General features: G+C 36.9%; 1 pseudogene; it reads right to left on the bottom strand.

The window, feature by feature from the left end:
• Positions 1–25,373: 25,373 nt before the first annotated feature.
• LOC131631929 (ethylene-responsive transcription factor ERF017-like) lies at positions 25,374–25,943 on the bottom strand (annotated as a pseudogene).
• Between the last annotated feature and the right edge of the window lie 46,146 nt (positions 25,944–72,089).

Here is a 72,089-nt window from a genome sequence, read left to right as displayed (position 1 = left end):
ACTGTCTTTGACTATGCTAATGCTTTTGTTGTTCCAACCGACTTAAGTAAACTAGCCCATCGTCTCAGAAACAATCCCTACTACCTCTCTTCATGAAAACAAGTATGGTTTATGATGATTCTCTCAAACTTCATCCCTCGAGGAAAATTCCATAAGATCTCTCAAACTTCTTGATCAATCGCCTAGAGTCAAGTAAACCCGTAAATCTTGACGGGATCATATTTGGACACTTGAGAGAGTCTCTAATTGCTTTCAAGTGTGGTCAAGAATTCTTTATACCCTATGGAAGAATCCTGTCATCATGTTTTGAATCTGCAAGAATAGTGAACACGCTTCGCATCTCAGAACTTCCGAACAAAAGAGAAGCACTGTATGCTAAGCGCAGTAATCTCTTTTTCTTTCATGGAGGCTATTATGAGTCTAGCTACTATGTGTCAGTGTCCTTGAGTCTGTATCCATCTTTTCTGATTAATGAATTTTTTCTTCTTTTTCTGTCTAGGATAATATGATGTTTTAATGCTTATAACAGTTCTACCTGACCAAAAGTATCTCATACATTATCATACGCTTTTTGATTATGACAAAAAGGGGGAGAAGTAGGAATGAAATTTTGAAGAACTAACAAGTACTAAAGTGTATGAAAAGTAAAAAAATTCTTCTGAAAGTAATGCAGGTACAAATTCAATGTTTTAAAAAGAATATTACACTGAACTACAAAGAACAAATCTAAAGAAGAAAGTGTGAAAGATGTTCTGAAGATATATAAGATCTCTAATGAACAAGTGCAAATTCTGGAAGAAAGTCCAACAAAGATCTTCTGAAGTACAAAGCTAAAATAATCAATTTACTGAAGAAAAACGCCACAACATATACCATCTTATCCAATCTACTGAAGGAATGCGCTGAAGAGAAAAACACTCAGGGAAGTCATCAATTATATTTCTTTTTAAATATTTATTTTAGGGGGAGTCATACCTTAAGGGGGAGATTATACTGTCATACCCTAATTTTGATCCCCCCCGAGATGTCACATCTCTAGACTTTTCATCAATTTCAAAACAAATTCTCATAACACTTAATCAAGGATGTTCAAGGACAAAAGAGCACAGGCAAAGGATCAATCAATAAAAGGATTAGTCCCCAATACAATCATAGGACTCAAAAGCTTCATTCTATTCACCTATGATTGATTAGACACCAATCATCTGGACTCAGGTTTGCTTAGTTTACCAATCTAGGGTTTTGAGCCCATCAAGGACTGCAATCAGGGACCACATTTGGGAAACCCTAAAAAGCTCCAGGGCATCACTCAAAGGGTTCAATCATCTTCAAATGATCCATATGACAATATCCATATGGCATTACACTTTAATTCAAGATCTACAGCCATCAATTTCATCTGGTCGACAGTTAGGGTTTCAGACCTAATTCACTTGCATAGTTGACTTTTAATCAGGACATGGATCCACCATTTAAAACATGGCTCAAGAACCTCTATTAATTCAATATAATCCAATAATATCATCCATTTGAGGAGGAGAGCTTGATTCAACACAAAAGCCCAAAATTTCATTTCATTTGGAAAAAGTCAACTATACAAGATCACCTTTGACTTTTAAGGTTTTTGGTCAAAACATGACTTTTAAAGACCAATATCATCAATATATGATTATTGAAGTCATTTGGCCAAAGAAAATCAAGAAAAATCATCAAGGATCAAAAAGTCAACAAAAAGTCAAACTAGTGCATTTTGACCTAATTCATGGATCTCAAAATTTCACCTACACAACTCAAAAAACTTCCAACATGAAAGTTGTAGATCTCATCAAATAAAAAAACTTCTTACATAACAACTTTTTTCAAGAGATCAATCATTTGAGAGATTTAGGCTTTGGAAGTTATAGGTCATAAAAACTTAGAAAAGATTCTAAGTGTTTTTAACCTAGTTTTCTTCCAACTTTAGGCCCTTTTTTCACAAATTTCCCAAATGATTCTAAAGAAACTCCAAACTAATGAATTGAAGTACATGTTAAGGGCTTTCCAAATTGTGCTCAACCTTCTCCAAATTCATTTTGAGCTAGGAGTTATGCTTGTTCAAAGTTGGCCTCATGAAGTGAAATTATAGGTCATGCACCATTTTGAAACTTTGCAAAATTGTGCAAATGGCTGCACTAATGGATGCTACACGACCCATAACACATAAGAAAAGATGCCATGCATTCATTTTCACCATGGCATGAGGATTGGAGAATATTCCCAAAACAAGAACATGTGATTATGTAATGATTACATTTGGGAATTTATGGCAAATGGATGAATCACCAAAGGAATCTTCTCACCAACCACACTACGCCAAATTTGGCTTTTGGCAGCACACCTACGAAAGCGCTTTTAGGCAAAATCGCTTTCGTAGGTTTAACTAAAAACATAATTAAATAACACGGAAAAAAAGCGCTCTTATAGGGGGGTTATGTAAGCGCTTTTTATAAGCGCTCTTATAGGGGGTGTTATGAAAACGCTTTTTATAAGCGCTCTTATAGGGGGTTATGAAAGCGCTTTTAAAAGCGCTCTTATAGGGGGTTGTCTACGAAAGCGCTTTTGGGATAAAATACTGCATTTAGCTACGACAGCGCTTTTAAAAAATGCTCTTAAAGGGGCACCTACTAAAGCGCTTTATAACTAAAAGCGCTGCCTAAGATTAAAAAAAAAAGCATAAAAAATAAAAAAAAACGCAACCTACGAAAGCGCTTCTAGAAAAAGCGCTCTTATAGGGGAGGCTACGAGAGCGCTTTTCTGGAAAAAGCGCTGCTATAGGGGGGCTACGAGAGCGCTTTTCTGGAAAAACGCTGCTATAGGGGGGATACGAGAGCGCTTTTCTGGAAAAAGAACTGCTATAGGGGGGGCTACGAGAGCGCTTTTGGAGTTTCAAAAGCGCTCTCGTATCCTACTGCAGCGCTAGCTTTGGCAGCGCTCTTAAAGCCCAAAAAAAGCGCTTTTAAAGCCCTTAAACGTTATAGTGCCAATTGGATCACACTCTGCATCAGAAATGTTCCCTAAGATCACAAGAGATCAATGGATAGGGAGCTAGCTCGAAAATGCAATGATCACATCTTGATATTCTTTGAAATTTCTTCATGCTTAAGAAACCAAACTTACTTCACTAAGCAAGCTCTCTACATCCAAATGCTCTGAACCTTTTGCCTATAAATAGAAGAGCCCTCCTTAGTATTCAACACACAAAAGCAACTCTACTTCTTGCTTTCTCTTTCTCTCCCTCATGCTTATGGTTTTCAAAAGTTCTTTGGCAAGAAGAATCGATTTCATCAAACCAGAGCTCTTCTTTTGAAAGTAAGCATTCTAACATCTGAAGGGGGTTCATTAGAAGTGATCCAAGCACCTGGATCATTTCTGTAAGTGGAGGAGCACCATAGTCACTTCCATTTTGAAGCTCGAGCAGTTGGAGGTCTGTAGCACAATTCAGGAGGTATCAAGCAAGTCCAAGCATCCAAACAGGTTCCTTAGGGTGTGGTGAAGCTATCCAGATGGTCGCAGCTCATCTGTAAGTTCAGAATCCTCAACCTCCATGTTCACTTGAAGCTCAAATCGAAGGAGTCGAGCAGGACAATTATGAAGCATTCAAGTTACAATAAGCATTCAGTTAGCATCACTGAGTCCCCAGGAAGCTTTTAGGATCATTCAGCCATAGCCAGAAGTTCTCCACCATAGCCATCGACCTCCATTTTCAGAGGTATTTTTTCAAACTCTAACACTCATATTTAAGTACTCTTCTTGATATATCTCGATACCAGTTTGTTCAGCATCATCGGAGGATTAAAAACCCTCTATCATCATTCATTTATTCATCTTGTTCATCATTTAATTTTAAAATTATGGTTTATGTGTTCTTCGTGTTCATACTGAAATTCGTTAGTTACACTTAGAATAAATGAATTCTGAACCCATGATCACGTTCCTCGTCCAAAAACGAGCAAAATTGATGTTTACATCATACCATTTGGTTGAGAAACCAGAGAGTTAGAAATTCAAATTCTCACGAGCTCAAGGAAGAAGATGACTATGGTGGCGCGCAAATTTGAATCTCCTGGGCATTTTTAAAATAAAGCAAATTCAGTGTGGTTATATTGCAAACTGAGCGCGTAGCTCAGTTGGTCAGGTTTTGTGAAATGGTTATCAAGGGCGTGGGTTCGAGCCTTTCTAGGACCAAAACCATTTTTTTTTACCACTTTTCTTCTCTAATTTCTTCATAACTTAAACCATTTAATTCACCTATCAAATTAATTCATTTTAACTTCATTTTTCACACACTTGTCAATTAATATATCTATTTTATGAAACAATCGAAAAATCACAAAAAATATTATTTATTTCATGTATTTTTATTAGGTTTTAAATGGTGTGTTTTAAGTGTTTTCTTAATACTTCAAATATATGTTTTCCTTTGTTTTTTTAACCTAATTATTGAATGAATAATTTTGTGATAAAACCATAAGCCATTTAGGTTTTAATTAGGTATAGATTTCATCTTTACTTTAATTAAGTTGACTTTTGTCAAAATTCAAAACTATTTTCAATCTCCTATCAAACAGACGATCCAGGTTTTCAGACAACAAAACCTTGTATCTCCTCAATTGTTTCTCATAAACAGTAAATCATTTTCAATGGGCCTCTAATAGAGTGTAAGTCCCAACACCTTTTTCTAGTCATAGTTTGTTTTTCAAAACTGTATTTACAAAATCTTCTTTCTGTTTTCAAAACATTCTTCTGGTATTTGAAGGGCATTATTCCCGGTGAAACTCTTCAGATACCTATATGACCTATGTCCATCCTCACTTCTTCTGTTTTCAAAAAACTTTAACTGTTTATCATAAATATTCAACTGTTATCAATAAAACAACAAAATTGCTGGTGAGGCTTTGTACATACATCTTCAAAGGCTTACACTCCATCCAGGTTAGGCTTTACAAGCTTTCAATTTACAGTCTTTACTTAAATTATTGTCAAATATAAACTGTTTATATACTGTTTAGAACTACGTCTGAGTGTAAACCTTAGGACAGTTAAACTATATATATATATATATATATATATATATATATATATATATATATATATATATATATTATAGGAATATGGCCTAGGATTGAGAATGTCTTCCCGGTAAAGGCTCTTTCCTAATTAGAGATCTTTAGTTCAAACCCTCAAGATGAATTATTCCCGGTGAAACATCTTGAAAAAAGCCTTAGAACCCAAAACTAGGACACATCCACCCAAGAGGAATTATTCCCGGTGAAACCTCTTACCTATTTACTTAAAGCCAAAATAAGTTCAAAACCACATAGCTTTCTCTTGTTCTATAACAAGGACCCTCGATGACCCTCGATTAGCATCCTCTTGGGCTTTGTACAAGGACCCACAGGCTTCTTAAAAGCATTCCCAGCTTCCTCTTGAGCTTGTATACAAGGACCCATCAGGTTTCTTATAAACATAGGAACAGGTCTTTAGTCACCTTTTAGCCTACCTTGGTGAGTTTCTTCTACTCTTGAAACCAGACTTTTACACAAGCTAAGTTTGTCTCAATCTCAGTATTGAGCACACCTTTTGGAAAGACAGAAATGGACAGTCTCTGTCACCTTTATCTTCAATAATTTTCCTTAGCAGATCTAGGATCCATAATTGTTTATTTTCAGTCAGTGTCAGCCTTAATCTTGGGCTTTAAACAAGAAGTCTCAAATAGTTAATCCTTCTGCCATCATTCAAAATCCCTGGAAAGGGTCAACCTCCATTCATTCCTACATTTTTAACAAAACCCCTGGAAAGGGTTAGCCTCCATTCCTTCTTTCATTTTAACAAAAATCCCTGGAAAGGGTTAGCCTCCATTAATTCTTTCATTTTAATAAAATTCCCTAGAAAGGTTTAGCTTCCCAAAATTCAATTTTTAAAAAGATAAATCTCACCAGTCTCAGTCAGTAAAAAGACAACTTCCCCGGTAGAGTCTACTTTAGGTCAACCACTCAAACAAGTTACCAGTAGAGTCAATCTTCAAACCTGGGTCTTTCATTCATCTATTCCTGTTAACAAAAGCACAATTCCTCAGTAGGGTCAACCTTTAGGATAATCCTCAACAGAGTCAAAATCCCCTCTGAGTCAAAGATCCCACACTGGTAGATATTTCCCCTTTTTTTAAGAGTCAACCTCAACCTTAGGCTTTGTACAAGGCACATATTCCTTTTAATGTCAAAACCTTGTTCATAGGAATTCCCCTATCCAGAGTCCGTCACAATCTTGGGCTTTGTACAAGGCAGAAAATAGTGTCTCCCCTAGAGAGTCAGCCACAACCTTGGGCTTCGTACAAGGCAGCAAATAAATAATATACCCCCCAATAAAGAGTCAGCCATAATTCTGGGCTTTGTACAGAACACCAAATAAGACCCATCAAATAAACACTCTCCAACTAGAGTCAGCCTCAATTCTGGGCTTTGTACAGAACACAAATTTCTTCAGTTAATTCCTAGTAAAGTCATTTCCTAGAGTCAATAAAAATCAATCAAAAGCCTCAAGCTTGGGCCTCATACAAGCCAGCTAAAAATCAAATCTTTCAAACAATAGATAGACATAGCTTATCTCTATAGAGAGAAATTTCTCCTATCTCACCACATTCAAACAAACAAACATTTCAATTTCAATTTCAATTTCAATTTCAAACATTCTCCCATTTAGGACTTTGAAAGGCATGCTCTGAGGAAAACAAACCCAGACTTGTACACTTTCCCTAATTTGGATGAGAATCCTTCTTTCATTCAAGAGATACGTGACTGGCATACTTGCAAACACACAAGTAAGGTCCCTCTCTTTAATGAAATGAATTCAGCTTTTCTGTCACTCTTTTAAATGTTTGTGGTGGAATAGTAGAAATACCTCTCTGTAAAGATGAATTCATGTCTCTTTACTATAAATAGATATTTAATTCAAGCTTCAACCTTGAGCTTCAAGCAAGGCACCAAAAATATTAATTTCCCTAATTAGTTCCCCGAACTACAAAAAGCTCTGACTTCCATTAGGGATATGTAGGCATGAGGTTCACAAGGAACCTCAGCGAGCTAATAAAAAACTAAAAATAGTCAGTCAGTTTGTCTTTCTTTCAAATCAATTCAATTCCTTCTCCTAGCACAAAGGAGAAATTTTCCCAATCAATAAGCAATAAACACAAACACATAGACACAGAGAAGGTTCCCGTAGAGTACTACGGATATGTAGGGTGCTTAAACTCTTCCCTATGTATAACCGACCTCCAGGACTCCAGAATTTCTAGTCTAGGTGAATCCCCACACTTAGCAAACTCCTAGGGTTTATTTGAGATCTTTTTCCCCTTTCCTCCTCGTAGGATAATTAAAAATTTCGTGTGATATCGTAGGAAGAACTGAAACAAAATCCATCCCGCCACGGGCGCATTCTCCTTCCAAATTTCGCGTGAAGGGTCTAGCGTGTCGTCCTCCCAAGTGAAACGGGGAGGTAAAAAAACGACACCACATATACCTTTAAGGGAAATATATAATTCAGGGGGAGACTATACATCTAAAAGAGGAAATTGTCTCACATATATACAAAATTTCAAGAACAGAAAGTAAAAGTTTTGTCATCATCAAAAAGGGGGGATTGTTAGAGCATAGTTTGGTTCTAATCATATTTTAGTGTTTTTATGATAACAACGAATAAATTTTGTATAAGCAAACATGGTACTCTAATAATACGTTTATTTCAGAAGATGTACCAGTACCAGCAATCAGAACTTGGCACTTATGAGAAGCTGGAGAAACACAACTCAAGTTATAAGGCAACTTCTGATACTGCACCAGAACACTGCAAACATATCTACAACAGAAGTTGAAGAACACGGCTAAACAAAAGATCATAAGGAATGATTCAAAATTAATATCGTTGAAAGCAACTTCTGATACTGCACCAAAACATCGTGAACACATTCACAACAGAAGTTGAAGAACAAGGCTGAACAGAAGATCATAAGAAATGATTCAAATTAATTCCATTAAAAATATAATCATTAGCAAAACGGCTGCAACACTCCAAAAGTGCAATTTCCAAGACTGATTGAAAAAGCTATCCACAAACAAACCCTTCGAGAAAACAAAATCAAAGACAACACGCAAACCATTTAATGTTGCGTACAAGTGTTGAAAGATAACAGTCGTGAATTCTGAAGCTATATATATACTCATGATCGTTTGAAGAAATTACAAGATATAGAAGAAAACAAGAAAGAACACACAAGAACACTGCAACTCTGAAATATCATTAAGTGTGAAGAAAAAATCTCTGAAGCATAAACTCTCATATCCATATTCTGAGTTCATTACTTTGTACTTAATCTTAGTGAAATATCACAATTTGTATTATAGCTTTCTAGAAGCAATACTTTACACTATCAGCAGAAGTTACGTGGTAACTGAGTCCTTGAGAGACCAGTTGGGTCAGAAGTCTCAAGAAGTCTATGACTAGTTAAGTCTTAGAAGTTGGATAGTCACAAACAGTTGGTTTGTGCATAGTGGTTAGTCACCAGCAGTTTGGCTCGTGCATTATATTGTAAGTCACGGCAGTTGGTCGTGCAAGTATAATCAGGTTCTGATTATAGTGAATTAAGACCTCTGTTGAGAGGCAAATCACCTTGTTGAGGGTGGACTGGAGGTATCCTTATTGAGAAGGTGAACCAGGATAAAAATAATTGTGTTCTATCTATCTTTCCTTCATCAAGTTTTAAAGAACCACTTATTCACCCCCCCTTCTAAGTGTTTTCTCAACCTTCAATTGGCATCAGAGCGCCTGGTTCTTGGTGCAAACACTTAACCGTGTCAGAAAAAGATCCAGAAGGAAAAAACTATGGCGAATGAATTAAACAACAATTGCTACACAAAACCTCTTGTGTTCGATGGAGAAAATTTTGAATATTGGAAAGATATGATAGAAAGTTTCCTTCTAGGACAAGATCCTGATCTATGGGATATCGTGGTAGATGGTTAAAATCATCCAGAAGACGCAGGTGCAAAGATAGCAAGGAAGAACATGACTGATAAACAAAAGAAGGAATTCAAGAGTCATCACAAAGCCAGAACTATCTTGCTAAGTGCTATCTCACAAGCAGAATATGAGAAAATCACCAACAGAGATACATCACATGATATATTTGAGTCACTCAAAATGACTCATGAAGGCAATGCTCAAGTCAAAGAAACGAAAGTTCTGGCCTTAATCCAGAAGTATGAAGCCTTCAAGATGGAAGAGGATGAGACTATTGAAGCCATGTTCTCAAGATTTCAGACCTTGACTCCTGGTCTAAGAGTTCTAAACAAAGGATGCACTAAAGTTAATCATGTAAAGAAAATAGTCAGAAATCTACTAAGAAGATGGGGGCCAATGGTTACAGCGTTCAAAGTCGCAAATAATCTTGACGAAGTATCTCTTGAAGAACTCATCAGTGCGCTAATAAGTCATGAGATTGAGCTCGATGCAAATGAGCCTCAAAAGAAAGGTAAGACTATAGCTCTTAAATCTGTTAAAAAATCTGAAACTAATGCTTTGCAGGCTAAGGAAGAATGCTCAAGTGAGTCCGGATCAGAGGAAGAAGATGAGTTGTCTCTTCTATCCAGAAGAGTAAATCAACTATGGAGGAGCAAGCAAAGGAAGTTCAGAAACTTCAGAAGACTAGAATATAAAGGAGAAACTTCTGAATACAAAAGGACAAGCAGAAGAAGCAATGTGTGCTATGAATGCAATGAACCAGGACATTTCAAAAGTGAATGTCCTAAACTGCAAAAAGAAAGGCCTAAGAAAAGATTTGAAAGGAAGAAAAGTCTGATGGCTACTTGGGACGACTCTGAATCCTCTGAAGACGAATACATCTCAGAATATGAACATGCCAACATAACATACATGGCCGCCACAGAAAATGACTCAGACTCAGAAGCTGAAACAAATGAGGTATTTTCTAAACTCACTAGAAAAGAGCTTGAACAAAGCTTATCAGAACTCTTAGAAAGACACAATAGATTAAGAACAAGATTTAAAAGGCTAAAGATTGAACTGTTAACTAAAACAAAGAAACTTAAACAAGAAAATACTGAACTTAAAGATAAAAATACACAACTCATAGAGGAAAGAGAAACAAAAACCCTTAATTCAGCCAGCACCTTAAAATCTGATATTCTGAAAGAATATGATGATAGTTTTCAAAAATTTCTTGTTAAAAGCATAAACAGAAGCAAAATAGCCTCAATGATTTATGGTGTTAGTAGAAGCTATCGAACTGGAATTGGCTACAAAACACCTCAGGGTAAGGAACCATATCTACCTAAACCGGTTGGATGAAGAGTAAATTAGAAGATTATCACATCTATGAGCGTAAGATTCCTATTTTCTGTGATAATACTTCTGCTATATGTCTTTCCAAAAATCCTATCCTTCATTCTAAAGCTAAACACATAGAAATTAAGCATCATTTCATCAGGGACTATATTCAGAAAGGGATATTAAGCTTAAACTTTACTGATACAGACCATCAATGGGCTGATATTTTCACAAAACCACTTTCTGAAGATAGGTTCAAGTTCATTCTAAAGAATATTAGTATGGATTTGTGTCCTGAATGAAATCTTGGTTAAGTTCTGAAATGCAAGATGAACTATCTGAAGTACAACTTGTTACAAGTTATCATCTAGAAATATCTGACCTACTCGATTCAGAAGTTTGTCTTCTCAGATGAGTCAGAAGTTCAGAAAATAAAACTGCCGATCCACGTGAACTTGGAAAATTGAGCACATGTTCAAATATCTGAAAGGTCGCGCGTGTAATACAAAATGAGTAATAAGTCATTGGTAACTGTTGCATTAATTTCTCTACGTTATCCCTAAAATGTCTTCAATCATAACGCTACTATTTTCTTGGTCATTGAAACATATCTCTCCTTTTCCATAATGCATGTGAGTCTATACATTGATTACCTTGTCCAAACGTTTTCTCTTCTCATCAATCCTCTATAAAAGTCTTCGTTTGTCAATAGTTTTCTAACATCCATCTATTCAATTCGTGTCAGTTTGTTCTTTCATCATGTCATCTCAAACATCCCTTTCTGTCATAAAAGAACAAAACCGATGGCTAGCCAAAAGAGACAACTATTACATCAACCTCTTCCATAAACAAGGATGGGAATCCTACATTTCTCTCCTAAATGGTTCTGTCCTTCCAAATCTTGTCAAAAACTTCTGGGAAAATGCTTCAGTCAGTGGAGATAACCTGAGTATTACTTCCTCCATTCATGGAATTCATTTTACAATTTCTGAAGCATCCATTGCTGAAGTAATTGGATGTCTAGCCTGGAACAATGCTGCATGTCTCACTGTCTTTGACTATGCTAATGCTTTTGTTGTTCCAACCGACTTAAGTAAACTAGCCCATCGTCTCAGAAACAATCCCTACTACCTCTCTTCATGAAAACAAGTATGGTTTATGATGATTCTCTCAAACTTCATCCCTCGAGGAAAATTCCATAAGATCTCTCAAACTTCTTGATCAATCGCCTAGAGTCAAGTAAACCCGTAAATCTTGACGGGATCATATTTGGACACTTGAGAGAGTCTCTAATTGCTTTCAAGTGTGGTCAAGAATTCTTTATACCCTATGGAAGAATCCTGTCATTTCATTAAGTTCCCAAGCAGTGTTTTAAAAACCGGACCGGATCGGCCGGTCAGACCGGTCGAACCGGAAACCGGTCAGGTAACCAGTCTGGTTCAATAGTTGGATCGGGAATGTGATTGAACCGGTGTGAACTGGTCAAAACCGGTGTAAACCGCTAAAACCGGAAAAACCGGCGGTTTTTGTGAACCGGCGGATTAAATGCATTTCTTAATTTTTAAAATTTTTTTATTTTAAAAAATTAAAACAACGTCGTTTTGACTATTTTAATGAAAAAATAAAATAAAAAATAAAAAAAATTGTTCCAGATACGGTTGATTTTGTTACCGATAATTTTGATATTTAAGAAGGAGATCCCAACATTGGAACAATTTTTTTTATTGAAGTTAAATTTAGTAGACAATGGAATTATTTTGTTATAAATTATTCAATTAGATTATATTGCGATTAAACTTTTGTTTCCAATTATATTTTATAATTATGTACCATTTTATTGTGTGTGATACCTATGTGTAAAATTTGAATTTATATTATAAACTTGTGAATTTATTTATAGTATGATATTTTCAAAAAATTTAAGTGCTAGTTATATTTTATAGAGACTGAATCATCCGGTTCGACATATTTTATACCTATGTAATTTTGTTATAACGACCGGTCTATTCAACCGAGTTATCCGGTTTAACCCGGTTTAGTCATGCGGTTCGACCGGTGACTCGGTGGTTCGACCAATAAACCAGTGACCCAGTACCCTCACCGGTTTGATGTCCGGTCCGGTTTTTAAAACACTGTGTTCCCAAGTATTTCGTAAGTTTTTTCATCTACGCATCATTGATTACGTAAGTCCTCAAGCCATTTTGGTATGAACAAACTTCCAAAAGGTCACAACATGGATGGATGGGCTCATTTGGAAGTTGACACAATGAGGTTTCGATCTATGAATATAGACTTTGTTGTTGTCCATAAACAAGAGTTCATACTTTTGAAATTGAGACAAAGCGGAGTAGGACATCTTTTGCATTCAAATGGCATTAACACAAGTTACCACAATTCCTCTTATATGACAAACGAATTCAAGGTTGCTCGTTGCTCTACTATATTCAAGCTTGCAAAGCCCACGACATGTAATTCAAGTTAAGGTTCATTTGAAACATAATCCAAGGGCTAACAGAACATGGAAGTTTTAAGTTGCATTTCCAATTTCATTGGAATTCTTACGTTGCTACAAAAAAAACGTTAAAAGCATGCCGGAGATACCGCAAGTTAGCAAAAACAAACAATCTTGATTCAAATACCTTTGAGCCTAAATCAAAGATTCCAAGTTTTAAGTTGTAGATGCAAACTAATACAGGGGCTGTATTGTTCCCACTGCACCAACGCACCGAAACCTCAAAAGAATGCATCATTTGAACCTGATAAAATCCTGCAGCAGTGCTCAATCAAGTCATGGTCCTTCCTATCCACTATTATTTTAAAGTAAAACTCAAAGGAATTGGATTTTAAAAAATAAAAATAAAAGCTAACCTTGTGGTAGGCTTCTTCGGTTGGGTTCGGTTCGCTTTAAAAAATAGGCAGTGGGCAGTTTGCTTCCGGCATCAACGGTTTTGTCAAAATATCAGCAACATTGCATTGATCAAAGCATCATTGTTTTCACATATGCCCAAGACATAGGACCTGCCAAGCATTATAGAAAAATCAAGTGATCAAACATGCACAAATAAAAAAACTCATGACAGGCTCAAAAGCTAACACATTACAGACCCATGTCAGCACCCTACCCTATCATGTTGATAAAGGTCCTTCATGGTACCTTACCAAGCAGCTCAAAATTTCATTATTGCTTTATGTACCCTGCTACCAACTTGCTAAAATCATGACCAGGCCTGCATGAAAAGAAGCAGAGACAATTCATTCCCATGGCAAGGCATCACTTTTCACACTATGGCCACACCGATCACTAAAGCTTTGTCTGCGAGTTTAGAGGGGAGGGGAGGGGAGGGGAAGGCTTCCGAAAACAAAAATTTAAAAAAATATAGAAAAATATTTGACATTTTTTGAAAAAATAATTTTGTTTAGAATGATAAAAGAGTCATTATGATCACTAAATTTTTAATTTTCAAAATACTATAACAACCTAAAAGATATTTAGAAAATTTATGCAAGCCCTCCAAAACCCTCATTCAATACAATTTTTTAGTTCCCCTATTATAGGGGGTTTTTGATGTTATAAATAAAATCAAACTCTCCAAAATCCTTCTACTCAAAATCTTTCTATTCTTTTCACTCAATCCTTCCTATTTTCCAAAGCCCTCCCCTCCCTTCCCCTCCAAACTCGCAAACAAAGCCTAAGGAAAATTGCATCCAAGATGAACCATGGATGTCATGATAGTCATTATCATAATAAGGATACAATGACATACAACAGACCTCCATCAATGCATACATATAATTCAGCCCATTCATATGTAACAATGCAAGACAATTAACATTTACAATTCAAGTGCAATCCAACGTACTTCTTTCTTAACATACATCTAATCCACAAGCCAAGTTCAAACAAGTTCACATTCAAGCTAATTTACAATTGTAAAAGTTTATTGCTTACATCAATTTTGCAATAACTCAAGTCATCGCATTTAAGGTACCCAACACACATGAAAGACTCCACACATAGCCTCATAAAGACAGTATACCCTAGTGCAGCAGTTTGCAATTCTTTCAAAGCAATCGACATAATCATTAGCATAAAAATCAATAAAAATACCACCTCATTGAAAAAAGGAAAAATAAAGCATGCTTTATACATCAAGGTCAAGCATATAAAATATTGTCAATTCAAGGGAATTTTGTGGCTGATACATTTTTTAGGAAAAGAGTAATAACAATGACAAAAAAAACAAGAAACTTAAAGTGCAAGAAAATAAGAGAATTGCAAGAAAAAATATACAGGGCATGAAAATTTCGTTTGATACTTGCTTTGTGATGTCATTAATCGATTGGGACCACCTCCCTTCTAGAATTTAACTATCAAACAAAATCCAAGCTAGCAATTTCCTATCCTACCCCCATAATTCATCTTAAGGCCCCACAAAATCAAGAGAAAGAATATTCTCTCTAACGGCTTCCCCCACTCAGAATTAAACTCACACACGCCCTCATTCCTTCACAAGAAATCCAACTCATCTTCACACGTATTAACCCAAAACTTGGGGATAAAGGTAAATTATCACACACTTACCTCACCCTTTTTCCCCTTATATAAAGAAACTTATTGTTTCATTTCAAGACACTGAAAAAAACCTAGAAAACCTCTGCCAAAAATCCCTCAGAACCCTAATATCCTGAGCTCTTTTATTCCTACTATCAACAAAGTTTCATACTTAAACTCTGTTTGATTAAGCTAAGATCTCCACATACAACACAAATTTACACTCAAAGCAAAAGAATAGAGACCAAATGGTTACCTGAAAGCTCTTACATTGTTGGTGCTTTTCTTTATAGCTCTATTTTCCTTTTGCTTTATCCTTTGTTGTCACTTTCGTTTGATTCTTCTAATGTAATCTGTAACTGAATAGGGTATTTTCTACTTTGCTTGTGCTTGTTTAGTTTGAATATTTGATGTATTTGCACCTCTTTCACTCAAGCCATTTTATTTCCTGCATAAACACGTTCAAACCATTGAAAAAGTAAGTTTTCAAGATTACTTAATTAAACTGAGTTTTGTTGCCTTACCATTTGAGTAATTGGGATAATCCTGATAAGATCATGAACATTTGAGTTCATTCGATCTGTAATGGAGACCGATTCACCATTTTAGAATCAAAAATTTGTTTTCCAAACTTTGTTGTTAGTAACATGATTACGCTACATTTGCAAGTGGTTGGAGAATTTTGATTTGGTTTATTGATATAAGGAGTTTGAAATCGTTGCCATGTTCGATTCACCTTTGTGTTAATATACTTAAGGTTGAGAAAAATACAAGAAATGAGAGTTTGAATTGTGTTTTCTAAAGACTTTGATTCTTTAAAAAAAAAAGGGTTTTCAAAAGTTAAAGAGATGGTTCAAGAAAAGATAAAAAGAACACTTTTAGTTATCATGGTTTACCTTAGAAAAGGTTATTCTTGTCCACCCACCAAGGTGATTTCTCCTTAGAAAATGACTTAATCCACTAATCTTGAAAGATTAAAAACAACCTCTAAGAGTCTAGAAAGATACCTTAGCCCTCTCAAGTATACAGACTAACAACCTAGTCACTTGAGGAAAACAAATATCAACAGAATTACAAATGAAATGTTTACAAGATATTACTTATAAGAACTTTCTTTCTCTCTTTCTCTCTTTCTCTCTTTTTCTCTTTGAAGTTTATTTGCTGAGTTGGAAAATATTGCTTGAATAGCGTTGTAGTTCGGAAACATCTTCAAAAGAGTGTGTATTATATATATAGTCCCATGATTATATTACCGTTGAAAGTGGACAAGACGACACTTTCCTTGATGCAACGAATCCAAAAATTCTAGGGGAACAGTGAACACATAAACGGAGGAATCATACAATACGTCCTGCAAAAATGGAAAAAGTGATGTACTTTTGTACCATGTTGCTTCTTTTGCAAGCTTCTGATCGTCCTTTAGTTGTGATGTACTTCTTATCTAAAGTAGAGCGTGTGCACTGAGGAGATCAAGTAACGCAAACGTTCTAAGATAGAGAATCCTTTAGAAACGGAAAGAGGTCTTCAGAGTCAAGAGTAAAAGCCTATCTAAATGACACATTTTGATTTCTAAACTGGAAGCAACAAGCGTTTCTAAACTAAATTCTTGTATCTGAATAGTCGTTTTGCTTCAGAACATTTGTAGAACCTTTTCTAATGAGTTGTTCAACATTCTTCAGAACTGCTGACGTCTCTTCAGAGTTGAGATGAATAGTTCTTCTGATATGTGATGACGTTGATTCTGATGATCATTTGGACAACAATTCTAATCAACCAAAATAGTGAATTTGCACACTTAAGCAACTATTAGAGTACAAATTGTCTCATACAAATATATCTATTGTTATCATCAAAACTCAAAGATTGAATGCAGAACCAAATCTTGTTCCAACATATACGAGTTTTGTTGTAGAAGAGGAGGATGACTGAAGTGAGAGAGGAAAAGCACATTCCTCTTAGCTCTAAGAACTTGAGACTCTATGCTTAATTCTTGATTTATTTAGTGCACCTTGGACCATATTGCTTGTTAATCAAAGATATAATGAATGTAGTATAAAATCGACATTTCAAAATAATATCCAAATACTTGATTCAACATCAAGCCACTTTTTTTAACCCGTAAGTCGATTTCCTTGACATCACCATCTACCTTCTAAGCCAATTTCTCGATTCATAATAAACCTTGGTCAACACCAATTGTTTTCATAATCAAATCTCTTTTTTCAAATAAATTTGAATCAACAAGCCCATTTTCAAAACCTAATCAAGGATATTTTCCAAAACATCTTTTGCAATAAACATGGTAGTGTATTGGACGGCCTAGTGCATTGTTTGAACCAATCACATATTTCCATTTAAAATCAATCTTAACTCATCAAACTTTTGTTTTTTGCCAGTGTGCGACTTCAAGCCATTTCATTGAAGAGAGACATTTTGTTGAGTGTCTCCCACTAAAATCAAACCAACCAAAAAACTTTTCTACCACGAACTACGAAAGATTTGACTTCCTTATTTCAACATAAGGATACATATGCACGAGATGAGAAATCTTAGCGAGCCCAATAATAAAAATCCAAACCCCGTTCCTATCTTTCTTAAAAATTCAAGTAAACATCACGCTAATAATTGATCACGAAGCTAACTAAAATGGTACCATTGACTATAATGGATGTGAGGAGTGCTAATACATTTCTCTTGCAGAACCGACTCCTGAACCCTAACATGGTTGCGATGACCATCTTATCCATTATTTTTTTTGGTTTTATCGATCTTTTCCCATTCCTTTGGAACAACTAAAATATGGTGGCGACTACATTATAATCTTTGAGCGTGCGAATACTTGAGTATTTTTCACGCCACGACACTCTTCCCCTATTTTCCAGAGTTAATGTACACACATTTTGATACAATAAACTATCATTAATCTGAACTCTAATAGCAACACTGCATTAGTCTGCTCACAAAATAAATGATAATTCATTCTATCGATGCAGATACTCAACTGCAACATAGAAGATCCTCAATGATCTTGATCCAATAATCTTGCTATCAAAAATAACTTGCTCCAAGCTTCATTTATGCAACATTCTTTCCTTGAATATGACAAAGACTTTTCTGAGTGATTGTGTTGGCTAGGATTTTCGACTTCATAGAAAATCAAGCCAAAGGATGGAAGCTGAAAGCAAAATGATATGGTCAAACCTCATCTGGTCGACTGAAGTTTAAATGGCTGAAAAGGGTCTATTGGGCTTGGGAAACAAAAAGGCCCAAAACGAGGGGTAAAAGCCCATAGATTTAAAAAGGACGGTTAAGATCATATGAAAGAAGGTTTTGGAGGGAAAAGGATTGGATAAAGAACGTGGGGTTATGGATCAGGGGTTACATGAAGGAACATGGGATTGACGACCTCCATGGAGCAGTTAGTTTTATGCATTATAAATAAAGCATTTTGTACATAGTTTTAGAGGTTCACAATTTACAAATGCCTACACGCATACACTCAGAGTACCCAAGCGAGAGAGCGAAATGAGTCAAGCAAGGGCTATGTATGTTTTGAACCATCTAATTTCATGCACACTTTAAATGTTATGTCATTTATTTTTACTTTGTCATACCCCAAAATTGTCCTACCCTATTTATTTCTATAACTGGCTTTGGCATCATATTCATGTACATATCTCATTTAGGTCATTCATCCCACACATTCTTTCATACCATAGTTACTGCTCAAAGTTGGCAAGAAAAGGGGGTTTCGTTGAAGAAATTCTTGGTTAAAAGAGTGGATTTGAGGTTTAACTGGGTGGAATCATCTCTGTTGAAGTCCTCCTGAAACTAGGGTTTCACAATCCTTAATTCAATGTATTGAATGGAGTATGCAAGTTGCAGGTTCATCTGATATTCCAAATCATGGTTTTTGACCAAAGTCAACGCAGTTCAACGCAGTTGACTTTTTGGCCAACCTTTTAATTAGGAGCCGAGTATATGGTATGAGGTGTCATGGGGTTCATGTAGAAGTTTTCAGTTGGTTGGAGTTTTACTGAGTTTGAACCGTGGACTAATTAATCAGAAAATTCGTCTGGAGTTGAAAAAGTAAAACAGCTGACTTTTTGGTCAAAATCGGGGCCAATTCTCAAATAACGACTTTTGGTGAAAATCGGTCAAAGAAAGTCAACAAAAGTAAATAAAATCAAGAAATGAACAGAATTTCCCTTTTGGGATGGTAGTTAGAATGGGAAATTCTAAAAGTGGAAAGGAAGAAAAGACTCGGGAAATTTTTTGGGAGTTTTGGAGTTTTCAAATTTGGTTGATCAGCCCACTTCATCATCATTTTACACGTGTCTCTAGGTTTCAATTCAAGACAAGCTCAAGAACAAAGTTGTTCAGTTCATGGCCCTCTACAACTTTGTAGTTGGGAGTTTTCTCAATAAAAGCTTAGGTTGGGAGATATGAAGCTCTGAAGTTGGAGGTTACAACTGAATGCATGTCACGCTCCCAGGCACAATTTCTCACCAGCGCAAGCAAATGAACAAACATGTGGCGTGCCACTTTCAAGACTGATTTTAGAGATCTAAGAGCACCTAATTGAATCAATTCCAATGCAAACACATTCTCTTCCACTCCCTATATCAATTGAGCTAGAAATTTCGATTTTTGGTCGTGTGGTTAAGGATCTATAAAGCTCTAAAGTTATGCCCTGGAAAACTGTGTTTAGTCGGCAAGAGCTATGTCACGCATACAGGCAAAATTGCAGTGGCGCATCGCGAAGTTTCATGGCAGCTCTAATGAGTTATAATCATCATCTCAATAAGCGTCCAGCATCAACATTGTTCTACTCATGGCAATCTACAAATTTGTAGTTCAAAGTTCATTTAAAAGAGCCCTTGATTGAAAGCTACGAGGGGAAGAAGTTCAGGGATTAAGTGTTGGTGAAGTCTCACTAAGTGACATTTTCCAGAGTATGAAAAGTGAATGGGTGGGTGATTTTGAAGAAGAATTGCACAAGGATCCAGACATCTATTCATAAAGTCACCAACATGAAACTCATCCTATTCCGTGTCCTCTTCATGATGTGCCCGGATTTACGACAAGTGATGACCCAAGGAGGGTGATATGATCACGTGAAGTTGGCTCCTCGGATTCGCGTTGGTCCAAGGCATTGGCTCGGTCTGGCTACAGCAAACATAGCACAATCACCACTTACTACTAAAAGCCATACACCATTCTGAATATGTAAAAGCAATGGAGGAGTTTACTACCAATACAACACACCTCACTATTCACTACATGCATACGTCACCTCCTTTGGCCATACAAAAAGCTGCAGCAAAATTGTATACATGCTATTGAAGAGAGAGGGAGGGAGTAAACCAAGAGAACTACACGCGTAAAACAGTGAATATTTTACTACAAATGCACGTGATTTGTGCATTAAGGGCATACATTAACAGAAGAAAAAAAACTCAGCATCACATGCACACTACATCACCATCCATGCAACCATCATATATAAAGCCAAAGACCCTTCACGAAGCAACAGTTTTTTTCACTTCCCATTTTCTCAGTTTTAAAATTTTCTTTCTCTCTTCTCATCACTCTCTACTCTCACTCTCATCACTTTTTTCTCTCTTTCGTCCTCACCAAACTCCAACAAACTCCTAACCACCCTAACCGCCATAACAACTTTCCATCACCATCAACCGCCAATATCTCTGATCTCCACCCTCTCTCCGACTTCAACTGATCCATGGCATCACCACCACCTCCATGAATCAAGCTCCGTTTGCCTTGCCATGGCTATGCTCAGATTCCAATCCTCAATCTCAGTTCCACACGCAGGTCGCAGGGATCCAATGTTCATAGCTGGTTCGAGTTCATTTCTCTACTATACTGGAAGATTCTTGAAGTGGATTATCGTCCCATTCAAGTTCCAAGAAGTCATACAAGAATTGAGTTTATTTCTCAGCCAAATGAAGCTTCCGAAGCTAATCATCACCTTCAAGATCCAGATCCAAGTTTGATGCGTAAAGTTTTCTGAAGAAGTGTTTAAGATCGCAACAGGTAAACACTTTGAATCTTCTTAGAATTCTAAGTCACACACACTTGATGCAATCATGTTCAATTTTGGTGATTCTTGAGTATGATTTGTTTACGTGAAACGCCTGCTGTTTACATGTTTAGATCATAAGTTTAAGCTCTATGAGTGTGTACGAGTGTAATGATGTGTTTAGCTTGAATTTTGGTGAAGAATGTGTAGGTTAGGGTTTTGATAAACCATTCGGTTATAGAGATAGAGATCTCGAATGCGAAAACTAAGGCTATAATCGGAATTTACGCGTGATTTCTAGTAGAATGGAGTCCGGTTTTAAGTTTTTTGGGCGAAGTCTTGAGTTGCACTGGCAAGGGCCACCGGAGAAGACGACCGGAGCCCTAGCTCCGGTGTCTGTGTTACTTGTTTTGTTTTATTCAGGTGCGTTCGTGGCAGCGTCCTGTTGGCCCATACTCCCATCCTTTTATTTTTTGGTTTTATTCAAATCATTGGCTTGCTGCGTGGGCTGCTGTGATTGGCCTAGACTTGGTTTTGTCTTTATTTCACTTAAGTTTACATTGACCAATTGATACATGTTCTTGCACGTTACACCATAAAAAACCATAAATAATACGCATGCTGATTAATGGAATAGAAAGAAAACAAAAATGAAATAAATCTGGGCCAAGTTCTAATTTCATTTGGGCCTAGCGTTTTGTTCTACACCTCCCTAGTTCTGGTCCAAAATCCTTATAGCATAAAATCAGTTCATTGCCTTTTACTTCTACACCCCCTGCCAATGTATTTCTTTTTGTATAAAATTGTTTTTTTGTTTTCATAATTCCTTCTTAATTCATTTTTCCTTCAAATAAAAATAATAAAAATGTCTTTCTACCCAATTAGAATTTTAGGATTTTTAGTTCCCCTTTTTTTAGAATCTCTAATTGTTGATTTCCTTTAATTGTTGATTGGTTAATAATAAAAAAATACATAGTTTTTAGTTTTTAATTCAAAAAATAGTCTCGAACATGAATAAAAAATACAATTTGTTTGTGAATATTTCCTTAATAGTTTAGATTTTATTCTCCTTATTTTTGTGAATATTTTCATATTTTGTGAAATACCAAAAACGCCCCTAGTTGTTAAAGTTGACTTTAGTGAACTTAAATAACTTTCTCCCCTTCTTTCACTTAGTTTATTTTCCCTTAGATCCTAGCTAAGCCTTAATTAGGATTTAGACTTGCAAATAACAATTAGGCTAATAATTAGGTTAGTCTCCCCCTTTTTCATTTCTTTTTCTTTTTTCAACATTAAAAAACCTAATAAATACCGACGAAGATCATGCTACTATTTTTTCATAGTAGGAAAGAAATGATTGGGGCGTAGGCTCCGGTGTATTTTTCTTCTACTTAGCGGGAGAGAAATGATTGAGGCGTAGGCCTCAGTGTATTTCTTAACTGCTATTTAGAGAAATGATTGAGGTGTAGGCCTTGGTGTATTTCTCTAAATGCTCAAACTCTTTTTTGTATGATCTAAGTCACAAATGAATTCCCCCTAAAAAACATTCAATCAAAAATACTCAAAATACTTAATAAATAATCAGACTTAAAACAAAGTAAGGAAGTGGTGCGAAGCCTTGTAGTGGGTTTTGTCATCATGGAATTACATCAAAAAACACAAACCCATGTTCTCTTTCTTCTAAGAACAAGTTAAGTCCATTCCATACTTAGGCGTGTAAGTCTCCCAGGGTCGAGCATCGTGGATTGTGACCTTAACCTCTGTTCAACTAAAAAACACAAAAACAAACAAAAACATGTGAGCCGAACTACGTCGCTCTGATTCTTGAAAAGGATACGTATGCATCAAGTCGCGGGGCTTGAACGAGCACAATTGTAAATAATTCCTTCTTTTCCCCGTATTTCTTTTGCATTCATTCGCATGTAGGCTTAGACATAGATTACACCCTTTAGATAGAAACAAACATAGGTGGATACCATCGAGTACGATGGGCGCGAGGGGTGCTAATACCTCCCCCTTGCGTAACCGACTCCAGTACCTGGATTCTCTGGTCGAAAGACCTTGTTCTTATTCGTTTTAGGTTTGCTGACGTTCCTTTCCTTTTAGGATAGATATGTTAGTGGCGACTCTGTTGTTCATTTTTCGTGAGCGTGCGACATACTTCTTGTCTTTTTACTTTTTTATTTTTGTTGGTTTGATTTCCACAAAGAGTTTTTCACAACACTTTTATTTCACGATCAGGCGTGTCGAACGCCTCCCTCTACTATTGTTGGTTTGATTTTCACCAAGTACCTTGGTGAAGACATATCCATTAACTCCTGAACGTGTCGACGTCATGTCAACGCTAGCATAGAATTGAAGGACTTTTCACCAAAAACCTTTGAGAACCAAAAGCACTGTTCTGAGATTCTCTGGACGGTCTCGCAAGTAACCTTTAATAAGAGATTAGCAAAGTTTACCAAATCCAAGGTTAAACTAAATGTCATTAGCCATGAATAATTAGATAACTCCCAACTTTATTCTGTGATAACCTTCACGTGGTTTCACCAAAGTCTTTAATGGAGTATAAAGACACTGTTCTCTCTTAAAAACAACACACAACCATAATTCATGTCCATGAAATAGTTCTTCCACCTGATACAAAAAAACATAACCTCAAAGAAAAGAATTATATTCTCTAATGTAAATTTATTCTACATCTCACGCTCAATTTTTAGAGTTGGAGATCCACAACAATGATAAAGGTTGAAGAAGATGAATAGTATCTGAAGAATCACACACACACACATAACTAATTCTCACAACATCCACATTCTAAGAGGTTAATCACAAGGTATTAACAATGAGATAGGTGTTGGTGAATGAAGAACACACACTTGGTTCTGTCAAGGTTATAGGAAAAAATGAGTTTCTAGGTTCTTGTTGAATGTTGTCTTAGTCTTTGCTCAACCATTTAATCCATCTATAATTTGCACAATTTTGTATATCCATGGTATTCTTATAAAGTGCTTCTTCTCCATCTATTTGACATCTTCTTTGACCTCATAATTTTGCAAAAGATTTTGGTGAGCCATCCAATGCTTCTATCTCTAAAAGTATTCCACGCTTCAATAGGTATTTTGTCTGACCTAACTGCCTTACTATCACTCATCATTTTCAAAACTTTTTTTACTTCTTATTTTTGAATCTGACTGTAATATTGAGTTTGTTAAAGTTTGGTGAGATATCATGTCATTCATTAAATAAATTGTAGAAATATGTCTTTCACTTATCTTTTATATCATTTTTCTGAGCTAATACTTTTCCTTCTTTATCTTTAACACAATTAACTTGAACCAAATTTCTTGTATTTTTTTTCTTCCATTAGCAAGCATGTATATAGATTTTTCTTTCTCTTCACATAAATAAATTATAGAATACATTTTCGGTAATATATTTTGATAAATTTAAATATATGAATATCGAAATGAGAAAGTTTCAATTTAAAATGAATATTTTTTTGTTTATAGATGAAGTGGTAATAACCACAATAAACTTACACACATAACACACATAACCAACTTCGTAACCTCATTAACCAACCTTTTGTATTTCAATAACCAACTTTGTTTTACTACTAAAAATTATTTTTAATATATGAGTGTTTATTAACCAACTTCACCACTTTATTAACCAATTTTTTTATAGGAAAATGCTTATTAATAAGAAAAATATGAAAATAAGAGATGCGAGAATAAATCACAACCATTCATTATCACTACAATCTCATGATCTCTATTAAAAAGGAAATTAAATTTTAAATCAATTTAAAATTTACCTCTAAAAAAATAACATGTGTGCATTCGTGCATTTCTTATTCAAATTGTTTCGTACTAAATAACACTACTATTTTTATATTTCAATAATCAACTTTTCTTTATCATTAAAAGTCATTGTTTACGAATACTGTTCACAGCACTTCACAGCACTGTTCACGTACTATTCATAAAATATAAAAAATTTTATAAAAAAAAACAGTGTTATTCGTTCAACATTAAATTTTAATGTAACATTAAATTTATTTGTAATTAAATTTTAATGTATGTATTTGAGTATAAACTTGGGTGTAAGAGTCCCATTAAAAAAACTAGGATACAATTAAGATGCACTTTTGAATAAGCATAGCCCACGTGTCTATATCATCGAGGCAATAAATAGAATCTAAGTGAGAAAAACCTTATCCTTCAAAGAATGGCCAAAAGTTTACATGATTAGACCAATTTACACTGTTTCATGGTTCATATCCACAAAATTAAAACCGAAATGTTTCGGCAAAAATTATGATAAAAAAATTTGAATAGCACTTGATCCTATTAAAAAAAACAATTTAGAAATTATGCAACCCGCCCCTTAGGAAACTATTTAGAAACTCCATAAAAAGGAATCGTGAATTATCAACCCATCCGTGCTGTCTTCTTCGTAATCAAAATTTGTGAACTCTGGCACGTAGAAATCGCCACAAAAATCATCAAACCCGGAAACATAGTGTAGCCCGATCCCGTGTCTGAAAACAAATCTCTAAACAACTCGTTATCAGATATATCACTCTCCATTTTAACTGTAACATCGGAGAGAGCAGGAGATGGCAACTCCATAAGTAACAATGGTGTGATTGGTGTCCCCACCGACGAAGATGGTGTTTGATCTGGAGTATTATCGTTTGAATCTCAGAATGGGTCATGGACCTTCCCCCTCAATATTCGGAATACTAGGGAAATTAAACCTTGCACCACTGCCACGTAAGCAAAATATAGCTGCGTCAAATGCACGCGCCGCGTTTTCAGCGGAGTCGTAAGAACCTAACCATATTCTTTGACGGCTGTTCAGTAATATGATTTCTGACACATATTTTCCCCACTTCCTCTTCCTCACTCTTCGGAACAATGAATCACTTCGCTCCGCCGCAGGTTTCTCCATACTTGTTTTCACCATATTTACTCTATGAGAAATGATAAACATACACTATATATTACAACTACACCGTATTCTTATACGGTTAGATTCCTTTTACTATATTTAATAATAATTGTTTATTTCTTTTAATAACAAAAGACACATGCTTTAGTGTATTTTATGTGGTGTATATACTTGGTGTAAAAAATTTAGTGTAAGCATAGCAATCCTCTTACTCTATAGAACGTTAGTAAACAAAACACTTTAAATTCTGCTACGATTTTAGTTTAGTGTTGTTTTTGTTGGAACTGATAATTGTTTTTTAAAGGGGAATATGATCTTTGTAGAATGATGTTTTGACTAATTATAAAGGGTCAACTCAGTTCGAATGCGTGTTTGAGTGTACACGTGTGATATGACGAGAGTAGTAAATAAGGTCACTACGCGGCCAATGAGACAAGAATGGCAAGATTTGGACTATGTTTACTTATTTTTACATTATTATATCATCTTAATAATAATAGTTCACGTGAACATATCTATAAAGTGAAAAGGGGTTGGTTGATGTTGGTGGGTGATGGCATATTACGCTTTATATCGTAAAAACGACAAGGTTGGATCACTCTCACTTTTCTACTAAAATATAACTTTAACACAATATATATATATATATTCTTCTGTGCAACCAGAATTAGATAAGTTGGTGATAAAGAATTCTGAACCGGTACTGTGATATGGTGGCACGGGAGTGGATCGATAAGATTAACACTCCAACGTCAAAGTCAATTAAAGATTTTGTGAGTGCAATATATTCTCTTTGATGTTTTGAATGATGTCAAAACTAAATAATATGTAGTATTTGTACATTAAACCTTATATCTCTATGTCTATGTTGCATTTTCATCTTAGGACACTTAGGGATCAAGTCAAAAGGATATGGACATGTTAAGATTTTCAAAAATATGCATTTTTATGAAAAATCAAGTTTAGAGTCGACTCCTTCGTGTTAGGAGTCGACTCCCACTGAAAGAAATTTGAAAAGGAAGCTCTCTGGTCCAAAGGAATTGATTCCCAGGGTCTTGGAGTCGATACAAAGCATGAAGGAGTCGACTCACACTTTGAATGAGTCGACTCCCACTGTTGAAAATGTCCAATTTTAAAATTTGGCAATCATATTTTTTATGTTTTGTTCTTTCTCACACTCATACATATATATATACTCATTCATGCATCATTTTTCATCAACTAAACCACAAATATACAAAGCATTTCTCATCATCTTCAACCTCTCATTGCATACATACAACAACTACACATATTAATTTTATTGTGTAATCAAGAGATAGTTTGATAAGGTCCAATTTAGGATTAGTGTAATCGAATTAGGCTGAGAATTCTTTGGGGGTTTCAACTCAGAAAACCAAGGCAGGGTTTTCCTTCAAGATCATCGGGATTTGAAGGTTTTGGACATGATTACACTATTTGGATTCAGCCGAGTGAAAGCTTCGAAGAATGTTGGGTTCGATCGAAGGAGTAACCGTAATCGGATGATCACTTTGGTAAATAGGTTACTACTTGGTGTTTTATATTCAAACGCATATTGCGGGAAATATATTGGTCATCTTTCTCATCCTACGTACTCGTTCGATCGGTTAACGCATATTCGATCTTTTTGATAATGGATCGGGATAGTCGATTGTTGATCCAAGATTGTTTCCGCATGCCTTAGTTAAAACATTTTAAAACTGAATTTTTGTAAGAAAATTTCATTTGCGATATATTCACCCCTTCTAGATTATAGGATATGTTCTAACAAGTGGTATCACGGGCGTCGATTCATCTTATGCTTCAAAATCACTTATTAAATAATGGATTCCGAACCTAAAAGGGCGTATAATATAGCACCCACTTTCAATTGCGAAAATTGTGGTTATTAGAAATGTCGTATGTGTATCCATCTGTTAGCTGGGAATTTCGTTTAGAATTTTGATCTTCGAAAGTCTTAAATTCGAAGAATGATGGTTACTGATAACCATCTTTGAAGATTTAAATGGCTACTGATGGCCGTGCTTCGAAAATGTGTTTAAGTTGAAACGAAAGAAGAGAGTATTGAAGCTGATACGAAAGACACCTTTGCCAAGACTTAGGCATTCCGCGAAAAATACATAAAGTACTGAAGCTTAGTGTATTTTCGTAACTTTTTCGAATATAACTATATGGCCACATGTCGAAAAAGGACTTGAGCGGGAAGGTTTGAATTGCGAAACGGTTTATATAACTGCACACAGACAGATGGCGTCCCCAGAGTTCTCGTAGATAACGTGGCATTAGATTATTGTATGACCGTTAGGGTCGAATTTAGTATAAATAGGGGTCTTGATGATAGGATTCCGTGTGTTCATTTTGTACAAATCACTCACATATTGCTCAAGTATCAAGTGTTAACAGAAAGAGTTCGCTGAGAAATATACGTATGACACCACCAATTTGAATACATGTGTATTTACTTTACTAAGCATCTTTTCGATTTCTTTACTTTCTTTGTTTAAACTTTTACTTTCGAAGTCATTTACTTTCCTGCACTTTACTTTCCTGTAATTTATATTCCTGTAACTTACATTCTCGCATGTTACATTTCTTGCAATTTACATTTTCGCAATTTACACATTTTCTTGTTACGATTTATGTATCAAAGATTACACTAACATATATAACCAGCATCATCTCGAATGATCAGTCATTTGAATATATTAAACACCAATTTCTTAAAATCAAAACAAACAGGTATGAACCAAATCACATCAATAAGCCATTCGTTTGACTATGTCCTAGGATCAATCTAGTCGATCCTGCGAGTAACCAAATCATATTTATTATAGTTTGGAAGACTAGCGGTTGTTTACCGGAAATCACCGTAAACAAATTGGCACGCCCAGTGGGACAGTGTCAAACTGAGTGTTATTAATTGATTGTTTTGTTTTGTCTAGAAATTGTCAAGACCTTGTATGAACCTTAGGAACGGTATATTAACCAACAGTGCAAAACCAGTTCCTAAACGAAGGTACAACAAGAAAATGGTCGTAGCGACCAATGCAGGGGGCGAAGAAGATCCCCCACAAGGGTCAGGAACAGTAGCGGCAAACGCGACGAATGTTTCGACTTCTACTCAAGAAGCGCAGGCCATACCGGGTTCGACAGGATCTGAACCAGCGGGTAGTTCGCAAGCCATGATTGAAAATACTTCCCCATCAACAGGGACTATCCCAATTTCAGTATCGACTACCGCTCCTCCATTTGCAAGCACAAATGAGATACCACCCGTATCGACGAACGCTGCAAATCATTTATCTACCCCAGGACCATCATTTGCTGTAGATGGTTGGAGACAAAATATGCCATACGGGATGCCATATTCATACATGGCAGGATTGCGAGGACCAGGACCTACATACACTACAGCCAACCCAATGGCGTTTTCGCCGAACATGGGTTCAGTAGGTCGAAGTGCGCACAATACTGGTTTGTCGGCTCAACTTCCCCCTATGACCACTAGCACTCAAGCAGCATTTCGACAGGAAATGGATGAAAGTAACCAGGATATGGTAGGACCCCTTGCTAGAGAGTTAGGAACAATCTTTAATCCAATAGCAGCAAGCATTACTAGGTCTAGCCAGGATAGTGCAGAAACATACCAAAGGTTATCATCGCAATTGGGACGAATGGCGGATTTTTTAGGAGTCCCACAAAATAGACGAAGGAATAACCAATCAACCTACCAAGAAGAAGATCCAACTTTCGAACAAATCCGAAACGTAGTACCCCCACCAAGGCCAAATCCAGTCGCACAGAATCCAACGGTCGAATTGGGAACTCAAATCGAAACGACTGAGACTGGCCAACAAGCTATTCCCCGACAACAGCCCAGACTAGTTATGGTAGGGAGAGACGAACATCCTGACGAAGTTGTCCACAGAGTCAGGAGAAATGATTTGGCAACAGAAAATAATCTTACTACCATGATAGAAAGAATAATGGCTAATAACGACTTTAATACTGGATTTCGACGTCCAAATTACACATCTCCCATACCCGAATACATCATGCAAAGTGAATTGCCAAGAGGTATTAAGGTACCCAAGTTTACCAAATTTGCAGGGGATACTAGTGAATCGTCAGTGGAACATATAGCCAGATATTTAACAGAGGCAGGAACGCTAGCAGGGAACGAAGATCTAAGGATCAAGTATTTTCCTAGTTCACTAACGAAGAATGCTTTCATTTGGTTTACTACCTTACCCCCAAATTTCATAGATACATGGACACAATTGGAAAGATTGTTCCACAAACAATTCTATATGGGTCAAACCAAGATAAGTTTGAAAGAATTGGCTAGCATCAAAAGGAAATTCACAGAGCATATAGATGATTACCTAAACAGATTCCGTTTGTTGAAATCAAGATGTTTCACAGTCGTTCCAGAGCACGAATTAGTCGAAATAGCCGCTGGCGGTTTAGACTATTCGATTAGAAAGAAACTAGATACCCAATATTTAAGAGATATGGCCCAATTGGCAGATAGGGTTCGACAGGTCGAACGGCTGAAAGCAGAAAAGGCTAAAGTGAACAAGAGTTATAAGAAAGAAAGAATATCCTACGTCGAAGCCGAAGACGCTGATAGTGAAACCTTCGAAGACTCATGCAGTATAGAGGAGGTCGAAATAGATCTAGATGAATTAAAAGAAGCACCGCCTTATGCTTGCAAATTGCTTACCCCTGCCAACGGAAAAAACCCAGTAGAAAATGATAAAAGCGATAGATTTCCTAAGAAAACCTATACGTTCGACGTCACCAAATGTGACGAAATATTCGACTTACTAGTAAAAGATAGCCAAATGATAGTGCCTCCTAACTCTAAAATCCCTCCGTTAGAGCAACGGAAGAAGAGGGGCTTTTGTAAATATCATGGTTTTTTAGGCCATAAAACCTCACAATGTTTTCTTTTCAGGGATCTAATTCAGAATGCTATCAAGGATGGTCGTTTGAAATTCGCTGATAAGGCCAAGAGCCATATGAAGGTTGACACCAACCCTCTGAACATTGCTGACACCAACTTGTGTGAACCATGTGACATCAACATGGTGGAAGTATCTGAAGTCGAAATTGCTGAACCATAAATGATGACAAAGGGAAAGCAGGCTACTGAAAGCCTAAATAATGACGTGGTCTTCAATACTGATGTTGAAGGATCCCTCGATCCAGAAATGACCGACAATCTGGAAGGAAAAACTAGCGAGGCCACTGAAGACCTCAGGATGAAACTTCAGCAGATACAAATTTCTGAAGCTCCTCCAGCAGTTGTTAACATGGTAAATGCTAGACGACCTTTGTCTGAAATCGAAGAGCTGGAGAAATGGCTGATAATGCAACAGGGAAATGTGGATATTTCACCAAGGGGCGAAAGTTTGAAAGATTACCTTTGGAATTGCCACGAGAAGAACGGAGGAAGAATGCTGATGTGCCCAAGATGCTCTATAATGCTGAATCGAAGAGTCCAAGCTAACTTCGAGAGGACCCTACGAGAGAGATTGGAGCAACCTTGGAGAGGCGGAAACCTACTGCTGAAGATATACCCAAGAACTGAGGAAAGTTTGGTGAGTTTCTTAGTCAGATGCCACAAAGCAAATACAGAAGTGGTGTTATGTCCCAGGTGTGGAGCAGTGTATGATGAGCTCCTAGCGCGTTCTCTCGAAAGAGTTTATTTCATTATGAGTCGAGAAACCCAGGGTCTCCGTCCTAATATATATACGTTCGACAATCGAACTTCATATAAGAGGCCTGACAGTCCACACCCTAAGGCACGAAGGGTCACATTCAAAGTCCCTGCAGATATACCTAGGGACAGATGGATGCAAGCTGGCGCAAGAACCAATAAGTGGAGAAGTTGGGACCAAGGAGGAAGAACTGCAATGGCCTATAGGAAGCAATTCCAGACCTCAAATCGAGAGATGTATAGGCTAGAGAATTACAAGGGTAGAAATCCTATGTCCAGGTCCCAATGGAGAAGGCACCAGAGAATGAAGAAGGCTCAAAGAGAATACAAGCCAAGAGAGATTGGAGAATCTAGTAGCAACCAAATTTCAACCAAAGGGGCAATAACAAGCAAACCTCCAATTGAATGAAAACTGTTCGAATTAGAAAATGAGAAAGAGGAGGAGAAGTTGCATTCCAGCCCTTGGAAGGTTGACGATAGGATGTCAAATGATTTCGATTCGGATGGAGTGTCATCTCTCAACCTGATTTGTAATGTGGTGTCAATGCTCCCTCACGAATTCAATCAAGAAACTGAAGTTGAGGATTGTGAAGAAACTGACGTCGAAGAGATGGCAAAACACATACCTGTGTGTTACTATGTGCTAAACAACGGAGCAGTTGAGGGGAAGAATGCTTTCTTCGAAAGGCCTGACGAAGGCATGCGAAATCATCTGAAACCACTCTACATAAGGGCTAAGATTGAGAACGTTGGCATTAACAAAGTTTTGGTAGATGGAGGGGCGGCAGTGAATCTAATGCCCCAATACATGTTGAAGAGAATTGGTATGTTTGACACAGATATAAGGCCACATAATATGGCTTTGTCAAACTACGAAGGCAAAATTGGGCAGACTCTGGGAGTTGTTCAAGTGAATTTAACTGTGGGTTCCGTTACCATACCAACTATGTTCATGGTAATACCAGCAAAAGCAAATTATAACCTCTTGCTAGGTAGGGAATGGATCCACGGAGTTGCTGTGGTGCCTTCAACTATGCACCAAAGACTAACCATTTGGAGGCAAGATGGCATAGTGGAGAACATCGAAGGAGACCAGAGTTACTATATGGCTGAAGTTAATCAAGTCAACAAAACTAGCTTCGATAGGAACCTGGGAAATATAGGACCTTGTCATGCTGCGGAAGATATATACACTCCAAACAAGAACGCATTATATTATCTATCTTTACACCCAAATGGCTTATAGTGGAATAGAGAGATAATGGACGGTCCAGAGGATGCCGCATCAAGAGAGAATTATCCAACAATACGCCCAACGGGCTGGGACGACGACGTTGATAATGTCTGAGTCCTCCTTCTTCGAGAAGATTTCGGCTTATATAGCCGAGAAAAAAAGAAACACGGCTCTCGAAGCCGAGTTATCAAACATGACAGTAAATTCAGTTTCAGGAAATAAAGAGATATCGAATTCAGGGTTACATGCGTCCCCTCAATCCTTTGAAGATCCAGTTCAAGCGGTAAACACCTCAGAGGAGGAATTGACCCAAAAACTGGACGCAATTTACGACGAAGAACCTTTAGGGTTCGAAAAAGACCCTATGGCCTCAAATATCAAGATGTTAGCCCAAGATCCACTTGAAGAAGTAAATATTGGGGAAGGAGATCGGAAGAGGGTAACGTATGTTAGTGCAAAGCTGGAACCAACTCTGAAGTCAAAAGTCATTGCGTTGCTGAAAGAAAACAAAGATTGTTTTGCGTGGGATTACGACGAAATGCCTGGTTTGGGACGAGACTTGGTCGAACTAAAGTTGCCAATCAAAGAAGGAAAAAAGCCTATTAAGCAAACTCCAAGAAGGTTTGCACCAGAGATCCATTCGAAGATCAAAGCAGAGGTGGAAAGACTTCTGCGCTGCAAATTCATCCAGACCACGAGGTATGTTGAATGGATTGCTAATATTGTGCCAGTTATTAAAAAGAATGGTTCTTTAAGAGTATGCATAGATTTTCGTGATCTGAACGCAGCAACACCTAAGGATGAATATCCTATGCTTGTGGCAGAAATGCTGGTAGATTCAGCCGCAGGTTTCGAGTATCTGAGTATGTTGGATGGATACTCTGGATATAACCAGATTTTCATTGCAGAAGAAGATGTATCTAAAACAGCTTTTCGTTGCCCAGGGGCAATAGGTACATACGAATGGGTAGTAATGCCTTTCGGCCTAAAAAATGCTGGGGCAACATATCAAAGAGCAATGAATTCTATATTTCATGACTTTATAGAAACATTTATGCAGGTATACATAGATGATATTGTGGTAAAATCTGTATCAGATTCCAATCATCTAGATCATCTGAGCCAATCATTTGAGAGAATGCGAAAACATGGCTTAAAGATGAATCCCCTTAAATGTGCTTTCTTTGTGCAGGCGGGAGACTTCCTAGGTTTTTTGGTCCACAAGAAGGGGATAGAAATTAACCAAAATAAAACAAAGGCCATTATGGAAACGAAGCCTCCCTCCACGAAGAAACAACTGCAGTCCTTACTGGGGAAGATAAACTTTTTGAGAAGATTCATCTCCAATTTAAGTGGACGCACACAAGCCTTTTCACCCTTGCTTCGACTCAAGCAAGGCAAGTTTGAATGGCTCGCTGAACATCAAGAAGCTTTCGAGAAGATCAAGCAATACTTGATGCATCCTCCAATATTGGCTCCTCCAAATTGAAAGAAGCACATGCGCTTGTATATTTCAGCTTCGGATAATACAATAGGTAGCATGTTAGCTCAGGAGGATGAAAATGGCATCGAAAGAGCCATTTATTACTTAAGTAGAGTACTCAATGATGCAGAGACTAGATATAGTGCAATAGAAAAACTCTGCCTTTGTTTATATTTCTCATGTATTAAACTCAAGTATTATATAAAGCCAGTTGATGTTTATGTTTCGTCCCATTGTGATGTTATTAAACATATGTTATCAAAACCAATATTGCATAGTCGAATTGGCAAATGGGCTTTGGCCCTAACCGAGTACTCTTTAACATTTCAACCCCTTAAGGCGATGAAGGGGCAGATTGTGGTAGATTTCATTGTTGATCATGCAGTAGTGGAATATCCTCAACAGTATGTGGAATTACCACCCTGGAAGTTATACTTTGACGGTTCAACTCATAAAGAAGGAATTGGCGTTGGAATATTGCTAATTTCTCCTGAAGGAATTCCAACAAATCTCAAGTATAAAATCGAAGGCCCTCTGTGTTCCAATAACGGAGCTGAATACGAAGCGTTGATAGCCGGACTTGAGCTTTGTTAGAATTGGGGGCAACCAGAGTCGAAATTAAAGGAGACTCCGAATTGGTGATTAAGCAACTGACGAAAGAATACAAGTGCATGAAAGAAAATTTGATCTTGTACTTTGTCATAGCAAATAGGTTGCTTAAAAAATTCGAATATGTGGATCTGAACCATGTCCCAAGATTGCATAATCAGGAAGCAAATGATTTGGCACAACTAGCCTCAGGGTACAGGGTATCGAAAAGCAAATTCGAGGAATTAATCCAAGTAAGAGGTAGAGCAATGGCTACGAAACTCTCTCCAAGTGATCTGGAAAATTCACAGTTAGGGTTTGCTAACAAAGAAGAATTCGAAGTTTTGAACATAGACTCGTTGGCAGACACAGACTGGAGAAGTCCAATTGTGAACTATTTAAAGGACCCTTCGACAGACACGGATAGAAAGGTAAAATATCGAGCCTTGTCGTACTTTCTGATGGGAAATGAATTGTTCAAAAAGACTCCTGAAGGAGTATTGCTAAAATGTTTGGGTGAAGCGGAAGCTTACTTAGCTCTCTCGAACGTGCATAGCGGAGCATGCGGTGCCCACCAAGCGGGGCACAAAATGAAATGGCTTCTTTTCCGATACGGAATGTATTGGCCTTCCATGTTAAAAGACTGCATAGAATTTGCTAAAGGGTGTCAAGAATGTCAAGAACATGCAGGTATCCAACATGCTCCCGCAAATGAACTAAGTTCAATAATAAAGCCTTGGCCCTTTAGAGGATGGGCGTTGGAACTAATTGGAGAAATTCACCCCAAGTCATCTAAAGGTCAAAGGTATATTTTAGTGGGAATCGACTATTTTACAAAATGGGTCGAAGCGATACCACTCGCGAATGTTGATCAAGAAGCTGTGATCGAGTTCATTCAAAAACATATTATATACAGATTTGGAATCCGAGAAAGTATAACTACAGATCAAGGATCAGTGTTTACTGGACGAAAAATGCAAGATTTCGCCAAAGAAATAGGTTTCAAATTGTTTACTTCCACACCTTACTATGCTCAGGTAAATGGACAAGTCGAAGCGGCGAACAAGATAATAATTGGTCTCATCAAGAAACATGTAGGGAAAAAACCTAAAAATTGGCACAAAACTTTGGACCAAGCACTTTGGGCTTGTCGAACATCTCCGAAAGAAGCTACAAACACTACGCCTTTTCAGTTGACATTTGGACATGATGCAGTACTCCCAGTTGAAATATACTTACAATCAGTCCGGATACAAAGACAAGCAGAAATTCCCCCTAACATGTACTGGGAATTGATGATGAATGAATTAGTTGATTTAGACGAAGTCAGACTTCGAGCTTTGGATATGATAAAGAGACAGAAAGAAAGGGTGTCCAGAGCATACAATAAAAAGGTGAAAGGTAAAACGTTTATTAATAATGACTTAGTTTGGAAAGTTATTCTACCTATAGATCGAAAGAACCAAGCTTTGGGTAAATGGTCCCCACATTGGGAAGGACCCTTTCGAATCCTTAAAGTATTCTCAAAAAATGCTTACGAGATAGAGGAATTAGCAGAAGATCGTAGGATCTTAAGAGTAAATGGGAAGTATCTAAAGAGATACAAACCAATCATGCATGAAGTAAAGATTGCAAAAATGTAGACGTCTAAGTTATATTACGCAAGCCAAAATGGTCAGATTTACACCAAAATGGCTCTATGACTAGAAAAACATACATGAATAAAAGTAAGAAGGCGGAGATGTGTCAGAAGAAGATTTTCATTAAATTTAAACGAAGTACAAGCTACATTGGTCCATATGGAACATCAAGGGTTACAAAAATCAAAGCAATAAAACCTAAAAAGGATCTTCCCTTTTAGTTGACCCTTTGATCTAAGTCTTCCAAAGACAGCATAGGAAGACCCTCTGCTTCGAACATATTCATGCGCCCCGAGTCTCGCATCTTTCGCACTACACCCCTCTTGAGGAACAAATAAGACAAAAACCTCCCGTAAGGAAGACAACTTACTGAACCTTCTCGAGAGGAAGTTAAAGCGACAGTTTCCACGAGCCGTTTAAAGATCAACAAAGGAAAGTTGATCTTCACCCCTCGCAAAGCACAAGAGATGAACTCTAAGTCCTCCACCATAATGTTGTTTTCGTCACAGCTACGTGGATAAAAGTTTCCCACCAGAAGTTGGTGCCAAATCCTGATGATTTTAGCGCTATATGGGTCATTATCCACGAGACCCTTCAGTAAGATAGAAGTGGTCATGGTAAAACTATTATCATCAAAAGTCGCTCCAATGTTGCTGCAGCGCAACAAATCAGAGATCGTGGAGGGCGTAATAGAAACTTCAGCCCCTCGAACTTCAGAAACTATGGTAGTTCTTCCTTCAGGATCAATGCGTAGATACGCAAACATCCAGAAATCAGCTAGCATCTTGGGATAGACATTCCCTTCTAAGATTGCTGGGTAAAATCCCATCCCCTGGTTGTTGAAAAGGGCACAGAGGTTGACATGATGTGCACTAAATTCTTCTGGGGAAGGTTTGAACTCTTTTTTGATGAGAGTTCTGATGGTAGCATATGTTAGGTTGTTATTGAGTGCCATTCTAAAGGTTGAAAAGATGTTGGACTCTGTGTTGAAAAGGATATGAGAAGAAGGAAAGAAAGTTCTGAAGCAAAGGTTCGGGAAAAGTGTGAAGAAAAGAAGGGGATACTGACCCTTTATATAGCCAAACTGGGCGGTAAAGGAACGTTTCAGTTTTTAATGAATGATTAGACTGCGTTTGGTATTCTCAGAAAGGAGTTATGATCACCGCCGTTTCCCGCCCTTGGAAGTTGGAACGTAATCATAAAAACTGATGCACGCACGTCTCAAAGAGACGTTTGAAAGGAAATGACGTCATCAAGTAATGATGATTACGGCTAAAAAGAGTGGAAACGTCAAGTCTAGGGCTGCGAAGAGTAATCGAGCCACGTGAGGCATTCATTAAAATCACTGTGGCATAAAAATATATTTTGATACGTTTTGAAGTATTGCCGAGACATTACCCATGGTCATCTTAGAGCAAAAAATGTGAAAAGATAAAAAGATGAGTTTCGCATACATACATATCTTGAAAATAAGTGATTACAAAACAAAAGGAGTTCACACCACAAAAGGGAGTACAAAGTTTGAAGAAAACTAGTCAAAATCCCTAGGAAGACCATCTTTGATCTTCGAATACTGAGCCTCCCACAAAGACATACGAAGCTCAAGCAATGCTCGTTGCTTCTTTAACTCTTCGATTTCTGGCACCAGTTTTTGTGCAGCCTCGAAATGTTGGATACCTAGTTGTGCCACTTCAGTTATCTTCTGATCATTGGCTTGTCGAATGGTTGCTTTACGAGACTCAGCTTCCTGTATCTTCTCTTCGAGCCTCTTAATCTCTTGCTTCCAAGATTGTATATTTTTCTCACACTTATCATATTCTTCCTGGTTCTTCAAACGTTCCAACCTAAGAGCGTCACCTTTGTTGGTTGCCTCAATGGCAGCTTTCCACGAAGAACTATGAGAGGCCATCTTTGCAGCAAGTTGTTCATTAACATTTTTCTGTTGAAGAATGTTAGACTGAAGCTGGTCGATTAGAGAACCCAGAAGTACAATCACCTCTGAGACTGTCTTCGAAACCGAAAGTAAATCCACTTTCTTCAAGAGTTGTTTCAAGCCATGACATTTTGTAGGATCCTTACTTAAGATTTCAACAAGGTTTGTTTCGAAGAAATTTTCCTTTATTTGATGAAGGAGGCCAGGAGTATCTTCTTTGTCTCCAGACTTGGTTTGAGCAGTTGGAGAGGCTTCGAAAGCAGGGGATGAAGTACTATCAATATTCATCACAGTTTTAAGGAAAATGAGAGGATCAGTTTGCCTAAGTTGCTCCAACTCTGAAGAAGTAGGCATTGCTGGGGCAGACATTGAAATAGTTTCAGGAATGACTACAGTTTTTAATGTTGAAGTTTCAGGGAGGTTAGTTTCGAACAACTTGGAGGTTTCCTCCACGACACCTTGATCAGATACAGCGTCCTCACTGCCAGTTGATTGTACGGCTACATTATCTCTGCCTGAAAATTGGTCATCCTCCCCCATGTTTTCGTCTTTACGAGTAGGAGGAGAATCATCAGTCGATTGGCTTCCGTCAACATGGGACGTAGGAATGATGGTGGCAAGAGGTTGAGCGTCTTCGAAGACTGGTGATAGTCTATGAGGCGTGTGCTGAGGGACATCTGCAAATGTGAACAATTATGATTAATCATAGTGTAAGGGTTGCAAGAGGTTTGTTTCGATATAAGCAAAAGGTTTTTTACTCACCTTGAAGATTACCAAGGTCAGTGGCGGCATTGCAAGAGTTGAAATCAGAAGTAGCTGTACCAATATCATCCTGCAATCATGAGGTAATGTTAACTTAATCATTCGAAGTAAGATTTATAGAAGTGATTATGTTATAAAGCCCAGATACCTTAGCTGGATTGGTGGTTGGACTTGAATTGTGGCTTTCCATAACAAGAGCATTACTAGCGGCTTTTAAAGGTGATTCTTCAGAAGCCACCTTATCACTCGAAGAAGTGATCCTCGAAGACCTAGATCCTTTCCCTTTGCCTGCAGGAGTGACAGCCTTCTGTCTCTTTTTATGCCCTTGCCTGGTACGAGGGGGAGACCTGTCTTCCTCATCCGAAGCAACGTCTGGAGTAACAGTTTGAGGAACTTTTCGCTTCAAGAACATCAGAGGTTTCGAACTCTAAAAAATGAAAAGGAAGAAAGATAAGCACTATTCGTAAGATATGCAAATTGGAATATGAAATATGCGTGTACCGTGGGCTTCTTGTCAGTCGTAATAGAATCACTCCCACTTGGTTTATTGCTCTTCGAGGCTTCAGAATCTTTCTGCGCAGGAGTTGCTTTAACCTTTCTCTTTCGAGCAACAACTGTAATAGAAGTTGGAATTATTATTTCGATAAGAGAAGGAAGAGTCAGTTGAAAGATTATCTAAACCCAAACCTTCAGGTATTGGAGTCAAGACACGAACGTGTTCAAGATCTATATGGAGGTGCCCTTTGAAAGTATCCAGGGTATGCTTAGTCGGGACCACTCGTTCAGCGCGTTTTTTAGTGCTCTCTTGAAGAATTTTGAGAGCATTCCCACACACAAACCAGTCTGGAAAGGGAGGACTTAAAGCCACACCAAAATCAGCACTTGGTAGTGGAGGGAATTTTGGAGGATTAAGTTTGAAAGCCACTTCATAACGCAGTTCTGGCCGAACAGACGGGGGCAGTTTCAACTTATCCAGTTTTGCAGAAAACTTTTCGCGTAAAATAACTGCAGCTTCGCGAACGGTCCGACTAAGATCATCAGGCCTGTAAATAGTTTCAAAGAACTTTTGAAAGGCTTGGATCTCTTTAATATGAGTCGAGGTACCTTTGTGGAAGTTATCCTGCACAGCAGTAAAAGCTTCAGTTAGTTCTCGAGTAAGGCTTTCAGCATCAAAGATTTGTGCGGTATAGTAATCTGTCCATTATTGTTGGAAGTCGGGGGTGGAGTAGAAAGCAGGATCAAAAGAAATAGGGGTAAGAGTGGAAACCCCAGTGTATCTAACCATTTTTGTTCCACATTCATCTTCAGCCAGACATAGAGTATGGAATCACATGTGGTTTCTCTTGTCATACAAACACTTGGGTTTCACTTGGACCAATCCAAACTGTCTCGACACCAGATTCGGCTGATAGCAAACAAGGATAAAATAACCTTTAGAATGTCGAAGACGGTGATAGAATAACCTCGGGATGAGAAAAGCTTCCCAAATGGCCAAAGACTCAGCTTGGTGATCCGGAGATGTTGCTGGAAACTCTCGAGTAAACCATTTAGGACCTACAGCTCTTCGTACAAATGGAGCCATCGAAGAACTGAACTGGTAACGTCTAGCGAACATCATTAAGTATGCTAAGAAATGTTCACGAAGTCTCCCAGTTTCTTCTTTCGGGGTTAACAAGGCCAATCTAGTCCCTTCTACAACACGATGTTTGATTTCTGGAACTTCTTCGTTGACGACGCCCCTGAATGGGAGGTGAGCTTCGAAGGTGGCGTTAAGCCACAATTGTAATAACCAGAAGGGACCAGCGAAAAGGAGAGATCCTGTTGTATAAGTCTTTATAAGGTCTACAGCCTCACCAAGGTTTTCATAAAGAAATCCTAGAATTAATTGGCTCAGGTTCAGTTTCTTTCCATCATGTAACTGATTAGCCATGCAGAGATATCTTTTTGCTACTTGTATGGACCTGGAGCAGAAAACACACCTCGAAAGCCATAACGCCAAGAAAGCAATATGTTCTACGTCAGAGACTGCGGCATTTGCCTGATCATGATATTGCTGGATGAAAGCAGTATAAGTGACTGTCGCTTCGTTGAAGTTGATAGTATCAACATCCAGGACATTGGGATCAAAGGCTTCGCCAGTCGGTCGAAGCCCTGTGATGGCAGCTATATCGAAAAGGGTTGGAGTGATCATTCCACATGGAAGGTGAAAGGTATTGTGAGAAGCGTCCCAGAAATAGACTGACGCTACTAACATAGTTTGGTTATATTCTAAACCAGTCTTGGACAATTGAATCAGGTCATAAATCCCTAACTCTTGCCAGAAAGAAGCCTTCTGTTTCTCTACTTTGGCTAACCAAGCATAATACAGTTCGGGATCTTTTGCTAAAGGGATTGACCTAAAAACCTTTACAAAATTGGTTACATAATTTAACCTAATTTTTTCTAAGGCTAAAGGAGGCGCAGTCGGAGTCCCTTCTGCAAGGTCAGAATTCTCTGGGACTGGATGACCTTCATCATTTATCTTAATCTTGCTAACCAGAGGCCTAGTCTTATAATAAGCAGGAAAGAATTTATTTGACGAACTATTTTCTCCTGGTAACGGGCCCATGAAAGCGTGAGTTTTTCCAGAAAGTTCAAATGGGATAATTACCTTAGAAGCGTAAATGGCGCGTGCCTCCGCAGTATTCGGATTTGGTATGTATTCTTGGTTCCCCATCTGCATAGGTGTTTGAAGCTTCAGAACTGGTTGGAGAACATTTGAAGAAGACGCCATTGAATGATGTTTGATCTGAGAAAGGAGCTTGAAGGTAACTAAGTATGGTCTTTTCTAAAAAGAAGTTTGAAGGAATAGAACTGAAAGTGAAAAGAGGAGGAAAGACCAAGTATTTAAAGGTTTAACGGAAACACTTTCAAATCTTTTGGGTAAAAACTAAAGGACACGCGGCAAGCAGTGATTTAATCCAACGGCGGTCGAATAGTCACCAGCTCTACTCCTAGGATGTAGGAGTAATGATCATGAAGTAAGGTCAAGACGTGGGAATGTAACTGCTGAGAAGACGTTTTTGATAGCGACAAGACGTTTTGGAAATAGAGTCATAATTGATTATGACGTCAATTATTGGTCTCGGGACTCTAAGAAAATAAAACGAAATCCCATCATGGCAAGAAATGCCCATTTCTCTCGTTTTTCGAAACAGGCATTTATTGGGGGCAATTTGTTAGCTGGGAATTTCATTTAGAATTTTGATCTTCGAAAGTCTTAAATTCGAAGAATGATGGTTACTGATGACCATCTTTGATGATTTAAATGGCTACTGATGGCCGTGCTTCGAAAATGTGTTTAAGTTGAAACGAAAGAAGAGAGTATTGAAGCTGATACGAAAGACACCTTTGCCAAAACTTAGGCATTCCGCGAAAAATACATAAAGTACTGAAGCTTAGTGTATTTTCGTAACTTTTTCTAATATAACTATATGGCCACACGTCGAAATAGGACTTGAGCGGGAAGGTTTGAATTGCGAAACGGTTTATATAACTACACACAGACAGATGGCGTCCCCAGAGTTCTCGTAGATAACGTGGCATTAGATTATTGTATGACCGTTAGGGTCGAATTTAGTATAAATAGGGGTCTTGATGATAGGATTCCGTGTGTTCATTTTGTACAAATCACTCACATATTGCTCAAGTATCAAGTGTTAAGAGAAAGAGTTCGCTGAGAAATGTACGTATGACACCACCAATTTGAATACATGTGTATTTACTTTACTAAGCATCTTTTCGATTTCTTTGCTTTCTTTGTTTAAACTTTTACTTTCGAAGTCATTTACTTTCCTGCACTTTACTTTCTTGTAATTTATATTCCTGTAACTTACATTCTCGCATGTTACATTTCTTGCAATTTACATTTTCGCAATTTACATATTTTCTTGTTACGATTTATGTATCGAAGATTACACTAACATATATAACCAGCATCATCTCGAATGATCAGTCACTTGAATATATTAAACACCAATTTCTTAAAATCAAAACAAACAGGTATGAACCAAATCACATTAATAAGCCATTCGTTTGACTATGTCCTAGGATCAATCTAGTCGATCCTGCGAGTAACCAAATCATATTTATTATAGTTTGGAAGACTAGCGGTTGTTTACCGGAAATCACCGTAAACACCATCTCAATTTCATTGATAGTAAAGTATGGAGTGTAATACCCCAATTCCACCCGATAAATTATTCGGTAATTATAACGAAAAATCAGAGTTATTCAAAATTTTCATCAACAATTGAGATGTCACATTTTGTCATTTAAATCATATACGGCGTTCACGCCTTCACATAGATACACAACACATACAATTAAAATGGACAACTTATAAAATTTAACTTAATCCTCAAAATCACTTCATTAAACAAAGTTATTTCATCTCGCAGCGGAATTCAGAAAAATTCAATTTTTTCACTTTAATCATAACATCTTCGCAATATAGCTTTAAGCTACAATTCAACAATAAACATCATTAAAATTCAGCAAGTAAAAAATAATTAAAACACGCGTTTATCCCCCCGAGTACTACGTATCAGAGCAACCACTGACTCGACTCACAGCGTCTAAATCTTCATCAAAGCTACCACCTGCACGTTACCAGTATAAAGGTAACGACGAAACAAATAAAGGGGTAAGATATCAAACAATATAAACAGGGCGATGATAAACAGTATATTTATGGTTCAAGTCATAATAGTCATCACTTTGCGGTATATTCGTTACCGTCTAATTTACTTCGCTATTTTAGCCAAAATGACATACATCACTATATCTCACATAAATTCATATAAGTTCACACATCAAATAACATAAACTCATAATCACACAAATGAAATGCGACTCTAACAAATGCACATGCATGTGGTACCCAGGGCTTCAGCCCCCATTGCCAATTTCCAATAAATAGAGGCATCAAAACAGGCATAAGCCTTCGTCATTATTTGTCAATCCAGGCCGTCACAAAAATGCAAATCATGAGACTCAATGAATGCATCATCATAAAACAAATCACAACAACACCGTCACGAGGCATATGCCTATATCACAAATGTTACGAATAATTAGAGGTAACTCATCGTCACATATATCCTGCACATCGCAATAATCACAGAATAACAGCATCGCATCGTCATTGGCCATAGGCCTACACCTTAATATCACTACGTCACAACATTCACAAAAGAAAACACGTCGCATCATAAAACAACGGTTACCAGACTAATCCCGGACATCCCGAATATTATCCCAACCGCTATATATTTTTACGTCTATTATTATTTTTTTGTTTACTAACTAAATTAACATTGGCAAAAATCATGCAGAACTACAAAACCTGTTAATAATATTGTTTCTGTTTCTATCGTTATTTTGAACATACCTACCACATCAATTATATTGCCACCTGCTAGTTATTCTTACACCACCATCAGTTAAATTATTCCAGTCGCACTACTTAATCTCTAGCCAATTATTATGATAACTCTGTAACCTATGCATTTAATTACTAATGAATTGGTTGCAAATAGTACCTAAATCAATATTGTCCTTAAGTTCACTTAATTAAATAAAAGGGGCATGTTAACAATGAAGTCTCCCCGTCCCCATTATGTGGTTTGTTCGTCCCACATAAGGGACACCTCTTAAGAGGATAGGGTGCCTGCCCCTAAGGCATGGGCTGCCCGTCCCTCACTTATTGTGGGTCTTCCCCACTTTCCTCCAAAAAGGGACGCCCGTCCCTCTAGCAAGGGACCCCCTTCTCTATTATTTTCTTCCTCATTCCGAACTTAATTCCTCACTCCGGTATCAGTTTCCACCTAAAAAAACAATTTCCAATTTCAGAAGAATTAACATCACAATATCACAGATTATTTCTCATACGGAATGTATAAATTCTTCATCATTGATTACCAATTCAATTCAATCATCACTGACAACACAAAATCAATAATACTCATATATCAACATAGTATTTCATGCAATTCACAGAGAACATCATCACACATATCACGGAAATTACCGGAACAAAGAGATAATATCAATCCCCTAAACCCCACATACGGTCCATCATATCCCCGTTTATTGAGCAAGAACCCCACCCTTACCTTGTATTCAGAGTCCGCTTTACAATTTCCAGTCAAATCCAAGCTTCCGACTTTGCATAATTCTTCTGGTTTCTTCTTCACACCATATCTCCCGTATCTCTTTTTCCTCTTGACAGTTTTAATCTTCTCACCTCCTCCATAATACTTGACAAGAATATTCCATGTCTCCTTCGTTGATTGAGCATGAGAAATCTGATCAAAATTCTATACATCTACCGCTGACTGGATACAAAACGCAGTCTTGCAATCTTTCATCTTGGCATCCTTGTGATTGACTCTCCGAGCATCAGTTACGTTGTCAGCAATTTCAAGAACGCCATGGATGGCAACTTCAAGGGTTTCATGGAAAGGGAAAAAGAATTTCATTTGCTTGCTGATAAGTGCCAAAATGTTGTTATTTTGAGTATATAATTGTGGCACTTATCGATTCGATTCATTCCGTTTTTTTAATAAAATCCCCACTTTTGTGTATATATTCAAATTATTTAGTTTTCATATGTTTTATATACCGTTTAATAGTTTTTCCTTTGTTTTTATAGGTATTCATGCATATCGAAGCCTCGAGGAATAAAGTGTCGAAGGCACGGCTTCGATTGCGCAATTTTGGACCTGAATAAGGAAGTTTTGTAGCAGAAGGTCCGCTCAGCGGAGTTCAAGCGGAGCCTGGCAGAGATTTGAAGCATTTTTGGGTCCGCTTAGCGGAGGTAGCCCGCTCAGCGGAGCTACGTATACTGTTGTAGATATTTTGGGGAATAAGTGGAGGCCGCTGAGCGGAGGGGGTCCGCTGAGCGGACCTGTGCAGATTTGTGTTTATATTCTCTTCATTTGTACATTTCTAGGTTATGGTTTTGGGAAAGTTTTAGTCCCAACTCCATCATTTTCATTCTTAGATCAAGATTAGCTTAGAAAACAACACCGGGTCATGCACTTGGAAGATCGGAGGTGGATTTCTCATCAAACGGAGCTGACAACCCGCGAGATGTTTGGTTTATCTCTTCTTTGTGTATTTCTTTGTGTTGGGTTTGTTTGTATCGTTACTCGAATCTTATGTATATTTACCGATTATAATGTTATGTTTAACTTGCTTTACAAATCTGTGTTGATGTTGTTCTGGATTTTTGCTCTATGCTGGGGATTTGGGGTGCTTTAGAGATAAACTTCTTGAATCCTTATCTAGGATGATTATCTGTTGGCTCTGAACTCTAGAGATAGATTTAGAGCTAGCATTCACTGTTTGTATCTGTTCTTAATGCTTTCGTGTTTGAGCGTCGCGCGAGAGATCGCCGACGCGAGAATACGGATGTTCTCGCGACTTCGCGTTAGAGATAACCTTAGTTGTGAGATGATCTCGTTTGTGCTCCAGAGATGGACGCTTATGTGTGAGATACGTGATGACATAGATGAGTATCGTAGGTTGAGTATAACGGGTTGGTAAGTGTATGTTTGTGAAGAGTGAATATATTTACATTCCTGATAAGTTATTTCTCTTCTAAGAATGTGTTTATTCTTTTCCTGTCTATATCTTTATTTACTTTTTGCCCATTCAATCCCGAGCTCGAAACCATAGAAACTGTTGAATGGCATCTCTCTATCTCTGAGGACGATAAATCCCGGATCAATATTTCCAAATCTTTTTTCGTTGCTTGCCCTATACAGCATTCAACAAAATGGCGCCGTTGCCGGGGATGGTTGTGGATTGCATCGCAATAGTTTCCGTGGTTTTGAACTTTGTATATAACGTATATATTGTATAGTTTCATGTGTATATATTTACTTGTATATGTTTACTTGTTTATATTCACCAATTTTCTCTTTTTCTATGATAATAATTGTATTTGTTCCATACTTGTAAATATGTGTTTATTTGTGTATATAGTTGTATACTTTCGTTTTTATGTTCGTATAGTTGTTGTATATATTTGTACCCGTAACGTTTGTTGAGTGGTTGGTTAGGACACTTTCTTTAGGCTTGTGCGGTGAGACGTCACCATGGCATGACGGGAGGAAGCTACTTTCCAAACACCGAAATAATAAAGGCGTCGAGCTAACGACGTAAAACAAGCGCTTGTTGGGAGGCACCCCAACGGTTGTAAATATTGTTTATATTTAGGATTAAGAAGTATTTAGGTGAAGTGGAGGAAAATTGGAACAGCTGTTTCTGTTCTGGTTTTTCTGGTTTTTCTGTCATCCGCTAAGCGAGCCTAGCTCCGCTAAGCGATGACAGTAAAATTTTGTTTTCTTGCTTTGTACCAGTGGGGTTCCTATTCCACTTGGTTCACTCCTTTTTCCCACTCTCACCAAGGCTAATTAGTAATATATATTAGTTTTGTTTTTCTAATTCTTTTATTGATTGTTTGTGCTTGAATTTTGTTCGGTGATTCGAAGATTTTTGAGGTGATTTTCCAAAGCTTGAGTGTTTCAACTTGCGGATGTATGGTAGGATATTGTTTTTGAAGTTGTATCATTCAAGGTACTCATTTATCGCTTTCTATATCATAACATGTTTAAGAAACTTTTCATTTGTACAATTACCATACCATTCATTCTTTTGCATTACTTGCTTGTTGATTGAATCATTTTAGTTCCCAAACCATAAATGTGAGGAAGCTTTCCATTGTTCATATATGCTGGAGGCCACAATCTTTGTTTTAACTGGATTTTATTATGCTTAATCTTTTGTTTATGTTGATTTTATGAAAGCATGAAAAGGATCAAGGCATTTTGTTTCATTTTGAGCACAACTACCAAAACCAAATAGTCAATTCACCTTGTGAGTGTGTGATCATTTGTTAACCCTTTTGAGCCTTTTTTATCAATGTCCATGTTGTTTTTCCTAAATGCTTATCTTTGAGTGTTTAGTTCTCATTTTTGCATGGATGATTGATTCTTTGTTTTCTTGAACCCTCAACCATGATTTTTGGTATGAATTCTTACCTTGCCTTAGAAAGTAGGGAGTATTCACATGATGATGTGGTTGAATTCAAGTTGGGGAGAAAAATGATTGTGCACTTATTTGGTTGTTGCTATGAGGTTGAAAAGAAAGAAAAGAAAAGTGAAAAGAAAGAAAAGAAAAGAAAAAAAATGAAAAAGTTTTGAAAAAAGAAGAAGAAAAGAGAAATGAATAAATGTGCTAATAAGTATTGTGATTGGTTTGAGAAACTTGTGGTTAAGGAAGAAGTTTAATCGAGATTTTGTTGCTTAGAACTTTGTGGATTGATCACTCCCTTAGGTTTAGGCAAGTTTTTGTTTCGATTAGCCTTAGGACTTATCCCTTGTTTGTTAACCAAGCCACATTACAACCTTGAAAAGTCCTTGTGATTCTTGCTTTTGTATCTTCAATGTGATTTTTGGATGAATGCATAATTTAATCTTTTGTTTGCAAGATTGTTGGATGAGTGTTAAAAGTCCTTCACCTTTGTGTGTTCTGTTGGATAAATAAATCCAGCGTCACCCTTAGGGATTCGAATGGGCTTAACATCCCAACCCATGGCGCCTAGAGAGAGCTTACAAACCTCGCTTTAGGTGCAGCCCCTGAGGGCTCATACTATAAGGAAATAAAGTTGCGCCCTCACTAACAGCAATTGCTTTTAGCGCAGTGGTAAGCGCTTGATCCTACAAGTGGTATCAGAGCATGGTCATGGGTTCGAATCCCCCCGGCTGACACTGGGGGGGAGATTGTTGGATAAATAAATCCAGCGTCACCCTTAGGGATTCGAATGGGCTTAACATCCCAACCCATGGCGCCTAGAGAGAGCTTACAAACCTCGCTTTAGGTGCAGCCCCTGAGGGCTCATACTATAAGGAAATAAAGTTGCGCCCTCACTAACAGCAATTGCTTTTAGCGCAGTGGTAAGCGCTTGATCCTACATGTTCTTCATCCATTGATGAAATTTTTCTAGGTGTGATTCATGAGATAGCATGTATTGTGTTAGAATGTTTTGTATGCTTTTTGTACTTAGGATTCATTTCGTTTACATGTTGTCGTTGTAGTATAGTGGTAAGTATTTACTTTGTTTATACGTTTTTGTGTTGAGCCATACATTTGTTTTTGGTTTTCAAAATTTGTTGATTCACAATTCTTTGGTTTATTACTTTTGATTCTTTGATTTATTTGACATTGTTTGAGGACAAACAAAGTTTCAAGTTGGGGAGAGTTTGATAAGTGCCAAAATGTTGTTATTTTGAGTATATAATTGTGGCACTTATCGATTCGATTCATTCCGTTTTTGTAATAAAATCCCCACTTTTGTGTACATATTCACATTATTTAGTTTTCATATGTTTTATATACCGTTTAATAGTTTTTCCTTTGTTTTTATAGGTATTCATGCATATCGGAGCCTCGAGGAATAAAGTGTCGAAGGCACGACTTCGATTGCGCAATTTTGGACCTGAATAAGGAAGTTTTGTAGCAGAAGGTCCGCTCAGCGGAGTTCAAGCGGAGCCTGGCAGAGATTTGAAGCATTTTTGGGTCCGCTTAGCGGAGGTAGCCCGCTCAGCGGAGCTACGTATACTGTAGTAGATATTTTGGGGAATAAGTGGAGGCCGCTGAGCGGAGGGGGTCCGCTGAGCGGACCTGTGCAGATTTGTGTTTATATTCTCTTCATTTGTACATTTCTAGGTTATGGTTTTGGGAAAGTTTTAGTCCCAACTCCATCATTTTCATTCTTAGATCAAGATTAGCTTAGAAAACAACACCGGGTCATGCACTTGGAAGATCGGAGGTGGATTTCTCATCAAACGGAGCTGATAACCCGCGAGATGTTTGGTTTATCTCTTCTCTTCTTTGTGTATTTCTTTGTGTTGGGTTTGTTTGTATAGTTACTCGAATCTTATGTATATTTACCGATTATAATGTTATGTTTAACTTGCTTTACAAATCTGTGTTGATGTTGTTCTGGATTTTTGCTCTATGCTGGGGATTTGGGGTGCTTTAGAGATAAACTTCTTGAATCCTTATCTAGGATGATTATCTGTTGGCTCTGAACTCTAAAGATAGATTTAGAGCTAGCATTCACCGTTTGTATCTGTTCTTAATGCTTTTGTGTTTGAGCGGCGCGCGAGAGATCGCCGACGCGAGAATACGGATGTTCTCGCGACTTCGCGTTAGAGATAACCTTAGTTGTGAGATGATCTCGTTTGTGCTCCAGAGATGGACGCTTATGTGAGAGATACGTGATGACATAGATGAGTATCGTAGGTTGAGTATAACGGGTTGGTAAGTGTATGTTTGTGAAGAGTGAATATATTTACATTCCTGATAAGTTATTTCTCTTCTAAGAATGTGTTTATTCTTTTTCCTGTCTATATCTTTGTTTACTTTTTGCCCATTCAATCCCGAGCTCGAAACCATAGAAACTGTTGAATGGCATCTCTCTATCTCTGAGGACGATAAATCCCGGATCAATATTTCCAAATCTTTTTTCGTTGCTTGCCCTATACAGCATTCAACAAAATGGCGCCGTTGCCGGGGATGGTTGTGGATTGCATCGCAATAGTTTCCGTGGTTTTGAACTTTGTATATAACGTATATATTGTATAGTTTCATGTGTATATATTTACTTGTATATGTTTACTTGTTTATATTCACCAATTTTCTCTTTTTCTATGATAATAATTGTATTTGTTCCATACTTGTAAATATGTGTTTATTTGTGTATATAGTTGTATACTTTCGTTTTTATGTTCGTATAGTTGTTGTATATATTTGTACCCGTAACGTTTGTTGAGTGGTTGGTTAGGACACTTTCTTTAGGCTTGTGCGGTGAGACGTCACCATGGCATGACGGGAGGAAGCTACTTTCCAAACACCGAAATAATAAAGGCGTCGAGCTAACGACGTAAAACAAGCGCTTGTTGGGAGGCACCCCAACGGTTGTAAATATTGTTTATATTTAGGATTAAGAAGTATTTAGGTGAAGTGGAGGAAAATTGGAACAGCTGTTTCTGTTCTGGTTTTTCTGGTTTTTCTGTCATCCGCTAAGCGAGCCTAGCTCCGCTAAGCGATGACAGTAAAATTTTGTTTTCTTGCTTTGTACCAGTGGGGTTCCTATTCCACTTGGTTCACTCCTTTTTCCCACTCTCACCAAGGCTAATTAGTAATATATATTAGTTTTGTTTTTCTAATTCTTTTATTGATTGTTTGTGCTTGAATTTTGTTCGGTGATTCGAAGATTTTTGAGGTGATTTTCCAAAGCTTGAGTGTTTCAACTTGCGGATGTATGGTAGGATATTGTTTTTGAAGTTGTATCATTCAAGGTACTCATTTATCGCTTTCTATATCATAACATGTTTAAGAAACTTTTCATTTGTACAATTACCATACCATTCATTCTTTTGCATTACTTGCTTGTTGATTGAATCACTTTAGTTCCCAAACCATAAATGTGAGGAAGCTTTCCATTGTTCATATATGCTGGAGGCCACAATCTTTGTTTTAACTGGATTTTATTATGCTTAATCTTTTGTTTATGTTGATTTTATGAAAGCATGAAAAGGATCAAGGCATTTTGTTTCATTTTGAGCACAACTACCAAAACCAAATAGTCAATTCACCTTGTGAGTGTGTGATCATTTGTTAACCCTTTTGAGCCTTTTTATCAATGTCCATGTTGTTTTTGCTAAATGCTTATCTTTGAGTGTTTAGTTCTCATTTTTGCATGGATGATTGATTCTTTGTTTTCTTGAACCCTCAACCATGATTTTTGGTATGAATTCTTACCTTGCCTTAGAAAGTAGGGAGTATTCACATGATGATGTGGTTGAATTCAAGTTGGGGAGAAAAATGATTGTGCACTTATTTGGTTGTTGCTATGAGGTTGAAAAGAAAGAAAAGAAAAGTGAAAAGAAAGAAAAGAAAAGAAAAAAAATGAAAAAGTTTTGAAAAAAGAAGAAGAAAAGAGAAATGAATAAATGTGCTAATAAGTATTGTGATTGGTTTGAGAAACTTGTGGTTAAGGAAGAAGTTTAATCGAGATTTTGTTGCTTAGAACTTTGTGGATTGATCACTCCCTTAGGTTTAGGCAAGTTTTTGTTTCGATTAGCCTTAGGACTTATCCCTTGTTTGTTAACCAAGCCACATTACAACCTTGAAAAGTCCTTGTGATTCTTGCTTTTGTATCTTCAATGTGATTTTTGGATGAATGCATAATTTAATCTTTTGTTTGCAAGATTGTTGGATGAGTGTTAAAAGTCCTTCACCTTTGTGTGTTCTTCATCCATTGATGAAATTTTGCTAGGTGTGATTCATGAGATAGCATGTATTGTGTTAGAATGTTTTGTATGCTTTTTGTACTTAGGATTCGTTTCGTTTACATGTTGTCGTTGTAGTATAGTGGTAAGTATTTACTTTGTTTATACGTTTTTGTGTTGAGCCATACATTTGTTTTTGGTTTTCAAAACTTGTTGATTCACAATTCTTTGGTTTATTACTTTTGATTCTTTGATTTATTTGACATTGTTTGAGGACAAACAAAGTTTCAAGTTGGGGAGAGTTTGATAAGTGCCAAAATGTTGTTATTTTGAGTATATAATTGTGGCACTTATCGATTCGATTCATTCCGTTTTTGTAATAAAATCCCCACTTTTGTGTATATATTCACATTATTTAGTTTTCATATGTTTTATATACCGTTTAATAGTTTTTCCTTTGTTTTTATAGGTATTCATGCATATCGGAGCCTCGAGGAATAAAGTGTCGAAGGCACGACTTCGATTGCGCAATTTTGGACCTGAATAAGGAAGTTTTGTAGCAGAAGGTCCGCTCAGCGGAGTTCAAGCGGAGCCTGGCAGAGATTTGAAGCATTTTTGGGTCCGCTTAGCGGAGGTAGCCCGCTCAGCGGAGCTACGTATACTGTTGTAGATATTTTGGGGAATAAGTGGAGGCCGCTGAGCGGAGGGGGTCCGCTGAGCGGACCTGTGCAGATTTGTGTTTATATTCTCTTCATTTGTACATTTCTAGGTTATGGTTTTGGGAAAGTTTTAGTCCCAACTCCATCATTTTCATTCTTAGATCAAGATTAGCTTAGAAAACAACACCGGGTCATGCACTTGGAAGATCGGAGGTGGATTTCTCATCAAACGGAGCTGATAACCCGCGAGATGTTTGGTTTATCTCTTCTCTTCTTTGTGTATTTCTTTGTGTTGGGTTTGTTTGTATAGTTACTCGAATCTTATGTATATTTACCGATTATAATGTTATGTTTAACTTGCTTTACAAATCTGTGTTGATGTTGTTCTGGATTTTTGCTCTATGCTGGGGATTTGGGGTGCTTTAGAGATAAACTTCTTGAATCCTTATCTAGGATGATTATCTGTTGGCTCTGAACTCTAGAGATAGATTTAGAGCTAGCATTCACCGTTTGTATCTGTTCTTAATGCTTTCGTGTTTGAGCGGCGCGCGAGAGATCGCCGACGCGAGAATACGGATGTTCTCGCGACTTCGCGTTAGAGATAACCTTAGTTGTGAGATGATCTCGTTTGTGCTCCAGAGATGGACGCTTATGTGAGAGATACGTGATGACATAGATGAGTATCGTAGGTTGAGTATAACGGGTTGGTAAGTGTATGTTCGTGAAGAGTGAATATATTTACATTCCTGATAAGTTATTTCTCTTCTAAGAATGTGTTTATTCTTTTCCTGTCTATATCTTTGTTTACTTTTTGCCCATTCAATCCCGAGCTCGAAACCATAGAAACTGTTGAATGGCATCTCTCTATCTCTGAGGACGATAAATCCCGGATCAATATTTCCAAATCTTTTTTCGTTGCTTGCCCTATACAGCATTCAACAAAATGGCGCCGTTGCCGGGGATGGTTGTGGATTGCATCGCAATAGTTTCCGTGGTTTTGAACTTTGTATATAACGTATATATTGTATAGTTTCATGTGTATATATTTACTTGTATATGTTTACTTGTTTATATTCACCAATTTTCTCTTTTTCTATGATAATAATTGTATTTGTTCCATACTTGTAAATATGTGTTTATTTGTGTATATAGTTGTATACTTTCGTTTTTATGTTCGTATAGTTGTTGTATATATTTGTACCCGTAACGTTTGTTGAGTGGTTGGTTAGGACACTTTCTTTAGGCTTGTGCGGTGAGACGTCACCATGGCATGACGGGAGGAAGCTACTTTCCAAACACCGAAATAATAAAGGCGTCGAGCTAACGACGTAAAACAAGCGCTTGTTGGGAGGCACCCCAACGGTTGTAAATATTGTTTATATTTAGGATTAAGAAGTATTTAGGTGAAGTGGAGGAAAATTGGAACAGCTGTTTCTGTTCTGGTTTTTCTGGTTTTTCTGTCATCCGCTAAGCGAGCCTAGCTCCGCTAAGCGATGACAGTAAAATTTTGTTTTCTTGCTTTGTACCAGTGGGGTTCCTATTCCACTTGGTTCACTCCTTTTTCCCACTCTCACCAAGGCTAATTAGTAATATATATTAGTTTTGTTTTTCTAATTCTTTTATTGATTGTTTGTGCTTGAAATTTGTTCGGTGATTCGAAGATTTTTGAGGTGATTTTCCAAAGCTTGAGTGTTTCAACTTGCGGATGTATGGTAGGATATTGTTTTTGAAGTTGTATCATTCAAGGTACTCATTTATCGCTTTCTATATCATAACATGTTTAAGAAACTTTTCATTTGTACAATTACCATACCATTCATTCTTTTGCATTACTTGCTTGTTGATTGAATCATTTTAGTTCCCAAACCATAAATGTGAGGAAGCTTTCCATTGTTCATATATGCTGGAGGCCACAATCTTTGTTTTAACTGGATTTTATTATGCTTAATCTTTTGTTTATGTTGATTTTATGAAAGCATGAAAAGAATCAAGGCATTTTGTTTCATTTTGAGCACAACTACCAAAACCAAATAGTCAATTCACCTTGTGAGTGTGTGATCATTTGTTAACCCTTTTGAGCCTTTTTATCAATGTCCATGTTGTTTTTGCTAAATGCTTATCTTTGAGTGTTTAGTTCTCATTTTTGCATGGATGATTGATTCTTTGTTTTCTTGAACCCTCAACCATGATTTTTGGTATGAATTCTTACCTTGCCTTAGAAAGTAGGGAGTATTCACATGATGATGTGGTTGAATTCAAGTTGGGGAGAAAAATGATTGTGCACTTATTTGGTTGTTGCTATGAGGTTGAAAAGAAAGAAAAGAAAAGTGAAAAGAAAGAAAAGAAAAGAAAAAAAAAATGAAAAAGTTTTGAAAAAAGAAGAAGAAAAGAGAAATGAATAAATGTGCTAATAAGTATTGTGATTGGTTTGAGAAACTTGTGGTTAAGGAAGAAGTTTAATCGAGATTTTGTTGCTTAGAACTTTGTGGATTGATCACTCCCTTAGGTTTAGGAAAGTTTTTGTTTCGATTAGCCTTAGGACTTATCCCTTGTTTGTTAACCAAGCCACATTACAACCTTGAAAAGTCCTTGTGATTCTTGCTTTTGTATCTTCAATGTGATTTTTGGATGAATGCATAATTTAATCTTTTGTTTGCAAGATTGTTGGATGAGTGTTAAAAGTCCTTCACCTTTGTGTGTTCTTCATCCATTGATGAAATTTTGCTAGGTGTGATTCATGAGATAGCATGTATTGTGTTAGAATGTTTTGTATGCTTTTTGTACTTAGGATTCGTTTCGTTTACATGTTGTCGTTGTAGTATAGTGGTAAGTATTTACTTTGTTTATACGTTTTTGTGTTGAGCCATACATTTGTTTTTGGTTTTCAAAACTTGTTGATTCACAATTCTTTGGTTTATTACTTTTGATTCTTTGATTTATTTGACATTGTTTGAGGACAAACAAAGTTTCAAGTTGGGGAGAGTTTGATAAGTGCCAAAATGTTGTTATTTTGAGTATATAATTGTGGCACTTATCGATTCGATTCATTCCGTTTTTGTAATAAAATCCCCACTTTTGTGTATATATTCACATTATTTAGTTTTCATATGTTTTATATACCGTTTAATAGTTTTTCCTTTGTTTTTATAGGTATTCATGCATATCGGAGCCTCGAGGAATAAAGTGTCGAAGGCACGACTTCGATTGCGCAATTTTGGACCTGAATAAGGAAGTTTTGTAGCAGAAGGTCCGCTCAGCGGAGTTCAAGCGAAGCCTGGCAGAGATTTGAAGCATTTTTGGGTCCGCTTAGCAGAGGTAGCCCGCTCAGCGGAGCTACGTATACTGTTGTAGATATTTTGGGGAATAAGTGGAGGCCGCTGAGCGGAGGGGGTCCGCTGAGCGGACCTGTGCAGATTTGTGTTTATATTCTCTTCATTTGTACATTTCTAGGTTATGGTTTTGGGAAAGTTTTAGTCCCAACTCCATCATTTTCATTCTTAGATCAAGATTAGCTTAGAAAACAACACCGGGTCATGCACTTGGAAGATCGGAGGTGGATTTCTCATCAAACGGAGCTGATAACCCGCGAGATGTTTGGTTTATCTCTTCTCTTCTTTGTGTATTTCTTTGTGTTGGGTTTGTTTGTATAGTTACTCGAATCTTATGTATATTTACCGATTATAATGTTATGTTTAACTTGCTTTACAAATCTGTGTTGATGTTGTTCTGGATTTTTGCTCTATGCTGGGGATTTGGGGTGCTTTAGAGATAAACTTCTTGAATCCTTATCTAGGATGATTATCTGTTGGCTCTGAACTCTAGAGATAGATTTAGAGCTAGCATTCACCGTTTGTATCTGTTCTTAATGCTTTCGTGTTTGAGCGGCGCGCGAGAGATCGCCGACGCGAGAATACGGATGTTCTCGCGACTTCGCGTTAGAGATAACCTTAGTTGTGAGATGATCTCGTTTGTGCTCCAGAGATGGACGCTTATGTGAGAGATACGTGATGACATAGATGAGTATCGTAGGTTGAGTATAACGGGTTGGTAAGTGTATGTTCGTGAAGAGTGAATATATTTACATTCCTGATAAGTTATTTCTCTTCTAAGAATGTGTTTATTCTTTTCCTGTCTATATCTTTGTTTACTTTTTGCCCATTCAATCCCGAGCTCGAAACCATAGAAACTGTTGAATGGCATCTCTCTATCTCTGAGGACGATAAATCCCGGATCAATATTTCCAAATCTTTTTTCGTTGCTTGCCCTATACAGCATTCAACAAAATGGCGCCGTTGCCGGGGATGGTTGTGGATTGCATCGCAATAGTTTCCGTGGTTTTGAACTTTGTATATAACGTATATATTGTATAGTTTCATGTGTATATATTTACTTGTATATGTTTACTTGTTTATATTCACCAATTTTCTCTTTTTCTATGATAATAATTGTATTTGTTCCATACTTGTAAATATGTGTTTATTTGTGTATATAGTTGTATACTTTCGTTTTTATGTTCGTATAGTTGTTGTATATATTTGTACCCGTAACGTTTGTTGAGTGGTTGGTTAGGACACTTTCTTTAGGCTTGTGCGGTGAGACGTCACCATGGCATGACGGGAGGAAGCTACTTTCCAAACACCGAAATAATAAAGGCGTCGAGCTAACGACGTAAAACAAGCGCTTGTTGGGAGGCACCCCAACGGTTGTAAATATTGTTTATATTTAGGATTAAGAAGTATTTAGGTGAAGTGGAGGAAAATTGGAACAGCTGTTTCTGTTCTGGTTTTTCTGGTTTTTCTGTCATCCGCTAAGCGAGCCTAGCTCCGCTAAGCGATGACAGTAAAATTTTGTTTTCTTGCTTTGTACCAGTGGGGTTCCTATTCCACTTGGTTCACTCCTTTTTCCCACTCTCACCAAGGCTAATTAGTAATATATATTAGTTTTGTTTTTCTAATTCTTTTATTGATTGTTTGTGCTTGAAATTTGTTCGGTGATTCGAAGATTTTTGAGGTGATTTTCCAAAGCTTGAGTGTTTCAACTTGCGGATGTATGGTAGGATATTGTTTTTGAAGTTGTATCATTCAAGGTACTCATTTATCGCTTTCTATATCATAACATGTTTAAGAAACTTTTCATTTGTACAATTACCATACCATTCATTCTTTTGCATTACTTGCTTGTTGATTGAATCATTTTAGTTCCCAAACCATAAATGTGAGGAAGCTTTCCATTGTTCATATATGCTGGAGGCCACAATCTTTGTTTTAACTGGATTTTATTATGCTTAATCTTTTGTTTATGTTGATTTTATGAAAGCATGAAAAGAATCAAGGCATTTTGTTTCATTTTGAGCACAACTACCAAAACCAAATAGTCAATTCACCTTGTGAGTGTGTGATCATTTGTTAACCCTTTTGAGCCTTTTTATCAATGTCCATGTTGTTTTTGCTAAATGCTTATCTTTGAGTGTTTAGTTCTCATTTTTGCATGGATGATTGATTCTTTGTTTTCTTGAACCCTCAACCATGATTTTTGGTATGAATTCTTACCTTGCCTTAGAAAGTAGGGAGTATTCACATGATGATGTGGTTGAATTCAAGTTGGGGAGAAAAATGATTGTGCACTTATTTGGTTGTTGCTATGAGGTTGAAAAGAAAGAAAAGAAAAGTGAAAAGAAAGAAAAGAAAAGAAAAAAAAAATGAAAAAGTTTTGAAAAAAGAAGAAGAAAAGAGAAATGAATAAATGTGCTAATAAGTATTGTGATTGGTTTGAGAAACTTGTGGTTAAGGAAGAAGTTTAATCGAGATTTTGTTGCTTAGAACTTTGTGGATTGATCACTCCCTTAGGTTTAGGAAAGTTTTTGTTTCGATTAGCCTTAGGACTTATCCCTTGTTTGTTAACCAAGCCACATTACAACCTTGAAAAGTCCTTGTGATTCTTGCTTTTGTATCTTCAATGTGATTTTTGGATGAATGCATAATTTAATCTTTTGTTTGCAAGATTGTTGGATGAGTGTTAAAAGTCCTTCACCTTTGTGTGTTCTTCATCCATTGATGAAATTTTGCTAGGTGTGATTCATGAGATAGCATGTATTGTGTTAGAATGTTTTGTATGCTTTTTGTACTTAGGATTCGTTTCGTTTACATGTTGTCGTTGTAGTATAGTGGTAAGTATTTACTTTGTTTATACGTTTTTGTGTTGAGCCATACATTTGTTTTTGGTTTTCAAAACTTGTTGATTCACAATTCTTTGGTTTATTACTTTTGATTCTTTGATTTATTTGACATTGTTTGAGGACAAACAAAGTTTCAAGTTGGGGAGAGTTTGATAAGTGCCAAAATGTTGTTATTTTGAGTATATAATTGTGGCACTTATCGATTCGATTCATTCCGTTTTTGTAATAAAATCCCCACTTTTGTGTATATATTCACATTATTTAGTTTTCATATGTTTTATATACCGTTTAATAGTTTTTCCTTTGTTTTTATAGGTATTCATGCATATCGGAGCCTCGAGGAATAAAGTGTCGAAGGCACGACTTCGATTGCGCAATTTTGGACCTGAATAAGGAAGTTTTGTAGCAGAAGGTCCGCTCAGCGGAGTTCAAGCGAAGCCTGGCAGAGATTTGAAGCATTTTTGGGTCCGCTTAGCAGAGGTAGCCCGCTCAGCGGAGCTACGTATACTGTTGTAGATATTTTGGGGAATAAGTGGAGGCCGCTGAGCGGAGGGGGTCCGCTGAGCGGACCTGTGCAGATTTGTGTTTATATTCTCTTCATTTGTACATTTCTAGGTTATGGTTTTGGGAAAGTTTTAGTCCCAACTCCATCATTTTCATTCTTAGATCAAGATTAGCTTAGAAAACAACACCGGGTCATGCACTTGGAAGATCGGAGGTGGATTTCTCATCAAACGGAGCTGATAACCCGCGAGATGTTTGGTTTATCTCTTCTCTTCTTTGTGTATTTCTTTGTGTTGGGTTTGTTTGTATAGTTACTCGAATCTTATGTATATTTACCGATTATAATGTTATGTTTAACTTGCTTTACAAATCTGTGTTGATGTTGTTCTGGATTTTTGCTCTATGCTGGGGATTTGGGGTGCTTTAGAGATAAACTTCTTGAATCCTTATCTAGGATGATTATCTGTTGGCTCTGAACTCTAGAGATAGATTTAGAGCTAGCATTCACCGTTTGTATCTGTTCTTAATGCTTTCGTGTTTGAGCGGCGCGCGAGAGATCGCCGACGCGAGAATACGGATGTTCTCGCGACTTCGCGTTAGAGATAACCTTAGTTGTGAGATGATCTCGTTTGTGCTCCAGAGATGGACGCTTATGTGAGAGATACGTGATGACATAGATGAGTATCGTAGGTTGAGTATAACGGGTTGGTAAGTGTATGTTCGTGAAGAGTGAATATATTTACATTCCTGATAAGTTATTTCTCTTCTAAGAATGTGTTTATTCTTTTCCTGTCTATATCTTTGTTTACTTTTTGCCCATTCAATCCCGAGCTCGAAACCATAGAAACTGTTGAATGGCATCTCTCTATCTCTGAGGACGATAAATCCCGGATCAATATTTCCAAATCTTTTTTCGTTGCTTGCCCTATACAGCATTCAACAAAATGGCGCCGTTGCCGGGGATGGTTGTGGATTGCATCGCAATAGTTTCCGTGGTTTTGAACTTTGTATATAACGTATATATTGTATAGTTTCATGTCTATATATTTACTTGTATATGTTTACTTGTTTATATTCACCAATTTTCTCTTTTTCTATGATAATAATTGTATTTGTTCTATACTTGTAAATATGTGTTTATTTGTGTATATAGTTGTATACTTTCGTTTTTATGTTCGTATAGTTGTTGTATATATTTGTACCCGTAACGTTTGTTGAGTGGTTGGTTAGGACACTTTCTTTAGGCTTGTGCGGTGAGACGTCACCATGGCATGACGGGAGGAAGCTACTTTCCAAACACCGAAATAATAAAGGCGTCGAGCTAACGACGTAAAACAAGCGCTTGTTGGGAGGCACCCCAACGGTTGTAAATATTGTTTATATTTAGGATTAAGAAGTATTTAGGTGAAGTGGAGGAAAATTGGAACAGCTGTTTCTGTTCTGGTTTTTCTGGTTTTTCTGTCATCCGCTAAGCGAGCCTAGCTCCGCTAAGCGATGACAGTAAAATTTTGTTTTCTTGCTTTGTACCAGTGGGGTTCCTATTCCACTTGGTTCACTCCTTTTTCCCACTCTCACCAAGGCTAATTAGTAATATATATTAGTTTTGTTTTTCTAATTCTTTTATTGATTGTTTGTGCTTGAAATTTGTTCGGTGATTCGAAGATTTTTGAGGTGATTTTCCAAAGCTTGAGTGTTTCAACTTGCGGATGTATGGTAGGATATTGTTTTTGAAGTTGTATCATTCAAGGTACTCATTTATCGCTTTCTATATCATAACATGTTTAAGAAACTTTTCATTTGTACAATTACCATACCATTCATTCTTTTGCATTACTTGCTTGTTGATTGAATCATTTTAGTTCCCAAACCATAAATGTGAGGAAGCTTTCCATTGTTCATATATGCTGGAGGCCACAATCTTTGTTTTAACTGGATTTTATTATGCTTAATCTTTTGTTTATGTTGATTTTATGAAAGCATGAAAAGAATCAAGGCATTTTGTTTCATTTTGAGCACAACTACCAAAACCAAATAGTCAATTCACCTTGTGAGTGTGTGATCATTTGTTAACCCTTTTGAGCCTTTTTATCAATGTCCATGTTGTTTTTGCTAAATGCTTATCTTTGAGTGTTTAGTTCTCATTTTTGCATGGATGATTGATTCTTTGTTTTCTTGAACCCTCAACCATGATTTTTGGTATGAATTCTTACCTTGCCTTAGAAAGTAGGGAGTATTCACATGATGATGTGGTTGAATTCAAGTTGGGGAGAAAAATGATTGTGCACTTATTTGGTTGTTGCTATGAGGTTGAAAAGAAAGAAAAGAAAAGTGAAAAGAAAGAAAAGAAAAGAAAAAAAAAATGAAAAAGTTTTGAAAAAAGAAGAAGAAAAGAGAAATGAATAAATGTGCTAATAAGTATTGTGATTGGTTTGAGAAACTTGTGGTTAAGGAAGAAGTTTAATCGAGATTTTGTTGCTTAGAACTTTGTGGATTGATCACTCCCTTAGGTTTAGGAAAGTTTTTGTTTCGATTAGCCTTAGGACTTATCCCTTGTTTGTTAACCAAGCCACATTACAACCTTGAAAAGTCCTTGTGATTCTTGCTTTTGTATCTTCAATGTGATTTTTGGATGAATGCATAATTTAATCTTTTGTTTGCAAGATTGTTGGATGAGTGTTAAAAGTCCTTCACCTTTGTGTGTTCTTCATCCATTGATGAAATTTTGCTAGGTGTGATTCATGAGATAGCATGTATTGTGTTAGAATGTTTTGTATGCTTTTTGTACTTAGGATTCGTTTCGTTTACATGTTGTCGTTGTAGTATAGTGGTAAGTATTTACTTTGTTTATACGTTTTTGTGTTGAGCCATACATTTGTTTTTGGTTTTCAAAACTTGTTGATTCACAATTCTTTGGTTTATTACTTTTGATTCTTTGATTTATTTGACATTGTTTGAGGACAAACAAAGTTTCAAGTTGGGGAGAGTTTGATAAGTGCCAAAATGTTGTTATTTTGAGTATATAATTGTGGCACTTATCGATTCGATTCATTCCGTTTTTGTAATAAAATCCCCACTTTTGTGTATATATTCACATTATTTAGTTTTCATATGTTTTATATACCGTTTAATAGTTTTTCCTTTGTTTTTATAGGTATTCATGCATATCGGAGCCTCGAGGAATAAAGTGTCGAAGGCACGACTTCGATTGCGCAATTTTGGACCTGAATAAGGAAGTTTTGTAGCAGAAGGTCCGCTCAGCGGAGTTCAAGCGAAGCCTGGCAGAGATTTGAAGCATTTTTGGGTCCGCTTAGCAGAGGTAGCCCGCTCAGCGGAGCTACGTATACTGTTGTAGATATTTTGGGGAATAAGTGGAGGCCGCTGAGCGGAGGGGGTCCGCTGAGCGGACCTGTGCAGATTTGTGTTTATATTCTCTTCATTTGTACATTTCTAGGTTATGGTTTTGGGAAAGTTTTAGTCCCAACTCCATCATTTTCATTCTTAGATCAAGATTAGCTTAGAAAACAACACCGGGTCATGCACTTGGAAGATCGGAGGTGGATTTCTCATCAAACGGAGCTGATAACCCGCGAGATGTTTGGTTTATCTCTTCTCTTCTTTGTGTATTTCTTTGTGTTGGGTTTGTTTGTATAGTTACTCGAATCTTATGTATATTTACCGATTATAATGTTATGTTTAACTTGCTTTACAAATCTGTGCTGGGGATTTGGGGTGCTTTAGAGATAAACTTCTTGAATCCTTATCTAGGATGATTATCTGTTGGCTCTGAACTCTAGAGATAGATTTAGAGCTAGCATTCACCGTTTGTATCTGTTCTTAATGCTTTCGTGTTTGAGCGGCGCGCGAGAGATCGCCGACGCGAGAATACGGATGTTCTCGCGACTTCGCGTTAGAGATAACCTTAGTTGTGAGATGATCTCGTTTGTGCTCCAGAGATGGACGCTTATGTGAGAGATACGTGATGACATAGATGAGTATCGTAGGTTGAGTATAACGGGTTGGTAAGTGTATGTTCGTGAAGAGTGAATATATTTACATTCCTGATAAGTTATTTCTCTTCTAAGAATGTGTTTATTCTTTTCCTGTCTATATCTTTGTTTACTTTTTGCCCATTCAATCCCGAGCTCGAAACCATAGAAACTGTTGAATGGCATCTCTCTATCTCTGAGGACGATAAATCCCGGATCAATATTTCTAAATCTTTTTTCGTTGCTTGCCCTATACAGCATTCAACAAAATGGCGCCGTTGCCGGGGATGGTTGTGGATTGCATCGCAATAGTTTCCGTGGTTTTGAACTTTGTATATAACGTATATATTGTATAGTTTCATGTCTATATATTTACTTGTATATGTTTACTTGTTTATATTCACCAATTTTCTCTTTTTCTATGATAATAATTGTATTTGTTCTATACTTGTAAATATGTGTTTATTTGTGTATATAGTTGTATACTTTCGTTTTTATGTTCGTATAGTTGTTGTATATATTTGTACCCGTAACGTTTGTTGAGTGGTTGGTTAGGACACTTTCTTTAGGCTTGTGCGGTGAGACGTCACCATGGCATGACGGGAGGAAGCTACTTTCCAAACACCGAAATAATAAAGGCGTCGAGCTAACGACGTAAAACAAGCGCTTGTTGGGAGGCACCCCAACGGTTGTAAATATTGTTTATATTTAGGATTAAGAAGTATTTAGGTGAAGTGGAGGAAAATTGGAAAAGCTGTTTCTGTTCTGGTTTTTCTGGTTTTTCTGTCATCCGCTAAGCGAGCCTAGCTCCGCTAAGCGATGACAGTAAAATTTTGTTTTCTTGCTTTGTACCAGTGGGGTTCCTATTCCACTTGGTTCACTCCTTTTTCCCACTCTCACCAAGGCTAATTAGTAATATATATTAGTTTTGTTTTTCTAATTCTTTTATTGATTGTTTGTGCTTGAAATTTGTTCGGTGATTCGAAGATTTTTGAGGTGATTTTCCAAAGCTTGAGTGTTTCAACTTGCGGATGTATGGTAGGATATTGTTTTTGAAGTTGTATCATTCAAGGTACTCATTTATCGCTTTCTATATCATAACATGTTTAAGAAACTTTTCATTTGTACAATTACCATACCATTCATTCTTTTGCATTACTTGCTTGTTGATTGAATCATTTTAGTTCCCAAACCATAAATGTGAGGAAGCTTTCCATTGTTCATATATGCTGGAGGCCACAATCTTTGTTTTAACTGGATTTTATTATGCTTAATCTTTTGTTTATGTTGATTTTATGAAAGCATGAAAAGAATCAAGGCATTTTGTTTCATTTTGAGCACAACTACCAAAACCAAATAGTCAATTCACCTTGTGAGTGTGTGATCATTTGTTAACCCTTTTGAGCCTTTTTATCAATGTCCATGTTGTTTTTGCTAAATGCTTATCTTTGAGTGTTTAGTTCTCATTTTTGCATGGATGATTGATTCTTTGTTTTCTTGAACCCTCAACCATGATTTTTGGTATGAATTCTTACCTTGCCTTAGAAAGTAGGGAGTATTCACATGATGATGTGGTTGAATTCAAGTTGGGGAGAAAAATGATTGTGCACTTATTTGGTTGTTGCTATGAGGTTGAAAAGAAAGAAAAGAAAAGTGAAAAGAAAGAAAAGAAAAGAAAAAAAAAATGAAAAAGTTTTGAAAAAAGAAGAAGAAAAGAGAAATGAATAAATGTGCTAATAAGTATTGTGATTGGTTTGAGAAACTTGTGGTTAAGGAAGAAGTTTAATCGAGATTTTGTTGCTTAGAACTTTGTGGATTGATCACTCCCTTAGGTTTAGGAAAGTTTTTGTTTCGATTAGCCTTAGGACTTATCCCTTGTTTGTTAACCAAGCCACATTACAACCTTGAAAAGTCCTTGTGATTCTTGCTTTTGTATCTTCAATGTGATTTTTGGATGAATGCATAATTTAATCTTTTGTTTGCAAGATTGTTGGATGAGTGTTAAAAGTCCTTCACCTTTGTGTGTTCTTCATCCATTGATGAAATTTTGCTAGGTGTGATTCATGAGATAGCATGTATTGTGTTAGAATGTTTTGTATGCTTTTTGTACTTAGGATTCGTTTCGTTTACATGTTGTCGTTGTAGTATAGTGGTAAGTATTTACTTTGTTTATACGTTTTTGTGTTGAGCCATACATTTGTTTTTGGTTTTCAAAACTTGTTGATTCACAATTCTTTGGTTTATTACTTTTGATTCTTTGATTTATTTGACATTGTTTGAGGACAAACAAAGTTTCAAGTTGGGGAGAGTTTGATAAGTGCCAAAATGTTGTTATTTTGAGTATATAATTGTGGCACTTATCGATTCGATTCATTCCGTTTTTGTAATAAAATCCCCACTTTTGTGTATATATTCACATTATTTAGTTTTCATATGTTTTATATACCGTTTAATAGTTTTTCCTTTGTTTTTATAGGTATTCATGCATATCGGAGCCTCGAGGAATAAAGTGTCGAAGGCACGACTTCGATTGCGCAATTTTGGACCTGAATAAGGAAGTTTTGTAGCAGAAGGTCCGCTCAGCGGAGTTCAAGCGAAGCCTGGCAGAGATTTGAAGCATTTTTGGGTCCGCTTAGCAGAGGTAGCCCGCTCAGCGGAGCTACGTATACTGTTGTAGATATTTTGGGGAATAAGTGGAGGCCGCTGAGCGGACCTGTGCAGATTTGTGTTTATATTCTCTTCATTTGTACATTTCTAGGTTATGGTTTTGGGAAAGTTTTAGTCCCAACTCCATCATTTTCATTCTTAGATCAAGATTAGCTTAGAAAACAACACCGGGTCATGCACTTGGAAGATCGGAGGTGGATTTCTCATCAAACGGAGCTGATAACCCGCGAGATGTTTGGTTTATCTCTTCTCTTCTTTGTGTATTTCTTTGTGTTGGGTTTGTTTGTATAGTTACTCGAATCTTATGTATATTTACCGATTATAATGTTATGTTTAACTTGCTTTACAAATCTGTGTTGATGTTGTTCTGGATTTTTGCTCTATGCTGGGGATTTGGGGTGCTTTAGAGATAAACTTCTTGTATCCTTATCTAGGATGATTATCTGTTGGCTCTGAACTCTAGAGATAGATTTAGAGCTAGCATTCACTGTTTGTATCTGTTCTTAATGCTTTCGTGTTTGAGCGGCGCGCGAGAGATCGCCGACGCGAGAATACGGATGTTCTCGCGACTTCGCGTTAGAGATAACCTTAGTTGTGAGATGATCTCGTTTGTGCTCCAGAGATGGACGCTTATGTGAGAGATACGTGATGACATAGATGAGTATCGTAGGTTGAGTATAACGGGTTGGTAAGTGTATGTTCGTGAAGAGTGAATATATTTACATTCCTGATAAGTTATTTCTCTTCTAAGAATGTGTTTATTCTTTTCCTGTCTTTATCTTTGTTTACTTTTTGCTCATTCAATCCCGAGCTCGAAACCATAGAAACTGTTGAATGGCATCTTTCCATCTCTGTGGACGATAATTCCCGGATCAATATTTCCAAATCTTTTTTCGTTGCTTGCCCTATACAGCATTCAACACTTGCTCCATCGGGTTAAATTCTTGTCGTCAAGAGTTAGAAGAGAATTGAGAATACTATTGCCGCCATTCATCTCTATAGTAAAATCGATTCACGATCCCTAAAAACACGACCACCAACGTGCAGTTCTTGAAAACACGATAATAAAATTAACGGGAAGATCTAGATACCAATTTTTCAGTGTGTGAGATGCTTTTAGTGAAAATAGAAAAAGAGAGAATAAAGAATAAGGTTTGTTATTATTGAAGGTAAGAATAGAAACTGAATTGAATTATAATATGTATTTATATACAACTAAGTAATAAATCACAACTTAGATTATATTACAACTAATATAACTGAAAAATATCATGTAATACTTTTATTCATATGCAATATACTTTGAATATAATTGTAAGGAACTTAGTATATTCATCTTACCCAAAATACAAGCTAGGCTTATAAAATTGGTGCTAGAGTGCTAGATGACCTCCTCTAAAAATAGCCATTACAGCAAAAGACACCATTCCTTCAAATAATTGTCAAAACCAAAAAATAATTTCTCAAAAGTTAAAATCAAACAAAAATCTCTGAAACTAAAAATCACCACAGAATTCTCCTTGCTTATCCTAGATCCCATTGATTTAGAAGGAAGAATTAATGTGAATTTTGCATGAAAAATTGTATTTGTTATTTTTTTTAAGCAAGAAATCATATTAATGGGAGAACTGAGGGTTCTCCAACCTTGATACACAAAGGTGGTCGACAACCGCTACAAAACGAGATTACAAACTAATTAAGATTACGACATAAAAGACCAAGGGTCTTTACTAAAATCGTAAAAACTATAGTTGGAATGAGCAATATCGCCAAAAGAATATCATCTTCAAGCCATAAATTTAACATTCCAAACCATGTTGTTGATGTTCCAAACCTCATTCTTAAAACAAGCATCATTCCTTGTCAACCAAATAATCCACACGGTGGCTAACCAAAACACTCCCAACTTACATAAGAATTAAATTTACGATACTTCTCTAATTGATATTGTGTTTCGCTTTATTCAGTAGCGGAGCCAGGACCCCGGAGCAGGGATGCAAGATTATTTTTAAATTTTTGTAAATGAACAAATATTTTATTTTATTTTATATATATATAACAATTGCGTAAAAAAAATTCTAATTTCAAATGGTACAAGTGTTGCGACACATATTGTGATCGTCATGATGTGAATTAATCGTAAGTTATTATTAAAAGAAAATTGATGATAACAGTATCGATATTGACATTTGTCAAAACCGTTTTATCGCTACCATTTTTGTTGATTAAAAACCGTTTTTTAAACTCATATATATATATATATATATATATATATATATATATATATATATATATATATATATATATATATATTATTTGCAAAATTATATGGTAAATGCTTAACTTCTTTTTAAATTTAAAATTTCATAGGTTCTATGACAATGTTAATTTGTCATAATAAGTGATGGTTGAAATTTAACATGAGAAAGTACAATAGACTAATGTTAAGAATTTTTTTTTTAATATTAGAGAATACTCTAAGTAACGTGGAGAGAGTAAGAGAGTATTTATTAGTGTGTCCTATGAAAATTAACATGAGAGAGAAGGATATATTGACGTGGAGTGAGATAGCAGCATAGGAGAATATTGGGTGCAAAGCGTATTAATTCAAGGGATGCAAACTGTCCTTAACTAAAAATATTGAACTAAAGTTTCAATTTTGAGGGGTGCACTTGCATCCCCTGGATCAAACGTGGGTCCGCCACTGACTTTATCTTATATAATACTAATAACAAACTCGTGCGTTCGCACGGGTTTTGGTATGGGACGCACATTTGTTTCAAATATATATTTTTAATAGAAAATATTTTAATCAGTAATTTCATGTTCATGTTAATATTCAATATTTTGATCAATAACTTCATGTTCACGTTAATATTCAATATTGTTATCAGTAACTTCATGTTTCCGTTAATATTCAATATTTTAATCAGTAACTTTGGATTCCTGTTAATTTTCAATATTGTGATCAGTAACTTCATGTTCTCGTAATATTCACTATTTTGATCAGTAACTTCATGTTCCCGTTAATATTCAATATTTTAATGAGTAATTTCAGGTTCCCGTTAATATTCAATATTGTGATTAGTAACTTCATGTTCCCGTTAATATTCATATATTAGGTAAAAAATTGAATGGAAAATGAAATTGATCAAATTAATTGACATTTATTAGAATGTAATAATCTTTTTCCCATTTATAGGAATATTTGCATCAAGTCTATCAACAATATAATTTTTCCCGATTATAGAAATATTTGTAACAACAATATATTTCTCTCCGTTTATAAAAATATTTGTAACACCCCACACATATTTGTCTAGAATAATATGCATAAAGTATTAAATATGGTTTCATAAAGACAACAATTACATAATGTCGCAGCGGAAAGATAATAAAAACATCACAAGCACGAGGTACAAAAGCCGAATGTATCATGGCCAAAATGATAATACATCCAAAATAGTACAATATCCAACAAGGTACTACAAAAGCATAAAATGCGAACAAAAGATAATATCTAGCAACAACGTCAAAGGACTAATCCGCCTTGCCTTTGCCACGATCTTGCCTTGAACCACCTGAAAAAGATAGAATTGGAATGGGATGAGATTACTAAATCTCAGTGAGTCCGCCTATCCTATTAGTCCACTCGGATCTAAAGGGTACATGCAAAACAAACGAATCCACCATGGATTCGGGAAATCCTCACATCCGGTACAAGTACGGAGCAACCAAATGATTTATCCACCATTGGACTCATCGCATACAAACACACAAGTATATCACAAACAAGTATGCAAAACCCGTATCCATATACGGGGAATCAAGAAGTGTAATAAACCTCGGCTAGATTATGGAACGAACGCACCCTCGATGAGTCCACCCATGCCTAGTGTCAAGGGACTTGTACAAGCTCACTGCAAGATGGTTAAACGGGTTCGCACAAGCCTAAGTAGCCGCGAGATGACATTAGCCTAAATGGCGTCATTGTCCCATTAACCCTCTTTACGCAAGTGGGTTATACCGAGTACAAACCGCCACCTTGACGCATGGTCCCACCGGGCGAAAGCCTAGTATTAGTCTACATGACTTTACTAGAGGTGAGTTACAATCATTATGTAATAGCCTACATGGCCACATAACCCCACCATACCGAGCACGCAAGTGTGTCAACGTCAATGAGTATAAGCCCCTCACGGCACTCACGAGCACACTACAACGGTAGCTCAGGTGCGCGACCTCTGATCATAACATCGGACTATTCCACGGACCACATGATCCAGGATAATACCTTACATCATAGTAAGAGGTTTATCCCAACCTAGCCCCCGGCCACTTCGATTCAAGCATACGTACACACATCAAGTGTAAGGTCATAATACAAACCAGTCCGAATGTTTAACCAAAACATTGGACATTAAGATAGATCCATACTTATCTCATCAAGGTATTCAAAATCAATCACAATTGAATAGACAAGGATTTATGGAATAAACTTATCCAACATTATGTATAATATTCCACATAAACAATTGAATGGAATCATCGGTAATGTGTGTCATAAAACACCACTCTTCAGACATTCATATGCATATTAATAATTAAGGAGGGGTCCGATTACGATTAGAATCCGAAACTGCCCTCAGGGGAAGGAAAAATATAATTCTGCCCAGCACTGGCCGCTTAGCGGCCTGCAAGCGGGCTTTCCAGGGGCGAACCTCAACTGTTTCCCCGCTTAGCGGTCTCACGTCCGCTTAGCGGGCTCGCGATTTTTATTTTTCTTCACAAACAGCATCCTCCGCTCAGCGGACAGACTGGGTCCGCTCAGCGGAACCGCGAATTTCTGGAAAAATGCTCAGCATCCGCTTAGCGGACCATAGCAGATACAGAAAAACGCAGAACTCATCAGTTCTGTCCTGGGGTACTTTAACCCCTTGAAATCACCTGCATGCACGAATTAAAGGTATATCCAGCCAACATACAGTATGAACAAGCAATAAACAGCATCGAAACATGTTATTAGCAAGGATTTAAGCATAATCTCTCAAAACCTTTAAACCCCAAAAATCCCCAAAAGAGTCAAAACCCCATTTTCTATCTATGGACTCACCTTAGATGAACGAAGTAGAGCTGGAGCAAGGGAGATTTGGACGAAAATCGGAGCTTTGGGACAGATTCTTGAACATGCAAGGATTGAAGTTCTTGGAGTGGCTTTCCTTCACTTCTCTTCCTCTTCTATATCACGTTTTCAATCCTTCCTCCCACAAAATCTGTTTTTGTTCACAATGAAGAGGAATTGCCTTAGCCAAACAACTCCTTACTCTAATTAAGGGAACTAAGACTATAATGCCCTCCAACTAGGTCCAATTGTCCAATTTGCCATTTAGTTCTATCTCAACTAATGTTATTTCCATTTATTCTAAAAGGGAATAAAT

Source organism: Vicia villosa, unplaced genomic scaffold (assembly GCF_029867415.1).
Source record: "Vicia villosa cultivar HV-30 ecotype Madison, WI unplaced genomic scaffold, Vvil1.0 ctg.000883F_1_1, whole genome shotgun sequence".
Taxonomy (NCBI): domain Eukaryota; kingdom Viridiplantae; phylum Streptophyta; class Magnoliopsida; order Fabales; family Fabaceae; genus Vicia; species Vicia villosa.
The sequence above is the reverse complement of the archived record's forward strand: the minus strand, read 5'-3'. Positions and strand labels throughout refer to the sequence as shown.